This window comes from Anomaloglossus baeobatrachus, chromosome 6 (assembly GCF_048569485.1).
Source record: "Anomaloglossus baeobatrachus isolate aAnoBae1 chromosome 6, aAnoBae1.hap1, whole genome shotgun sequence".
In the NCBI taxonomy this organism is placed as follows: Eukaryota; Metazoa; Chordata; class Amphibia; order Anura; family Aromobatidae; genus Anomaloglossus; species Anomaloglossus baeobatrachus.
In genome coordinates this window covers 536,745,440-536,817,528 of record NC_134358.1, presented here as the reverse complement: position 1 = coordinate 536,817,528, position 72,089 = coordinate 536,745,440, and the positions used below count along the sequence as shown (strand labels likewise).

Sequence of the window (72,089 nt, the reverse complement as noted above, 5' to 3'; positions counted from 1 at the left end):
CTGCCCCCTAGCGCCCTCAAAAGGGGGGAGGTGTGAGGCAAATCCCGGGATATGAAGATGAATTATGACTTCCAGTCATAATCGCTCATCACTCCCTGGCAGTGCCCCCTCCCTTCTTGTCCTCAATGTCCAGCATCTGTGAAGGTGTCACATCCCATGGCCATCTCCTATGATATGGAAATTAGGTGATGTGGGAACAATGGACACAGGATGACTCCCTGCCGTGACCCTGTGGTAGGAGCTGCTATCTAATTAGCAAGCTTGGAAGTATCCAGACAGAACGACTCCAGTAAAAAATGGTTCATATCTCGCAAGCCATATTTCCGATAAATATGGCAACCATAAAAATGGTGTCTCCGCATGCGGACGATGCTGGCACACCCTTTTTATGGGAGCGGGAGCTTGGGAAATACCCCAGGCGTGATATCAGCCAATGGGGAACTAGTAGACAAGTCATGAGTCCTCTCATTCTGTAGCTAAATTCATAACTGTCACAATGAGAGCATTGGCGTCCGCCTACGACGCTCCCAGGCCAAGTTATGGCCATATTCCATGTTGTGGATTTTGTCCATAACTCCAGCCAGGGGTGGAGCAGTGCTCCCTCTGAGGTCACTAAGGTAGGAGGGGACCTGGATTTGCCCAGGTTGATAACCCTACTTCGGCCATTTTCCAGGGTTCTTTCGCTGGGGGTCACGTGCAGGAAACATCTGTGGGAGTTCCTAGAAACCTGGTCTACAGCGCCCCCCTGTGGCCAGACGCACAAGGTAACTGATTGAATTGCATACCTGTTTGTAAACCATGCTTTATCTGTAACTGTACTCTGACATATGTATATTCTGTAGATTCCCTATTGTATATATTGTAGTTTCTAGTGTGCTTTAGGCTGATTAAATTATATAATTAATCTTGGGCTGTTCTGTTATCTCGATCTTGAATCCCACGTCTGTGTGTTCGGCTAATAGTTACCGTGAAGCGGTTGGTGGCAGCGAGTTGTGCCAAGGATTATTGTGGGGAGGCCAGTGAGATTCGGGGAGATTTTATATATTCCGCCCGCGGAGGTCGGGGGAATATATACCCTACTCTCACCGGGGACCCTTCAATAATCGGCATAAGTAGTATAGCGGCCTCCTTGCTTATTGTCGGGCAATTCCATAATTGGCCTGACTATAAGAGGGGCGCTAGAGAGCGCGTCACGTGCTCTGTCTGTCGGTCGGGAGGTATAAAGGAGGGGTGACCCCACTTGTTACCCCCCGATTGTGACGTACTGGTAGCCAGCGCGGGGGATTTCTGAGTGACCCCCCCGGTGGTTCGTGACAAGCAGTCTGGATGTATGGTCTGGAGCCCCCTATAACAACAGTCTGGATGTATGGTCTGGAGCCCCCTATAACAGCAGTGTGGATGTATGGGCTGGAGTCCCCTATAACAGCAGTCTGGATGTGTAATCTGGAGCCCCCTATAACAGCAGTCTGGATGTATGGTCTGAAGCCCCCTATAACAACAGTCTGGATGAGTAGTCTGGAGCCCCCTATAACTGCAGTCTGGATGTGTAGTCTGGAGCCCCCTATAACAGCGATCTGGATGTGTAGTCTTTAGCCTACCTATAACAGCGATCTGGATGTGTAGTCTTTAGCCTACCTATAACAGCAGTCTGGATGTGTAATCTGGAGCCCCCTATAACAGCAGTCTGGATGTATGGTCTGGAGCCCCCTATAACAACAGTCTGGATGTGTAGTCTGGAGCCCCCTATAACAGCAGTCTGGATGTGTAGTCTGGAGCCCCCTATAACAACAGTCTGGATGTGTAGTCTGGAGCCCCATATAACTGCAGTCTGGATGTGTAGTCTGGAGCCCCCTATAACAGCGGTCTGGATGTGTAGTCTGGAGCCCCCTATAACAGCAGTCTGGATGTGTGGTCTGGAGCCCCCTATAACAGCAGTCTAGATGTGTAGTCTGGAGCCCCCTATAACAGCAGTCTGGATGTGCAGTCTGGAGCCCCCTATAACAACAGTCTGGATGTGTAGTCTGGAGCCCCCTATAATGGTAGTCTGGATGTGTGGTCTGGAGCCCCCTATAACAGCAGTCTGGATGTGTAATCTGGAGCCCCCTATAACAGCAGTCTGGATGTATGGTCTGGAGCCCCCTATAACAACAGTCTGGATGAGTAGTCTGGAGCCTCCTATAACTGCAGTCTGGATGTGTAGTCTGGAGCCCTCTATAACAGCGATCTGGATGTGTAGTCTTTAGCCTACCTATAACAGCGATCTGGATGTGTAGTCTTTAGCCTACCTATAACAGCAGTCTGGATGTGTGGTCTGGAGCCCCCTATAACAGCAGTCTGGATGTGCAGTCTGGAGCCCCCTATAACAGCAGTCTGGATGTGTAGTCTGGAGCCCCCTATAACAACAGTCTGGATGTGTAGTCTGGAGCCCCATATAACTGCAGTCTGGATGTGTAGTCTGGAGCCCCCTATAACAGCGGTCTGGATGTGTAGTCTGGAGCCCCCTATAACAGTGGTCTGGATGTGTAGTCTGGAGCCCCCTATAACTGCAGTTTGGATGTGTAGTCTGGAGCCCCCTATAACAGCAGTCTGGATGTGCAGTCTGGAGCCCCCTATAACAGCAGTCTGGATGTGCAGTCTGGAGCCCCCTATAACAACAGTCATGATGTGTAGTCTGGAGCCCCCTATAATGGTAGTCTGGATGTGTGGTCTGGAGCCCCCTATAACAGCAGTCTGGATGTGTAATCTGGAGCCCCCTATAACAGCAGTCTGGATGTATGGTCTGGAGCCCCCTATAACAACAGTCTGGATGAGTAGTCTGGAGCCTCCTATAACTGCAGTCTGGATGTGTAGTCTGGAGCCCTCTATAACAGCGATCTGGATGTGTAGTCTTTAGCCTACCTATAACAGCGATCTGGATGTGTAGTCTTTAGCCTACCTATAACAGCAGTCTGGATGTGTGGTCTGGAGCCCCCTATAACAGCAGTCTGGATGTGCAGTCTGGAGCCCCCTATAACAGCAGTCTGGATGTGTATTCTGGAGCCCCCTATAACAACAGTCTGGATGTGTAGTCTGGAGCCCCATATAACTGCAGTCTGGATGTGTAGTCTGGAGCCCCCTATAACAGCGGTCTGGATGTGTAGTCTGGAGCCCCCTATAACAGCGGTCTGGATGTGTAGTCTGGAGCCCCCTATAACTGCAGTTTGGATGTGTAGTCTGGAGCCCCCTATAACAGCAGTCTGGATGTGTGGTCTGGAGCCCCCTATAACAGCAGTCTAGATGTGTAGTCTGGAGCCCCCTATAACAGCAGTCTGGATGTGCAGTCTGGAGCCCCCTATAACAACAGTCATGATGTGTAGTCTGGAGCCCCCTATAATGGTAGTCTGGATGTGTGGTCTGGAGCCCCCTATAACAGCAGTCTAGATGTGTAGTCTGGAGCCCCCTATAACAGCAGTCTGGATGTGCAGTCTGGAGCCCCCTATAACAACAGTCTGGATGTGTAGTCTGGAGCCCCCTATAATGGTAGTCTGGATGTGTGGTCTGGAGCCCCCTATAACAGCAGTCTGGATGTGTAGTCTGGAGCCTCCTATAATGGCTGTCTGGATGTGTGGTCCGGACCCCCCCTTTAAAAGTAGTTGTAGTGTTGCTCGGGGCAGTAGTCGTGGGTGAGGGATTGACGCCGGATGCCCTGGCACGCTACATGAAAGACATGGTCGTGGTTGGGTGTGTGGACTTGTAGCCCACATGTTGCCGTTTGCTTTGGGTGGCTAGGAATGGATGATGACTCGCTTCCCGTTTTCACGGCTCCACCTCTATTCTCATAGAGGAGGGCATATAGTATTGATGGGCAGTCCACCTCTTTTTGGTGATTCGGTTCCCATGGCTCCGCTGACCAAAAAGAGCCGGATCTTTCAGATCGTTCTTGGCTCCTTATTAAATATGTGTTCGCCCGTAGGTGAACACATATTTAAGATTATAGTAATGCTGCCAAAACCCCGCCCACTTATGAGTGACCAATTAGATTGTTGAGTTTAGGCGCGGGTGGGCGGGGTTTCAGTGGCGAAAAGAGACGTTTAGAGATTTTAGTGGCTCTCACTGGTGATCCGGCTCCTGTCGGTCACAGCAGGGAGCCGGATCTTTGTGTCGGATCCTTCACGACCGATACATCACTAGCATATAGGGGTTTTGATTGCTATCGCCAGAAAAGTGCCTCATGCTCCCGGAAGCTTCCATATTCAGGTCTATTCTCCTCATACAGGAGGAGCTAAGAGGTTTGCTATTAGTGTCAGAGAAGAGCCTGGTGCTCTCTGACGCTTGGGAAAACCCCAACCAGGAAAGTCGACTTTGTCCACTTACCAGTCAATCTCGACCCGTTTCCTTTTAAACTTGGGGTCTTGTCACCAAAGTCCCATCCTCCAGACCCTTCTGCTTGGGGCCACTTCATCAGAAGATTGGTCCCTAGCCTCAGCGTTGTCTCACGTTCTGTGTCTTGGCCCACACTTCAGGATCACTCTAATTCAACTTGGTCATCTTTCTCTTTGTGCTGCCCCAAGTCACCCACTGCACACGGCCTTGACATCCTACAGAACATACGTCCATTTCTGTCATACACCGGGTTTCCAATAACTTTCTAGAAGAAACCTTCTCTTTCTCTAGGAGCTAACCCCTCCCATGGTGCGCTAATACTAAACTTTAACTACTTCTTATCCTATAGTCTGGCACCCACATACAAAAGTGCTATACATTACACCACAAGATTTACAAAAGATGCAGAACACAATTCACATTACACTACATGACAATAGAGTACTTGATTGGTGTCGTCAGGAAAAGGAACGTGGCGGCAACCAGTCCACATCCTACCACAGTCTGGATTGGTAATTTGGAGCCCCCCTACTACAACAGTCTGGATGTGTGGTCTAGAGCTCCCCTATAACAGCAGTCTGCATGTGTAATCTGGAGCCCCTATAACAGCAGTCTGGATGTGTAGTCTGGAGCCCTCCCCTTATCACAGCAGTCTAGGTGTTTAGTTTAGACCCCTCCACCCTACAACAGCAGTCTGGATATGTAGTCTGGAACCCCCTATAACAGCAGTCCGGAGCCCCCTATAACAGCAGTCTGGATGTGTAGTCTGGAGCGCTCCCCTTATAACATCAGTCTAGGTGTTTAGTCTGGACCCCTCCCTCCTATAACAACAGTCTGGATGTGTAGTCTGGAGCCCCCTATAACAGCAGTCTGGATGTATAGTCTGGAGCCCCCTATAACAGCAGTCTGGATGTGCAGTCTGGAGCCCCCTATAACAGCAGTCTGGATGTGCAGTCTGGAGCCCCCTATAACAGCAGTCTGGATGTGCAGTCTGGAGCCCCCTATAACAGCAGTCTGGATGTGCAGTCTGGAGCCCCCTATAACAGCAGTCTGGATGTGCAGTCTGGAGCCCCCTATAACAGCAGTCTGGATGTGTAGCCTGGAGCCCCCTATAACAGCAGTCTGGATGTGCAGTCTGGAGCCCCCTATAACAGCAGTCTGGATGTGTAGTCTGGAGCCCCCCTATAACAGCAGTCTGGATGTGTAATCTGGAGCCCCCCTATAACAGCAGTCTGGATGTGTAGTCTGGAGCCCCCTATAACAGCAGTCTGGATGTGTAATCTGGAGCCCCCCTATAACAGCAGTCTGGATGTGTAGTCTGGAGCCCCCTATAACAGCAGTCTGGATGTGTAGTCTGGAGCCCCCTATAACAGCAGTCTGGATGTGTAATCTGGAGCCCCCTATAACAGCAGTCTGGATGTGTAGTCTGGAGCCCCCTATAACAGCAGTCTGGATGTGTTTTTCCAAAGTGACCTTGCTTCAATTTTTGCATTTGAATTTCATTGAACATTTTGCATTGTTTGCTTTGATTGATTACTGGCTGCTGAATGAGGTAACTGAAAATCCATCAGTGAGCTTGTTTTGAATGAATGGTATAAGTATTCACTTATATTCCTTGTTCTGAATTCATGAAACCACATGAAAGTAGAGCTGAACTTTGAGGACATAAATCAGGAGGATCTTAGAAAAAGGAAGATATGGGTTATATAGGTTCTCATCAGAAAATAAAATAAAGTCTCAGAGAGCTCATTCTGCAGACAGCAATAGACAATGCAACACAAAGGCTATAAACAGTGCCAAGTTTTAGTGTAGACCAACTGTAAAAATTGTTTTCAAGGCATTTAAATAAAACATTGTTCCGGAAGAGTCTAGATCCTTTAAATGTGCTCTGTAAGTTGCAGTGGTTATCTTACAGAACTTTTTATATTCACTTTTCAACTAGCACCTACTGTATTTTTAGACTCTCAAGAGGATTGTCACTCCCGGTAATACATGCTGGATGTGAGATCTGTGGATTCAGGATGCTGCTGCACTCGCTAGCTGTCATGAATCAGCAGAGCAGAGCTGCTCATACTGTTCAGTTACAGCCTCAGTATAATTTCCTTCTCCCTATGCTGACACATACAGTACAATGATGCGGCCTGTGTGTGTGTGATTTTCCGGTTTCGATGCAGATTCTGGCATGGGTTCCCTTCTATTTACAGTGAGGTGTCTCCTCCTCCCACTACAGCCCTGGGAATCCATTCTTATCTTCAAAAGTACTGTCCAATCTCTATTAAAAAAAACAGCAGCATAGCCAGCTATTTGAAGAAGTTGCACAGACTCTACAGCAATAAAATAGTAGTGATTTTTAGAATAAAGGAGTTAATGGATAGGCCATCAACATAAACTAGGAGAGGTCATAAATATCTGATTGGAGGGGGCCTCACACCAGCCAGCCCCGCTAATCAGCTGTTTTTGGTGCCAGTGGTGGCTAGAAGAGGTTAGGTACGGAGCGTAACTAGCATAGGCTCTCCGGTTTCCTACAAAGATGAAACTGATAGGGAATTTAGATTCTGCGCCCCAATGGGGACAGTGAGGATAGTGTCTGTAAACGGAATTAATTGTGCCATATAAGTGAGAAAAATAATAAATAGCCGCAATTTCGTAAAATGGGGGGGGGGATTAATTTCCAGAAATAAAACCAAATGTTTTATATACTCACCTGCCCACCTGTGAGCTCCCCCTAATGTCAGCTTGGATGGTCAGGGCCCTCAGTGGCACATCCATTGAGCATGAAGGAAGATGCCAGCATCTGTCCGGAGGGGCTCCGCACTCCAAAGAAAGTGTGTCTGTAGATCACTTCAGCCCGGGTGTGTGGCACTTACTTCTTCAGGGTGGTGTCCACCACCAAGCGTCCAGTCTCCTTCATAGATGTAGAATTGACACAAGACACTGGGAATCTCTTGGAAAACTAAACGTAAACTCATTATTTTCTCTTCCACTATTGTGGCAGAGATGTCCTCCTTTCCTACAGTTCTGATATGGCTATCGCCTATGGTTCTCTGTCTTGGCCTCGTGTCTACAAGCTGCTGGCCTTTGCCTCTGTCCCCCCTTCTAAGCCCCGATGGCTGTCCAGGCACTAGACTTCCCTAAACCCGTTTGATGTGGGCCATAGGCTCCAGACCCTTCGAAGATACCTCCAGGTTCCTGACCGGCTAGACTACCTCACCACATCTCCCTTACTAGAAACCTTCTCCAGAACTGGCACCTCACAAGGCACGTCTCTCTAACCATCCGACTGGCTGTCACTCCTCCCCTCTTGACTCTAAGATTCCATCTAAGATGAGTGAGCACTACCATGCTCGGTTGCTCGATACTCGTTAAGAGCAGTTGGAGGCTCAGATGGGCGTGACTTGAGCACCCGAGTATAATGGAAGTCAATGGGAAACTCAAGCATTGTTCCTGAAGACTTCCCGGAAAAATGCTCAAGTTCCCTATTGACTTCCATTATACTTGGATACATGAGTCACACCCATCTGAGCATCCAACTGCTCTTAATGAGTACTGAGCACCCGAGCATGGTAGTACTCACTCATCACTAGTTACGAGTAGTGAGCACCGGAGCATGGTAGTGCCCGCTCATCACTAGTTACAAGTACCAAGCACTGGAGCATGGTAGTGCCCGCTCATCACTAGTTACGAGTACAGAGCACCTGAGCATGGTAGTGCTCGCTCATCACTAGTTACGAGTAGTGAGCACCCGAGCATGGTAGTGCTCGCTCATCACTAGTTACGAGTAGTGAGCACCCAATAATGGTAGTGCTCACTCATCACTAGTTACGAGTACTGAGCACCGGAGCATGGTAGTGCTCACTCATCACTAGTTACGAGTAGTGAGCACCCGAGCATGGTAGTGCTCGCTGATCACTACCCGCCACACAACGGCATCAGTGCTGGGTATTAGGTTACCTGCCCCGGTGAAACCTATTCTTCTTGTGGTTTCTTTATTGTGATTTGACTTTTAATTACAGACTAGATATAATCAGAAATTTGTACACAATCTTGTCCTGCTATGTCTGTATGGACAGTTTAGATAGTGTCTTGCTTTATGGCATAGACTAAAAAAAGTGGTCCAGTAACCGAACAGTCACGGTTATCTGGTAGATTTGTCCTTCAATATCTCTCTTAGTCCAACCTGTACCATCTGTAAAGAACACTTAAAGGAGATAAAGACTAAGAAGTGAGGCTCTATATCCAAATTCATCCAAGTCGCCATATGAGAGGTCATGTTATTGTAGGGGGTGGGCAGACCCCTTACAAAAGGGAGCATAGTTAACCCGGAAATGTTATTAATAAAAATGTTTTATATGTGTGTGTACTGTGTTAGGGTACCTCCTAGTGGCTGGGTGGGACGGCTGTCACCACCGTGGGGAGGAGGAGCCGGCAGAAGCAAGGGGAGGGAAGAGAAAGTGTTGTGGAGGAAAGTGAAGAACAGGAGAGCAGTTGTCTCGGGGACGGGAGCGGAGCAGCAGAGCCGGGGCAGAGTGTGGGAGCTGAAGAACAGGGAAGCCGGAGAGAACAGGAGCGGGCGGAACCTCATAGGGTGAAGCAGTCCGGTGTGGGTCCGGGCTGTGGGTAGCCAGAAGTGGGAGCCGGGCGAAGAAGAGTAGCCAGGCACATCCCCACTGGAGGGGACGCAGGGACAGGCTTTCCCCAGCTAAAGAAAGCGTAACATCACCTTTTACTGCCTCGTGTGGAGACTTGTGAAGAATAAAGAATGTTTGTTATTTGCATCGAACCATGCCTGAAGAGTGTTTGTGCGCCGGACAACACCTACACCACCACACTCTGCCCCACCATGACATCTCCTGTCCCCAAAGTGACGGTGGAACCAGGGGTAAGCCTAATAGCAAGGGCCACGACTACCAGCCCGGAGGCACCCCTGGCTCCCCGTTACATGTGGCGTAGTCGGCAGGATGCGAATTACATGCCAGGGACCCAAGAAGCCGGAGATCAAGTGGTGTCTAGGGCACAGGATCCGGACTATTGGAGAAAATTCCCGATCCCATGGTGGGAAGAAGAAGCAGTGCCTGCAGCGTTGGACCGGGCACAAGATGGCGGCAAGATGGCCGTCGTCTGTGAAGATGCAGAAAGCGCGCGAAAAGTTGTCGCCAAAAGAAGAGCCTGGGGCTGGCCGGTGCCGAAAAAGAAGTTCGGAGTACTCCGCCCAAAGAGGGGAGGTGCCGGTCCCAGGGCACGTACGAAGATATGTGAAGTGGGCGGTGTTGTAAGAAGAAAGAAGTACCGCCGCGGAGGGGTCGACCTGAAGTGTGAGACTGGGGGTGGAGTATGCCCAAGAGCGGGAAAAGTAAGCCAGCCTCCATTTCCTCCAGCTTCTCCACCGACCCTGACGCCTTTGCCTGAGACTCGATCCCCAAGCGAGATGGAAAACGCCGAGGGACTACACCCTGCGCCTGGCCTGGAGAAGAGCTACCCGAAACAGATTGCGGCTGCGTCTGCGGAGGGATTTCCCACTCATCTGCCGGCTGTACCCGGAGGACCGGGACGGGCCACCAAAGTGACTTGGGTGACCACGTGGGACGCCGTGACCGGGGAGACCACGACAGAGGTCCGGGCGACCTACACCGTCCAACTACCGTCGGGGAGCCGGCCTCTGGGAACCCCATACCCATGCCCGGAGATACCCTCGCCAGCCGCGGTAGGATCTGCGACACTTGGTCAAGCCCTGGCTCCGGAGGAAATACACGCCCGGAAACTGGAGAGAGACGAGTGGGGCTTCTACTGGGACCCAGTTCAGCCGTCACCACTACCTACACGAAAATCCCCGTCACCGGAACTGGACCCAGTACAGGAGCGGCTGCTCGCCGAGACCGTCGCCCGGGAGATGATGGCGGGTCCCCGGAGCGAGGAGTTTGAGCACCAGTACACCACCGGAGTGGTGGTGAAATTTAACCAGAGAGAGGGGTACGGCTTCATCCGGGACGGAGAGACCGGTGACGACTATTTCTACAACAGAGTAAACCTAGACACGGAAGGCCTCCCGCAGTGACTACATACCTTGTACCAAGGAGAGAAGGTACGGTTCCTGAGGGAAGTGGGATGCCGGGGCCTGTTTGCGGTCGGGGTGACCCGGATGCCGACCGCACAAGAAGCTGCTCAGTGGCAGCAAGAAGTAGAATGGGAGGAGTGTCAGAACCGGCGACGAGTACAGCGAAGACCGGTGTTAGCCGAAACTTCCCGCTCACGAAGTACCTTGGCTGTAGCCCCAGCAGTCCTGCCCGGGCAGAGTACTGATCCGGAGAAGGGAACCCCGCCGGTGCTGGCGATAAACCAAAGCATCACCACCCATCCGGTTATTGTTATGGGCAGCCCGCCGCCGTCCCGCGCAGCGACCCCATCACCCCCGTCGGGGACTGAGGAGCCAAAGCTGGAGGCTGAAACAGCGGAGCAACCCATCAGCTACGAGCCTTTCCGGAGGCTGCGCCGGTTGCCCGGGCAGTCTTTGTCAGAGTACGTGCAAGCCCAGAGAGCCGAATGGCAACGGGCCTACCATCCGGAATGAATACCAAGACCGGAAGAGTGCGGGCCTGTTTTTGTGTTAGACACCGGCGTTGTTCCGAGCAGGAAGAAGGTGTGTTGGTTGAAACCGTTAAAGTTGTTGAGCCCGGAGAGAGCCTGCTGCTGGACTGAGCCAGGGGCTCCTCCGCGTCGCTGAGAAGAAGTTTTTATTTGCGTTCCTGCCGTTTAACAACTAAGACCGGGAGTGCTGCCAAGCCTCCGGGCACGACTAAGACCGGGAGCTTCCAGGAGGAACTCCGGGCGCTGGACTGGTGCACCCTCTTTCGGGTACCCTCCTGTGGACAGGTTCGCAGTTTCATTAAACATGACTTTGCCTAGTTTAAAATGTGATTTTAGATTGGAGCCTTGCCGGGAGGCTCAGGCTTTAAGAGGGGAGGTATGTAGGGGGTGGGCAGACCCCTTACAAAAGGGAGCATAGTTAACCCAGAAATGTTATTAATAAAAATGTTTTATATGTGTGTATACTGTGTTAGGGTACCCCCTAGTGGCCGGGTGGGACGGCTGTCACCACCGTGGGGAGGAGGAGCCGGCAGAAGCAAGGGGAGGGAAGAGAAAGTGTTGTGGAGGAAAGTGAAGAACAGGAGAGCAGTTGTCTCGGGGACGGGAGCGGAGCAGCAGAGCCGGGGCAGAGTGTGGGAGCTGAAGAACAGGGAAGCCGGAGAGAACAGGAGCGGGCGGAACCTCATAGGGTGAAGCAGTCCGGTGTGGGTCCGGGCTGTGGGTAGCCAGAAGTGGGAGCCGGGCGAAGAAGAGTAGCCAGGCACATCCCCACTGGAGGGGACGCAGGGACAGGCTTTCCCCAGCTAAAGAAAGCGTAACATCACCTTTTACTGCCTCGTGTGGAGACTTGTGAAGAATAAAGAATGTTTGTTATTTGCATCGAACCATGCCTGAAGAGTATTTGTGCGCCGGACAACACCTACACCACCACACTCTGCCCCACCATGACATCTCCTGTCCCCAAAGTGACGGTGGAACCAGGGGTAAGCCTAATAGCAAGGGCCACGACTACCAGCCCGGAGGCGCCCCTGGCTCCCCGTTACATTATCACTCCCCTTCTTTCCCTACTAAGTCTGACAATGGCAGCACTCACTGACGAGCATCCGGAAGCCCCTACATCCCATTGACTAGGGGAAAGGAACATCCAGTTGTCAATTTACAGGAGGAATAACAGAGGAATGGCACAAAGGAAAGTTTTAAGTAAACAGTTTAAGGGGGAATCCAAGTACTTATCGTTACAGACCTAGCAGAAGAGCTGCCAGATCTCTTACAAGGGTTGCGTGAAGATGTCCCTTTGTGCTTATGACATATGCTAAATTATTATTACAATATGACACAAGATTTCATATAAATAATATAAAGCAGGAGATCTCTGTTAGCTAAAAGCCTCAATAAACAGATGCCGCCCCCCCCCCCCCGTCACGCACCCTGGAGAATGCCGTAATCTTATTCCGCTAATGCAATGTCTGTCATTTATTTTATCCTTCACATCTAGAATCAATTAACTTTCCAAGGACGTCACCACCTTGTGTTGTTCCTTTAATGGCTGTTCTGCCCTTCATGCACTAATTTCCATCTCCGAAAATATAAAAAATTATTTTGTCAGTAGATTTCCTGAACAGAGGTATTCTCTGCAGTCATCTGGTCGTTGTGTACTAATTCATAGTACAGGAAGACTAGTACCGTATTTTCCAGCGTACAAGACGACTTTTTAACCCCTGATAATGCCACAAAGCATTCAACTGCAGTAAAGCGCAGACAGTAGCAGCGGCCCTGTGTATTGGATGCGCTTTACAGCAGTTGAATGCTTTGTGGCGCCGTAAAGTATTCAACTGTAGTAAAGCCAGGACGACATCCTGCAGCGGCCGCTCTGTGCACCGGAAAGCATTAAAGCATTGCATCAGGAAAGCATTATTAAACAATGGGCTCATTACTGCACTGGACATTACAGCAGGAGATTTCACTAAACAATGGGCACATTACTGGGGTCGGCTTACACGCGAGTATATTCGATATATCCCAAACTCTATATTTTAACTGGAAAAGTTGGGGGTCGTCTTATACACTCAGTCGTCTTATACACCAGAAAATACGGTAATTGTCTTGGGGTCTCCAGGACAGGGGCGCATTGGTAGACATTGCAACTTTATACTATGAAGTCATATGGGGTTTGAGCATAGTGTTTCCTGTGTGCATGAGTCCTTCCCTTGTTCTCTCCCTCTATAATTTCTCCAAGAAATGTATGAATATATTTAAACTCACGCATGCATATTATATACACACACACACACACACACACACACACACACACACACACACACACACACACACACACACACACACACACACACACACACACACTACCAACTCCATGTTACTGGGGTGGTTCCCTGTCAATACAGAGCATCTTCATTTAGTCAAAATGTGAATTAAATGTTCACAGAGAGAGACAGAGAGGAGATCAAGGTGACATCAGCCCAGTGAGAGCCAGAGAGGAGAATGAGGTCTCAAAAGTACAATGAGAGTCAGAGAAGAGATTGAAGTCACAGCAGTACAGTGAGGGCCAGAGAGGAGATCGAGGTGACAGCAGTACAGTGAGAGCCAGAGAGGAGATCGAGGTGACAGCAGTACAGTGAGGGCCAGAGAGGAGATCGAGGTGACAGCAGTACAGTGAGAGCCAGAGAGGAGATCAAGGTGACATCAACACAGTGAGAGCCAGAGAGGAGAATGAGGTCTCAAAAGTACAATGAGAGCCAGAGAAGAGATTGAAGTCACAGCAGTACAGTGAGGGCCAGAGAGGAGATCGAGGTGACAGCAGTACAGTGAGAGCCAGAGAGGAGATCGAGGTGACAGCAGTACAGTGAGGGCCAGAGAGGAAATCGAGGTGACAGCAGTACAGTGAGAGCCAGAGAGGAGATCGAGGTGACAGCAGTACAGTGAGAGCCAGAGAGGAGATCGAGGTGACAGCAGCACAGTGAGAGCCAGAGAAGAGAATGAGGTCTCAGAAGTACAATGAGAGCCAGAGAAGAGATTGAAGTCACAGCAGTACAGTGAGGGCCAGAGAGGAGATCGAGGTGACAGCAGTACAGTGAGAGCCAGAGAGGAGATCGAGGTGACAGCAGCACAGTGAGAGCCAGAGAGGAGATCGAGGTGACAGCAGTACAGTGAGAGCCAGAGAGGAGATCGAGGTGACAGCAGTACAGTGAGAGCCAGAGAGGAGATCGAGGTGACAGCAGCACAGTGAGAGCCAGAGAAGAGAATGAGGTCTCAGAAGTACAATGAGAGCCAGAGAAGAGATTGAAGTCACAGCAGTACAGTGAGAGCCAAAGAGGAGATTAAGGTAACATCAGCACAATGGGAACTAGAGGTGACAGTAGTACAGTCACAGCCAGAGAGGAGATCAAGGTGACAGGAGTACAGTAACAGCCAGAGGAGATCGAGGTGACAGGAGTACAGTGACAGCCAGAGAGGAGATCGAGGTGACAGCAGTACAGTGAGAGCCAGAGAGGAGATTAAGGTGACATCAGCACAATGGGAACTAGAGGTGACAGTAGTACAGTGACAGCCAGAGAGGAGATCGAGGTGACAGGAGTACAGTGACAGCCAGAGAGGAGATCGAGGTGACAGGGGTACAGTGACAGCCAGAGAGGAGATCGAGGTGACAGGAGTACAGTGACAGCCAGAGAGGAGATCGAGGTGACAGGAGTACAGTGACAGCCAGAGAGGAGATCGAGGTGACAGGAGTACAGTGAGAGCTAGAGAGATCTAATTGATAGAACTACATTGTGAGCCGAAGAGAAGATTGAGATGACAGGAATAAACTGAGACCCAGAGAGGAGATCGGGATGACACCAGAACAGCGAGAGCCAGCAAGGAGATGACAGACTACTGAGAAAGGAAATGGAGGTGACAGTATGGTGAGAGAGGAGAGATCGAGGCAAAAAAAAAAAATAAGACAGTGTCTTATTTTTGCAACAACACGGTATGTAGAGGAATTATACCAGTTAGAAATTGGTGTTAAATATTAGACATTCTGGTTAAAACATGGCTATTCTTATCTTGGTAAGTGATGACACATCCATAGGTTATTCCATAACATTATGATCGCTAGTGGTCCGACCTAGAGAAGTCCCACTATGACTGATTTCAGATGTCCGTGTATCATGGACTGGTCGGAAGTCTCCTATCCTTAACCTGACATCCCCATAGGTATATATGAGATTTGCAAATTCAGGCCAGGAGATTCAATGGACAGTTCATGCATCATGGTCCATACTCTAACCATGATACATGGATGTATGATGTCAGCCTAATTCTTAAAATTGAGCAGTGATGTGGGCCCTGCAGGGATGCAGATGACGAAGCTCCAACCCTTTCATTTTGAGGATCATGGGAAACATGCCGGTCAGATCCCCAACAATCATTAAGTGAAGGCACATCCTACGTGATGTGCAAGAGAAACACCCTTCAAAAAGTTTGCTTCAGTTCTCCATTCTCCTTTGTAAAGTTCTCTTTATTTCCTCCAGCCTGAAGACGATGATCAATAATAAATTTGAAGAATAAAGCTCCGGCATGTCCATGCATACACCAGAAAAATTACACTTGGATTCGGAGTCATCCTTAAAAGACCTCTACAATTAAATCATGTGAAGTCTGATTTACTGCTGAGGAATATGTACAGATTATCATTAGCCGAAGTGAAGGTGACTTTCCCTGGAGAGAAACCACCTCCCTCAAGTTGATGTTATTATCCTTCATGGGACGTCCTTCAATTATATTCTCCCATGTTTTACATATACACTTATGGACACACCATTGTTGGTACCCGTCTGGTAAAGAAAGAAAAACTCACAACAGTCACCAAAATAACTTGAAACTGACAAACGTAAATTTTAAATTTAGTGAATATCAACTAATGATAATCAGACATTGCTTTTGTATTTTGATTCAACAGAAAAAAAAATATAAAAATTAAATGGTCTGAACAAAAATGATGGTTCCCCTAGACTGAAAATTATTTGACCATAGGGACATGTTAAACTAAGGTGTGTCCTGTAATTAGATTCACAGGTGTCTAAAAACTTGTAATCAGTCTACATATTTTAAGGGTGAAAAGTAGTCACTGTGCTGTTTGGGATCATGGTTTGTAGTATACTGAATATGAACCCAGGAAAGCTAAGGAAATAATTGTCTCAGGAGACTAGAATGAAAATAATAGACAAACATATTGAAAATAAAGGCTATAAGACCGTTTCCAAACGGTTTGATATTCCTATTACTACAGTTGAACATAATATTCAGACGTATATTATTATTTATTATTATAGCGCCATTTATTCCATGGCACTTTACAAGTGAAAGAGGGTATACGTACAACAATCATTAACAGTACAAAACAGACTGGTATAGGAGGAGAGAGGACCCTGCCCGCGAGGGCTCACATAAAGTCAATTCAATAAGTCTGTAGCTGACCTTCCTGACCATGGTTGCAAGAAGAAAATTGATGACAAACTGAAGAGACAAAATAATATGAATGGTAACCAAAGAGCCCAGAACAACTTCCAAAGAGCTTAGAGGTATACTGAAAGGTCAATATACATCAGATCGCAATATCAGTTGGCCAAAGTGGACTTCTTGGAAGACGACCAAGAAGGAAACCACAGTTGAAGGCAAATCATAAAAAAGGTGAGAATGGAATTTGCCAAAATGCATTTTGACAAACCACAAAGCTTCTGGGAGATTGTCCCTTGGACAGATGAAACAAAGCCGGAGCATTTTGGCAAGTCAGATCATCTCTGAGTTCGTAGACACAACAATGCAACATACGAAGAACAGAACATTGTACCTACTGCGGGACATTGAGGAGCTTTGGAGCTGCTTTGCTGCATCTGGCATACGGGGCCTTGAATCCGTACAGGGTACAATAAAAGCTCAAGACTATCAAGGAATTTTTAGAGCAAAATGTGCAGTGTCGGATAGATTAGTCATGGGTTTTCCAACAGGATAATGACCTAAAACACAGCTAGAAACATCCAAAAATGGCTCAAAGCAAAGCATTGCATCCTTCTGTGGGGCTTCTATGAACCCTGATCTAATTCCAATTCAACATGTTTGAAACGAGCTGAAATCTGCATTTTGGAGACTTCACACCTGAGACACAAGGAGCAGTCTACTCGAGAGGAGTCGACCAAAATACCAGTGGACGGAGAAGTCTCATATTGAAAGCTAGACAAATTGTTAGTTTCCAGTGATTGCTTCCAAAGGTTGTGCAACAACATATTAAGTTAAGGGAACCATTATCTTTTATCCGGTCCCATTTAATTTCTTTTTAGAAAAGCAATGTCTAATTTTCATTAGTTGATATTCAGTAAATTTAAAGCGTAACCGTTGTTTTAATTTTATTTCATAAATCAATAGTGCACATGAGAATAAACAACTTTCTAATATACAGGTGCATCTCAATAAATTAGAATATCAAGTAAATTTATTTCAGTAATTCAATACAAAAAGGGAAACACATATTATATAGAGTCATTACACACAGAGGGATCTATTCCTATATATTATATAGAGTCATTACACACAGAGGGATCTATTCCTATATATTATATAGAGTCATTACACACAGAGGGAGCTATTCCTATATATTATATAGAGTCATTACACACAGAGGGATCTATTCCTATATATTATATAGAGTCATTACACACAGAGTGATCTATTCCTATATATTATATAGAGTCATTACACACAGAGTAATCTATTCCTATATATTATATAGAGTCATTACACACAGAGGGATCTATTGCTATATATTATATAAAGTCATTACACACAGAGGGATCTACTCCTATATATTATATAGTCATTACACACAGAGGGATCTATTCCTATATATTATATAGTCATTACATACAGAGGGATCTATTCCTATATATTATATAGAGTCTTTACACACAGAGGGATCTATTTCTATATATTATATAGAGTCATTACACACAGAGGGATCTATTCCTATATATTATATAGAGTCATTACACACAGAGGGATCTATTCCTATATATTACATAGAGTCATTACATATAGAGTAATCTATTTCAAGTGTTTATTTCTGTTAATGTTGATGACTATGGCTTACAGCCAATGAAAACCCAAAAGTCATTATCTCAGAAAATTAGAATAACTTACCACAAAACACCTGCAGAAGCTTCCTAAGCGCTTAAAATGGTCCCTTAGTCTGGTTCAGTAGGTTACACAATCATGAGGAAGGCTGCCGACTTGACAGATGTCCAGAAGGCAGTTATTGACACACTCCACAAAAAGTCATTGCTAAAGAAGCTGGCTGTTCACACAGTGCTGTATCCAAGCATATTAATGGATAGTTGAGTGGAAAGAAAAAGTGTGGTAGAAAAAGGTGCACAAGCAACCGAGATAACAATTCTATCAAGAATGCAGTTAAGAAAAGGCCATTCAAAAATTTGGGGGAGATTCACAAGGAGTGGACGCTGCTGGACTCAGTGCTTCAAGAGCCACCACACACAGACGTATCCAGAACATGGGTTACAAGTGTCGCATTCCTTGTGTCACCACTCATGACCAATAGACAATGCCAGAAGCCTCTTACCTGGGCCAAGGAGAAAAAGAACCGGACTGTTCTCAGTGTCCAAGGTGTTGTTTTCAGATGAAAGTATATTTTGCATTTCATTTGGAAATCGCGGTCCCAGAGTCTGGAGGAAGAGTGGAGAGGCCACAATCCAAGCTGCTGAGGTCTAGTGTGAAGTCTCCACAATCAGTGATGGTTTGGGGAGCCATGTCATCTGCTGGTGTAGCTCCACTGGGTTTTATCAAGACCAAAGTCAATGCAGCTGTCTACCAGGACATATTATCATATACATGATTCACAATATTAAAATGAGATTCCCTTGATCTCTGCCCTCTGCCTCCTCATCCTTCTTTTTCTAGTTCCTTTCTGCATTTTTTTCTTTTTCCCTTATTATTTTCTTTCATATCTTTCCAATATGAATTTTAATATTGTGAATCATGTATACCAGATGCATATATGAAATTTTGTAAATATTGTCTGTATGTTTTCTCTTTTTTTGGATATCAATTTTTATTTTTCTTATTGTAAACATATTATGTTTATTTTTTTCTTCTGTATAGTGCTACTGATGAAGGTCCAAATAGGACCGAAAACGTTATAAAGCACATAAATAAATCTTCATGCAAAGCATTTTGGGAGTGCCTTGTCTACTGGACACTTCATTATAGACGGCGGACACCCCCTAAAGAAAGAAGAAAGAAGAGAGAAGACCCCCCGATCATACTCACCAGACGCCAACTGGGAGCAGGGGGCGCATCAAGGTCCTACGGCAGAACACACACATCAGATCACAAATATATACACACATCAGATCACACACACTACAGATCGCATACACACACTCACCACATCCAGCAATATCGCTTGCTTCTCGGTGCTTGCAAGGACCTGCGATGCTGTGCACTGTGCAGTGAGCTTCCAGGACCTACATCACATGACCGAAAGCACGTGGTATCTCAGGATGTTGTGAGTGTGTGTGCACGATTGTACAGGTACAGTTAGGTCCAGAAATATTTGGACAGTGACACAATTTTCGCGAGTTGGGCTCTGCATGCCACCACATTGGATTTGAAATGAAACCTCTACAACAGAATTCAAGTGCAGATTGTAACGTTTAATTTGAAGGTTTGAACAAAAATATCTGATAGAAATTGTAGGAATTGTACACATTTCTTTACAAACACTCCACATTTTAGGAGGTCAAAAGTAATTGGACAAATAAACCAAACCCAAACAAAATATTTTTATTTTCAATATTTTGTTGCGAATCCTTTGGAGGCAATCACTGCCTTAAGTCTGGAACCCATGGACATCACCAAACGCTGGGTTTCCTCCTTCTTAATGCTTTGACAGGCCTTTACAGCCGCAGCCTTCAGGTCTTGCTTGTTTGTGGGTCTTTCCGTCTTAAGTCTGGATTTGAGCAAGTGAAATGCATGCTCAATTGGGTTAAGATCTGGTGATTGACTTGGCCATTGCAGAATGTTCCACTTTTTTGCACTCATGAACTCCTGGGTAGCTTTGGCTGTATGCTTGGGGTCATTGTTCATCTGTACTATGAAGCGCCGTCCGATCAACTTTGCGGCATTTGGCTGAATCTGGGCTGAAAGTACATCCCGGTACACTTCAGAATTCATCCGGCTACACTTGTCTGCTGTTATGTCATCAATAAACACAAGTGACCCAGTGCCATTGAAAGCCATGCATGCCCATGCCATCACGTTGCCTCCACCATGTTTTACAGAGGATGTGGTGTGCCTTGGATCATGTGCCGTTCCCTTTCTTCTCCAAACTTTTTTCTTCCCATCATTCTGGTACAGGTTGATCTTGGTCTCATCTGTCCATAGAATACTTTTCCAGAACTGAGCTGGCTTCATGAGGTGTTTTTCAGCAAATTTAACTCTGGCCTGTCTATTTTTGGAATTGATGAATGGTTTGCATCTAGATGTGAACCCTTTGTATTTACTTTCATGGAGTCTTCTCTTTACTGTTGACTTAGAGACAGATACACCTACTTCACTGAGAGTGTTCTGGACTTCAGTTGATGTTGTGAACGGGTTCTTCTTCACCAAAGAAAGTATGCGGCGATCATCCACCACTGTTGTCATCCGTGGACGCCCAGGCCTTTTTGAGTTCCCAAGCTCACCAGTCAATTCCTTTTTTCTCAGAATGTACCCGACTGTTGATTTTGCTACTCCAAGCATGTCTGCTATCTCTCTGATGGATTTTTTTCAGCCTCAGGATCTTCTGCTTCACCTCAATTGAGAGTTCCTTAGACTGCATGTTGTCTGGTCACAGCAACAGCTTCCAAATGCAAAACTACACACCTGTAATCAACCCCAGACCTTTTAACTACTTCATTGATTACAGGTTAACGAGGGAGACGCCTTCAGAGTTAATTGCAGCCCTAAAGGCCCTGTCACACACAGAGATAAATCTGCGGCAGATCTGTGGTTGCAGTGAAATTGTGGACAATCAGTGCCAGGTTTGTGGCTGTGTACAAATGGAACAATATGTCCATGATTTCACTGCAACCACAGATCTGCCAAAGATTGATCTCTGTGTGTGACAGGGCCTTTAGAGTCCCTTGTCCAATTACTTTTGGTCCCTTTAAAAAGAGGAGGCTATGCATTACAGAGCTATGATTCCTAAACCCTTTCTCCGATTTGGATGTGAAAACTCTCATATATTGCAGCTGGGAGTGTGCACTTTCAGCCCATATTATATATATAATTGTATTTCTGAACATGTTTTTGTAAACAGCTAAATAACAAAACTTGTGTCACTGTCCAAATATTTCTGGCCCTGACTGTATGCGCGATATCGTGAGTGTGTATGCGATCGGATGTGTGAGTGTCGGCAAGAGGCAGAGAAGGACGGCGTGCAGCACAGCTGCCTGGAGCGCCCACAGGAGATCACAGGGAGGAATGATGTGAAAGGGGTGAGTGTGTGTGAGTGTGTGCGCGCACGCTCGCTATCTGATGTGTGACTGTGTGTTCTGATGTATGTGTGTCAGTCAGATGCAGGGGAGGACGGCGTGCTGCACAGAGATCACAGGGAGGAATGATATCGAATCTGATATGTGTGTGTGTGTCTATATCTGTGCATGCTATCTGATGTGTGTGTGATCTGAAGTATGTGTGTCAGTCACACACAGGGGAGGCGTGCAGCATACCTACTGGGAGATCACAGGAGGATCTGGGAGCGATACATACGCCCGGGGCTGGTAAGTATGACAATCCTGGGAAGGGGGGGAGGGGTGTCTGTTTTTTGTGGGGGGTAAACTTACCCCCAACCATGTCTCTTCGAGAATAAGATACCCCCTGAAAATAAGACTTAGTGCTGTTTTCGGGGCAAAAAAAAAAAATAAGACAGTGTCTTATTTTCGGGGAAACAGGGTATATCAGAAGTGTGATTCCATCATCTATATTGGGTAACTCTGCTCCATCACTGGATAACTTTGCTACATTGCTGTGCAGTTCTGTCTGGACGCTGACAAACCCGACTCTGCTATATTGCTGGGACATTACAGAGCTATTCTTTTTAGTTTTTTTTTGCATTCATGTATTTTTTGCTCTTTTTCTTCCCAGAGCCATAACTTTTTTATTTTTCGCTTGGCACACCAGAGCTTGTTTTTCCGTAGAACATGTTGTACCTTTGAGTTACAGCATTGCTTTTATCATATAATGTACTAAAAACCAAGAATAAAATTCCCCAATTCTACGACTGTTGTTTTGGTTTTACAGTGATAAGGGTGCTGTACAAATAATCTGGGAACACAAATCGTCAAGTTGGTACTATGACTGTCGAAAAAAAAAGAAAACTTTGTAAAAAAACAAACAAACAAAAAAAACAACCCAAATTGAAGATTTTTGGTACTCACCATAGAATCTCTTTCTTGTAGCATTCACTGGAAGATACAGGATCCATGGGTTATATTCTGCCATCTGCAGGCTCACACTGAGAATACACCTTAGGCTAGGTTCACATTTCCGTTGTTTTGCATCAGTCACATGCGTTGCTTGACACTTGTGACTGATGCGTTGTACAACGGATGACAAGAATAGAATTCATTGTCGGACTCCGTTGTAAAAGAGAGAAGGATCAGCTGATCGTTCATAATAGCCGGCCAGCTTTTGAGAGCGAACAGATGATCTCCCGTGGCCGGCTAATGAGAGCGATCAGCTGATCGCTCACAGCAGTCAGCCGCCGAGAATGTGTGCGGGCGGCGGAGTGCGGGGTGGGTGGAGCAGGGCGGGGTAATGTGTGCGGGCGGCGGAGTGCGGGGTGGGTGGAGCCAAGCGGGGTAATGTGTGCAGGCGGCGGAGTGCGGGGGGGTGGAGCCGAGCGGGGTAATGTGTGCGGGTGGCGGAGTGCGGGGTGGGTGGAGCCGAGTGGGGTAATGTGTGCAGGTGGCGGAGTGCGGGGTGGGTGGAGCCGAGCGGGGCCATGTGGCGCTGAGGACGTCAGTGCCGGGGACTGCATGGCTGGGGACAGGTGAGTGTGTGTGTGTGTGTGTGTACGTACATGCCGAGTGCAGGAGGGGGCGGAGCCGAGCGGAGAAGTGTCGGGCTCCCTGCACACGTAGCCAGAGTAAATATCGGGTAACTAAGCAAAGGACTTTGCTTGGTTACCCGATATTTACCTTGGTTACGTGTGCAGGGAGCCAAAGAGAGCATGCTACGGATCCTACGGATTGCGCTGCTCAAAAAACGTTACAAGCTGCGTTCCTTCCGCCCGGCGGTCAGTCGTTCCACGACTGATTAGTCGGGCGGAGGATGCAACACAGCGTCATAAGTCACAATCCGCTGCTCATACAAGTCTATGGGAACAACGGAATCCGCCAAACGGATTACGTTGTTTACCAGAGCCGCTGATTGTGACTGATACAAATTGACGGAAATGTGAACCTAGCCTTACAAAAAAAGCTGACTCCTCCCCAACAGGGCAATTCAGTTAGGGCACAAGCATTAGGAGGAGCAAAACTAAGACTCCCGAAACATGGGATTGTGTCCCCCACTGAAGGCTACAAGAAAGATTTTATGGTGAGTACTAAAAATCTTCATTTCTAGGATGCGGCATTCACAGGAACCATGGGATGTTCTAAAGCTGTCCCTAGGGAGGGAAACCTAATCCACACCCATGCAACTGTGACTTGTGATACCCTTCTGAGAAGACCTGCATCCCTAGACGCAAAGGTAAGAGCTCCACAAAGATATGGACTTAAGGCTAAGTAGGAAGATATCCTAGCTTTGCCGTATCTTACGCATTGGCACTAAATAATGGTACTCTGGGAAGCGGTCCGACCTTTACATTAGTATTCTAGAATGACCAACAAGGCATCTGAACAGTCCAATGGAGCTGTGAGAGACATACGGCTGCACAAGTCTGAATACGCCAGACTGTGTAAAAACCTCTCAAGGAGATGAGAGGCGAAGCGCCTGAAAAAAGGTGGAAGTTGAAGAACACGCTAAGGACAAAGGAGGGTGCTGGATGCAAGACCACACTGTTCCAGAGAAGGAGACATGATTCTCATGGAATGAAGAGCCTTAACCTATGCCCTGATTTCACCTATTGGTGAAAACTCTAGTAGGGGAAGAAGGCTTCTTGGAAGCCCCTCATAGATGCAAAATCTTCAAACGCTCTGCCGGTCCCAGCAACGCAACAAAAGTCGGTCATCTAGAGATGGATCTGGTCAGTGCTCCCACAGGAGGTAAAAACCCAGCAATCAAGAAGTGTAGGCAAAAAAGACTAGGATAAGATGGAGATGGTCTTGGGGACCGAGATATCATAAGGGATGAACCAAAGTATTAGCCGCCACAAATGGAGACATCAATAGGCACTCAATGTGTCGCCATAGAAAAAATGAAGCTCATTGAGAAGAAGGTCAAACGGTGAAGAGGTTACGAGGTGACCCAACTAAAGCTCAGGGAGCATCAATCTCAGTGTATCTGATCAATGGTCTGAGATACCACAACCAAAGCCCTCCTAGTGGCTGAAGAAGCCTAACACTAAGCTAATCCGAAAAGCTGGTTGTCTGCTGGCCAGATGTAGGCTGTTGGGGAAGAGTTTTTTCCCCAGGATGTATACTTAGTGTCAGCCTACAGGTGGTAGCATATAACCCATGTTCCTGTGTCCCCCCAATAAAGCATCAGAAAAATTGGCTTGTTGTAAGGCCATTTTTCAAGGCCAAGAAAAGGTGGAAAAGAAAGTTAAGATTTTTAGTGTTTTTTTTTTTCTTTTTATATTTTTAAAACCTTTTTTACCCCACTTTATTTTTCCATTCCCATAGGGGTCTTGAACCTTTCATTGTTTGATCACTATACCACAATTCTGATGCGTTGCACTGTATAGGAAAATTAACGACCTCCTTTGAAGCCCTAAACTGTGGCAGAAGCACCAAGATGGCCATGACTGGGGCCTTCAACACCTGCAGTGGCGAACCATCGGGACCCATTGATTACGTCACAGGAAGAAAGTGCAGAAAAAGTAATGGGTACTCTAATGGATGCTCCCACCAGGAATTCACCCCCTAAATAACACTGTCAGAGATAGACAGAAGCATTTAGGTGGTTAAACAGCAGTGACTGGAGCTTGGTCTATTCGCTGCTGTTAGAGACAGATGCTGGTTGAATATCACAGCCGTCGTCTGCTCTGTGTGGCTCGTGGTCCACACCTGAGTAGGCTCTATATACCTCCAAAGGCAAAGAAGGGTTAATCAGAGAAATATTTTGGACCTAATAACATTATATGAAGCCAGGAAACCCCTTTTAGGAGTGCGGGACGTGGTTAAACGTTTACTGATATAAAATATGAGACAACTGCATAAAAAAAGCCATTTATTGCTTTCGCAGGGGGCACAGGGTGCGAGGACAGGATTTTCGGTGTTAATGTAAACAGTGCGTATATGTTAAAAACATGAATTAAGCTTTGCCCTTGACAAATCCCTCAGACGCCCTTTATTAATGTACACCGGCCCCATAAAGCCCTCAGTAATTCCTTTAACCTGCGGACGCTGTAGTAGCGGATTGCAAAATGAACAGCTGGCAGACTGTCTGCTTCTATGGCAACAGAGACATTAATTTGTTGTCATGGCAACACTGATCCTCCGCCTGAAGAGCGCACCCGCATCCTCCACGTTGCACGGTCACAATAAACAATAATATTAAAAAATCAACTGGTTTTGACAAATTTAGCAATAAAAAACCCGATTGTGTCCGTATTCGCCGGCAGAGTCCAATCTTTATCTTCAGGGGTCCCATCGCTGAGGTCACACGGGACGGCAAGGGATGGATCAAACCTCTGCAGGAGCTGCAGCTGATCGGGGGGAAGTCCTGCACCCGCCATACCTACTCCTCCGATATGTGGGTCCTGTGGAAGATCAGTAAATGTTACTAGACCCGGCGGCAGCCATCTTGCCTTGTGATAAGCGGTGCCAGATGTACCTGGAAGCCACTGATCTCCCTGGGTTCTCAATGCCCTGCCATGAACTTTTGTCAAACTGTTTTCTTGTTCTGTCAGATTCATGGAAAATGGAAATTTAAGGATATAAAATATACAGGGGAAATACGCAGGAACCGAGGGCCGAGCGGTGATGGAACAAATCAATCTGCGCTCGTTTAAAGGCCCTTTTAGATAAACTACTCTGGTTTCCCCTGAAAATAAGACCTAACTCAAAAATAAGCCCTAATAGGATTTTGAAGGCTTTTTTTTTTTTTGAGTATGCTTAAAATACAGGCCCTAGTCTGAAAATAAGCCCTATCCCCAAAAAAAGCCCTACCTCAAAAAATATAAGCCCTACCCCAAAAATAGAAGCCCTACCCCAAAAATAGAAGCCCTACCCCAAAAATAGAAGCCCTACTCCAAAAATAGAAGCCCTACTCCAAAAATAGAAGCCCTACCCCAAAAATATAAGCCCTACCCCAAAAATATAAGCCCTACCCCAAAAATATAAGCCCTACCCTAAAAATATAAGCCCTACCCCAAAAATATAAGCCCTACTCCAAAAATATAAGCCCTACTCCAAAAAATATAAGCCTTATCCCAAAAATATAAGCCCTACTCCAAAAAATAAGCCCTACCCCAGAAATAAGCCCTCCCCAGAAATAAGCCCTACCCCAAAAATAAGCCCTACCCCAAAAATAAGCCCTACCCCAGAAATAAGCTCTACCCCAGAAATAAGCTCTACCCCAAAAATAAGCCCTACCCCAGAAATAAGCCCTACCCCAGAAATAAGCCCTACCCCAGAAATAAGCCCTCTCCAGAAATAAGCCCTCTCCAGAAATAAGCCCTACCCCAAAAATAAGCCCTAGTTGTGGTTCCATAAGGAGGTGACCAAGTAGCTAAAAAAAAGTTAAAGAATACAGCAGGAATTTTCATAAAAAGAAGACAAATCCAAAAAGAAAGCAAACCCCCCAAGAAAAAAATAAATATCGCACTCATCAGACCCCCATAAAATTAAACTTGGCAGGTTCTAATGGTGGATGGGCTCATATATAGGCATGAATCTCAGTATTGGGTCCATATACGGTTTGTATATTGTCGGCAGCGCATGTCCTGTTGACCCGGAGAAAAGTGCTGCCGAAATCAATCATTTTTAAAGGGGTTGTCCAACAGTAAAATATTTATTTTTTTTACATACAGATTGTTGGCAAATTATAAATAGAGGCATACTCTGCGGATCCAGCTTAGTCTGTGCCCGTTTCCAAAGTGGTGTCTGCTTCGTTCAGCCAATAACAAGAGGTTTCTTTGATTACATGCTCTCTTTTAGTCACCTGACCACTGCAGACAATCATAGGCTGCAGCGGTGCTCTGACTTCCAAAAAGAGCAGACCCTGCTTTTGGACACAGTGCAGACGTCCGCAGCAGCCTGTGCTGGATCCGCGGAGGTGCCGAAAGGGGAGTTTACCGCCATTAGGCATTTTCAATCAATACAGTTGGGAAGGAATTTTTTTCCTAATATTGAGCTTAGCGTCGGCCCCATGGGGTTTTTGCCTTCCTCTGTTAGGCAGGGTTGAACTCAATGGACTTAAGTCTATCTTCAAGCTTAACCCATTCTTGCCCAAATATCTTCATTTGACAGACAACCCCTTTAATTAGCGCATGGGCAGTCATACCGCGATTGCAAAAGCCAACAGCCACCACAACTGTCTTGCTCGTATCTGTGCCGGAGCCTTTGTTACAGATTCCATTGATATTAGGAGTCTATGGGAGCCAACGCGTTCTGGAGATTTTCCAGCATTTGTAAACATTGTAGACGTAAACTGATTTTTGTTCCAGTGTTTTGTTACCTGCGCTTGAAGCTGGAGGCCGGGAAATGTCTGTAGGGCCCAGGCCACTTGTTCTTCATTTTCAGATAGAGTTATGGTGCACGTGCTGTACACCAGTGTGCCCCCCGGCTTTAATAATGACACCGCCTGAAAAGCACCCAAAAACCATTCAATGTAATAAAGCAAAATACTGAAAGTATTACTGATATGTCCATTTATGTCCTCACATTATATTTTTTCTCTAAATTCATTGATAATTGCTTGGGACGCCCCCTGTTTGAGTTCAGTTGTATCATTCGATTTGTGGGGATGACCTGTCACAGCGATGCCGGAGGATGACATCTTTTCCCCCAGTGCCAGGGGGTGACATCTCCCCCCAGTCCCAGGGTATGAAATCCCACCCCAACCCCCAGTGCCAGGTGATGACATCTACCCCTCCCCCAGTGCCAGGGTGTGACATCTTCCCCAAAGTGCCAGGGGATGACATCTTCCCCAAAGTGCCAGAGGATGACATCTTCCCCACAGGGCTGGGGATGGTATCTTCCCCCCCCCCAGTGCCAGGGGATGACATCTTCCCCACAGGGCTGGGGATGGTATCTTTCCCCCCCCGTGCCAGGGGATGACATCTCCCCCCCCCCAGTGCCAGGGGAAGACATCTTCAACCCCCAGTGCCAGGGGAAGACATCTTCATCCCCCAGTGCCAGGTGATGACATCTTCCCCTCCACCAGTGTCAGGTGATGACATCTTCCCCTCCACCAGTGCCAGGGGATGACATCTTCCCCACAGTGCCAGGAGATGACATCTTCCCCACAGGGTTGGGGATGACACCTCCCCCCTCCCCCGTGCCTGGGGATGACATCTTCCCCCCATGTGCTAGAGGATGACATCCCCCCCCCAGTGCAGGATGACATCTTCCCCACCCCCCCCCCCCGGTGCCTGGGGATGACATCTTCCCCCCCCCCAGTGCCAGGGGAAGACCTCTCCTCCTGGTGCCACTGGATGACTCATCACAGGTTATAGGGAGTTCTCCTTTCTAGTTTTGGCAAAAGCCTTTCCTTTTCCGGTTATCCTATGAATACAATTCTTTGTTATTTTGCAATGTGATATAGCCTGAGGAAGTCACTGGCTCATTGGTAAAACATGTTTTTTTACATCACAATAAAAGGTATAGTGCATATACTTTTGTCCCTTGCATCCCTTTACACTAGTAGCGCAGCCGGGACAAGGTGGATCCTTCTACCTTTGGTGGCAGCAGAAGTTGCTTATACTAATGGCTTCTATAGGTGTTAGCACTTTAAGATGAGCGCGCAATTTATAAATCTTTTTCATTTTACCATCCATCTCCTGATGTTACCATCCTATGAGCGCTTTTGTTTCCTATAAGCATCTACATATAGAGGCTCTCCGGGGAGTGATACTGATGACCAATACTCCAGTGATCAGCCATTAGTTCCACCCGCACCGAATGGAATTGGGCTCCATTCAATGTGTACATACAGCCACTGCCATGCAGTTAGCATCAAAATTATGGGGTTTTTGGGGGTCAGATCCCAACCGATTGGATATTGATGACCTATCCTAAAGCTTGGTCAATGTATATCGTATGCCCGAAGAACCTCTAAGGACCATTCCCTAAGAAAAAAAATCAGCAAATCTAGATCACCCTTCTTCAGGCTAAGAAGACTCACCGCACGGAAGAGTTTACGTTGTAGAGGCTGGTAAGACGTTAACTCCTTCAAAGATAAAGCACCGGCCATATTAGGTCTCTGTCCCATTCCACTGCATGGGGCATCTAACAGTACACGATCAAAGGACTCGGGAGGGAATGGAGGACCGGTACCTGAAAGGTTAATGTGGGACAACAAGAATAAGGGACCAAATAGTGGACTTTTTAAAGCTCACTTAGGATCAATGGGAATCTAAAGCAATTAGCTGGGTTTTTCTCATTATTGGACAATCCCTTTAAAAACTTGCTGACAGTTTCCCTAACGTAGTACAGGCGATTGTTCTGGGTCCCAATAGCACAAAACCCTTTCATTAGTTTATCATTGTACAATTGGAGAAGAGGGAAAATCTGCAAGATTTAGAGGCGATGTTCCCACAAACCCAAAATCACAAGTCTCAGTTTAAAATGGCAGCCATGCTGCCAACAAGTCTTAATATTAACGTCTATGTAATGGAGCAGCTAGTGCCGAATCTTACACAAACCCACCTCACCTTCAGGGTTGTCACTTGAGTCCTGCCTCACGGCCTTGGTGCTATTGAAACAATATGCCTGGATGCTGCGGAGCTGGAGGACGGATGCATTTTGCTTTATCTTCTCCACTTTGTTGGCTATTTTATCTATGGCAATAACTTCTCCCTAAAAAAATAAGCAGCTACCTTTAGGTTTCTTTAAAACTTTGTATTTGGTTTTTTTTTTTGCCTGGCTTGTAAAAAACATGCAGGATTTTTATGCATTTTTTTTACATAACACACAGCTTAACATATACATGGAAACTGCAGCTGCATCCCCCTCCTCCCCTTCATCTAGTTATTCTTTTATGCTTAGCTAGGTTTTTGAGCCCTTTATACCCAGGCAAGTTTTTCATTTTTTTCTTTCTTCTTTCACGGGTCATAGCTTTTTTTTATTTTTCCATCAATATTATATATCTATATCTATATCTCTATCTATTTATGTAGATATATATATAGATAGATATCTATTACTAACCAGAATCCCACAATGTCTGTCTGCTATTTCATCCTTCTCTGCGCGATTCCTAAAGCTTAACATGGTAAAAACAGAATTCATTGTCTTTCCTCCTCCTCACTCATCTCCTCCAACAAGCCTTTCCATCAAACTTGATGGCTGCTCACTCTCCCCAGTCTCACAAGCTCGTTGCCTTGGAGTAACCCTCGACTCTGCTCTATCCTTCAAGCTGCACATCCAAGCCCTCTTCACCTCATGCAGACTACAACTCAAAAACATCTCCCGGATCCGTGCTTTCCTTATCCAAGAATCAGCAAAAACATTAGTGCATGCCCTCATCATCTCCTGCCTCGACTACTGCAACCTCCTGCTCTTTGGCCTCCCTTCCAACACTCTTGCACCCCTCCAATCTATCCTAAACTCTGTGGCCCGCTTAATCCACCTCTCCCCTCGCTATTCCCCAGCCTCACCACTCTGCCAATCCCTTCACTGGCTTCCCATCGCCCAACGACTCCAGTTCAAAACATTAACCATGACATACAAAGCCATCCACAACCTGTCTCCTCCCTACATCTGTGACCTAGTCTCCCGGTACCTACCGGCACGCAACCTCAGAACCTCACAAGATCTCCTTCTCTACTCCTCTCTTATCTCCTCTTCCCACAATCGTGTACAAGATTTCTCCCGTGCCTCCCCCATACTCTGGAACGTTCTACCCCAGCATATCAGACTCTCCCCTACCGTGGAAAGCTTCAAGAGGAACCTCAAGACCCACCTCTTCCAACAAGCCTACAACCTACAATAGCCCTCAGTCCAGTACACCACTGCGCAACCAGCTCTGTCCTCACCTATTGTACCATCACCCATTCCCTGTAGACTGTGAGCCCTCGCGGGCAGGGTCCTCTCTCCTCCTATACCAGTCTGTTTTGTACTGTTAATGATTGTTGTACGTATACCCTCTTTCACTTGTAAAGCGCCATGGAATAAATGGCGCAATAATAATAATAATATTATATATATATTACATAGATAGATAGATAAAAAGCTCTTGTGCCAATAGGAGTACAGAAAAATAGTAAAAAGTTTTCCCCTTGGTAAAGGGGAGGAGAAAAGACAAAACCGCAAAAGTGAAAAACTGTCAAAAGTCCTTAAAGTGACTGTTCAGATGTATTGCAAATATTCCTTTTTCCCCATCTATTTCTCTTTTAAGAATTTTTTTGTATTGTTTTTTAATGTCAGCAGGTTTTTGTTATGTAACCAGAAAACAATAAGCTGTAGGGGTTAACACACAGATTTTAGTGATGTGTCTCTCATCACACTCTGTGATGTTGTTTGCCTGCAATGTTTGTTTTAGCTTTAGGGGATAATCATTGCCAGACAAGGTCCTCTAAACTTGAGCTAGTCTGGCACATTGTGATTAGAAGCTCACGGTCTGTAGGTATTGTATATAGAGAGCCTGGTGTGAGCGGGGTTAGCGTTCTCATCTCTGCTCATTGCTAAATCTAAAAACTGGCTGCACCCAGTAATCTAAGTGATACACTGTTGGATTCAGAATCTCCTTGCCTACATTATGCTGCTCTCATATGAGGTAGCAAAAATCTGCTGACTGATTCCCTTTAAGGGCTTATGTTTAAAGGGATTCTTACAAACTAGAAAAAAAAAAAAAAAAGAATAACTGAGCTCATAAATCAGATCCCGTCTGCAAAGGGTTAACAGTTTCACCCCAGCCGGCGAATACCGTACATTTACCTCATTACCGGCCCAGCCGAGGAGACGCGGCGCGGATGAAATGAATACGGCAGAACAATGCCGCCACGCTGTGCTATCCAGGAAAATGTTAATTGCTGTTTTTCATTAGGATATAATCATCACAAATAAACTCTGCTAATTATTTAGTCAGCAGCTTTCCCAAACCGCAGGGATCGTGGGGAGAATCGGAGGGATATTTAGACAAATGAGTGCATTACATTAGTAAAGGAACATTCCACCCGGATTTAGCCTGTGTGTGCAACACCGAGGAGAAATTACCAGGGAATCCTCCGAGGAGGCTGCAAGGCTGGAGACTCGCAACCGGTACACATCCTAAGTGGACCAGTAAGAACCTGCGGACTTAGGGTTCTGTCAGGAGAGGCGAAGAGATCAAATTAAGAGGTACAAATGTTTTTTTTAAAATATTTCTAAAAATGTGACACAAGCCCTTCAATAAATCAGTTCCATAAAGCGGCAGTCACGTGAAATCGCAGCATAACTGTGAGGTGAGGACACGGCGTTACTGGTGACACTGGAAGGGCAGGTGCCCTAATGGGAATCACTTCCAAAGGGCAAGAGGATTGTGCAATATTAGGGAATTCCTACAAATAACCCCTGGGATGTTCCCTATTTAATTTGTCCTATTTGAAAATATATATAAAAAGTTTTGGCTCTTGGAAAAAAAGAGGAAATAATGAAAAGGGAGAAAAAAAATTACCCAAACAAGTAAGGGTTAAAGAACACCTGTTCTGTATCCTGATGTTTTTATTTTAGTAATTAATAATTTAGTAGTTCCTTAAAAAAATAAATAAATCTGGATAATCTTTCATGAGCTGTGCCAGTTCTGTTGTTCCTCATGGGTGTTACCTGTGGGTGGGCGTGTCCTGCAGTGTGACACTGTCCAATCAGTGCAGTCAATAAGAGACTATGCGGAGACACGCTCCTTCAGCATAGCGAATGGTATTGGCCAGCTGGCAATTTTCATAAAAAGCTCGAGAAGGAATAAATAGGGGTCCACACAATGCTGGAATCTGGGAAAAGACTATCTATAAGGCTGCTTTCACACATCCGGTTTTTCCTGTGCGGCACAATCCGGCTCTTTCCAGAAAAAACGCAACCGTTTTTTTTTGCCGCCGGTTGCGGTTTGTTTGCATAGACTTTCATTAGTGCCGATTGTGACGCATGGGCTTGCATTCGGTCCGTTTTTTGTCGCATGCGGCAGATTTAGCCGATGCGGCGGCCGGATGGAACGTTGCCTGGCATGTTTTTTTTTCCGTCAAAAAAAAAACGCATCGCGCCGCATCCGGCCAATGCGGCGCGATTTGCAATGCATGATTATGGAAGTCGCATGCGGCGTCCTGCGGCAAACACCGCATCCGGCCGCCGCATGCGTTTTTTTCCACCATGCATGCTCAGTAGCCTGACGCAAGCGGCAAAATCCGGACGGGCCGCATGTCAAAAACTTATGCAAAAGGATGCGGTTTTGTCGCCGCATCCATTGCATAGGTTTTAGAGCCAGATTGGCCGACTCTGCTAAAACCGGAGGTGTGAAAGCAGCGTAAGCAGATATGACAGGATTCATGACAGGTTCTGCAGTGATTAATATACTCGCCTTACATAAGTTATAATAACCCAATCACATCGCTCGGATTACCTGGTCATTTATGAGAGTGGCGATGTGGGTGGTCTTTCCTCCGGGAGCGGCGCACATATCCAATACTCGCTCACCAGGTTGGGGATTTAAAACATAGCTGACCACCGCAGACGGTAAATTCTATGCAAGAATACAACAAAAATTAGTAAATACATTACCGTCAAGTAAATTTACCCAAATCAGTCCCCCTTTATTTCATTACCCAGTAATACATGCGACTATATAACCTTCAGCATCTCCCAGCAGTCTGTATAATGCGTTCCCTGCCTCGAAGCTGTCAATAAATGCAGAGTATCTTTCCTAGATATCTAAAGTAATTCAGTAAATTGTAGAGAGGGAGGAGGGGGATGCAGCTGCAAATTCTCTCCCTTTGTGATGGGAGTGGCCAAAGAAGTAGGGATTGTGGAGTACAGCAGTATCATCGCTCGAGGATGGTTTATAAGGGTCTTTACATGGAGGTGGAGTCTTGTTCAAGCTGCATGCACAAATAGAAAGATATTTTCTTGCACATCTCATGATGGGTACCTGAAGCGGATGTTAAAAGCCGATTCATGCTGCTGAAATCCCTTGTTTAGCCATGTACAATTTATTTTTGGCTATAACACAGTTTTAAAGGCTGTACGTGGACGACTAGTCCAGATGACTAGTCCAAGAGGCGGGTTCTCAGCATTTTCTTTCCTCCCCACCCTCCTAGACTGACAGTTCTGTCTCTATATAGACAGATTGGGAGTGACCTGTCTAGTGAGGGAAAACTGCCAACCCTGCCTATTGGAGAAGATCCTGACCCACCTCCTGGACTAGTCATCCGACACACATAGTCCCTGATCGGCTGGTGAACGACTCCTTTAAGCAGTTAGATATCTTGCCCAGATCCTTCCCGGGTCCTGACGTTTTCACTTTTGATCGGCATTATGTTTTGTGACCCTGGAAAACCCCTCATCTGCATTGTCCCAGTAAGTGGTTGCCCCCCCCCCCCCACACCATAATTCATCTGTAAAGTGGAAGAACTAGGTGTAGAATTACCTGCAAGAAAATGTATCTGGGAAGAACATTATCAAACGACGGACTCAGGTACACCGGGTCTGTCATTCTGATGCCTTTCCCCCTATAAATGAAAACAAAGGGGGTGACGGGATCCAAACGTTTCTTAATTGCGATTTCATTGTGAACTCATTTATGCAAATTTGTTATTTGATTGTGCATTAAAGACGCTGTTAAAGCCGAAAACTCAATGAGCAGCAAAAATCCTGGAGCACAGGTCCCAGCACACTGCTCCTGGGAAGCAGAACCTGGGGAGCTCTGAAAATGGGGAGCTCTGAAAATGGACACGTGAGCTCCCATAGAAATCAATGGAAGGTGCCATAGAAGCGCAGCCTCTTTCCATTCCTGGCAGTGGGAGCTATATGTGAAATTGGAACGGGTACAAGATGTGGGACCCAAATCTATTGGACGTTTACAGCAAATCCTATCTATAAACTGGAAGTATGCCAGAAAGGATAGCGATATCGAAGTGGTGAAATTCCAGTGCAGCGTCTATTCCGGTGGCTATCGCCCACCTGTGATACGTTCACAGGGTGCCCATGGATTGCCAAGGACAGCTAGGTCATTAATTGTCCCATATTCTGCAATACTGAAGTGACTACAGATTCCTAGAGTAATAAAAAAGGAAAAATAAATAAATGAATATATAAATTAATATTTAAAAAAAACTAGCAAAAAAGCCATAAAATTTTTAAATCTCACCTCCTCTTATTTCTGTACAAAACTTATTATTATTATTATTATTATTATTAATAATATATTTTTTTACCTTTTATTATTATTTTTTATCGTTATTTATTTTTCTTGAGTGTCAAGCAGTCGTTTTTATGGTAGCAATGGTGTATATGACATTTTATATAATAATGATTATATTTATTAATTATTATTATTATTATTATTAAGTAAAATTTCATATACATCATTGCTACCATTAAAAACGACTGCCTGACACTCAAGAAAAACAAATGATTTCTTAAGTGTCAGGCAGTTGTTTTTAATGGTACTGTATATATGAAATTTTACATGATAATGATTATATTATTATTATTATTATTTATTTATTTAAAATGTCATATACACCATTGCTACCATTAAAAATGACCGCCTGACACTCAAGAAAAATAAATGATAAAAAAATAATGAAAGATAATAAAAAATAAATATATAATAATAAAAATAAACAATAATAAAAGATAATAACAATAATAATACTAATAATACTACTACTACTACTACTACTACTACTACTAATAATAATAATTATTATTATTATGTTTTTATCATTATTTATTTCTCTTGACTGCCAGGCAGGTGTTTTTATTGGTAACAATGGTGTATATGACATTTTACTTATTATTATTATTATTATTAATTATTATTATTATTATTATGTTTTATCATTATTTATTTCTCTCGACTGCCAGGCAGGTGTTTTTAATGGTAGCAATGGTGTGTATGACATTATTATTTAATAATAATAATAATAATAATAATAAATAATAAGTAAAATGTCATATACACCATTGCCACCATTAAAAACACCTGCCTGTCAGTCAAGAGAAATAAATAATGATAAAAACATAATAGTAATAATAATAATAATAATCTTTTATTATTGTTTATTTTTCTTGACTGCAAGGCAGTCGTCTTTAAATGGTAGCAATGGTCTATATGACATTCTACTTATATTATTATATTTATTTTTTATTATCTTTCATTATTTTTTTTATCATTTATTTTTCTTGAGTGTCAGGCGGTCATTTTTAATGGTAGCAATGGTGTATATGACATTTTAAATAAATAATAATAATAAGATCATTATCATGTAAAATGTCATATACATCATTGCTACCATTGAAAACAACTGCCTGACACTCAAGAAAAATAAATAATGATAAAAACTAATAGAAAAAATAAATATATAATATTATATATTTATCTTTTATTAGTTTTTATTAATTTTTTTATCATTTATTTTTCGAGTGTCATGCAGTCGTTTTTAATGGTAGCAATGATGTATATGAAATTTTACATAATATAATAATAATAATAATAATAATAATAATAATAATAATAATAATAATAATAATAATAATAATAATAATATAATCATTATTATTATATAAAATGTCATATCCACCATTGCTACCATAAAAACGACTGCTTGACACTCAAGAAAAATAAATAATGATAAAAAATAATAATAAAAGATAAAAAATGAAATTAATAATAATAATAATCATATAAAAGACCTATACACGTTGGGTATCGCTGTGATTGTACCGACCTCAAGAATCGAGTCATTTTAATGAAGTCCAAAAATCAGTGACTGAATCATTTACATTTTTTGCAAAAATGAATTGCACCTGTTTTTTTTTCCCCACTTTTACAGTACATTGTAAAATAAATGAAGACCATTAAAAGTACAATTATTCCTGCATAAAAAAAAACATAGATACAATAATGGCTCTTGGAAGAAGAGGAGGCAGAAAACAAAAGCGCAAAAACAAAAAAATTGGCAAGTAGGAGCTTCTTCAGGATCATACACCGACACATTGTACTTGAAAAATAACTCCCAGACGCTCAGCAGCTCTTCCTGGCACAGATAGGGGGCAGCACAGGACAAGTAGTACCGCACTATACTGCACAGGGGCGCTGCTAGACAGCCAATCACCTGCACCCCCATAGTGAATAGTCGATGCTTATTGTCTGGATCTTCCTTGAGAGATCTTTATGTTAGCGCTAGAAGAAAAATTAAGAAGTCCGCCACCAGTCCTGACTCGTCTACTTCACCAGTTTGTATTCCCCATATTATAAGAATCTTTTCTTAGCGCTCCATGTGGAGCCGTTCCTCTGTTACACCTCCTGGAAATATAAATTGATAATTTGGTGTCACCAGCTAAATTGGGGGCGTGTCCCTACACTCTTACCTGCTCGTCTAATCAGGGCTTTCAGACCGTGTAGAGACACGCCCCTTTAACCAGAAGAATATTGTCAATTCAATCCAAACATTTCCAGGAGGAATAACAGAGGGACGGCACAGCGCAGAGGTCTAGGAAACAAATGATGCTTCACAGCTCTTAATTCATGTGGAAGACACGGCTTTACTAAAGCAGACACGTCAGAAGAGGGGAGAGGTTGTTTTTTTAGAACAAAATGTAAGCAATGTGTGGAATGTGTGGAAATGAGAGGTGCGGGGCCGGCCCCTATACTTGAGCCTGAGAAACGAGCGCAAGGAGACGTCGCCTTCAGTAAATATAACGAGGCGTGAATATTTACCGACGTGGACGTGGCCGGTATTTATACCGGGGGGACACAGCTCATGGAAAAAGGAAAGACAAAGCACGAGAAGGAAAGAGCAAACACTCACAAAGACAGAATAAAGAAAGGGGAAAAAGCATGAAAAGGAATGAGCAAATAAACAGAAAGATACAATAAAGAAAAGGGAAAGAAAGCACGAGACTGCTGTACAGAAGAAGTTTTAGCAGTCTCATTATCATGACAGACAGGACTACAATAACAAGTAACAGACACTTCTATATACAGCTCATAACACAATATCCACAATATGTAGTATCACAGCTCACTTCCTCCTCCTCCTGTACAATGACTGATAACATCTCTATATACAATAGAGAACACAGGTTCCACCACTGACAATAAGTAATGACACAGCTCACCACCTCCTCCTTCTCTACAACGACTGATAACACCTCTAAATAAAGAAGATAACACAGGATCCACCAATCACAATAGGGGATGTCACAGCTCACCTACTCGTCTTCCTGTACAATGATTGATAACTCCTCTATATATAGTATATAAACACATAACACAGGATCCACCAAGCACAACAGGTGATGTCACAGCTCACCTCCCCTCCTGTACAATGATCTACAACTCCTTTATATAGAGTAGATAACACAGGATCAACCATTCACAATAGGTGATGCCACAGCTCACCTCCTCCTCCTCTACAATGACTGATAACCTCTCTAAATACAGTAGATCACCTATTGTGAATGGTTTATACTGGGTTATCTACAGTATATAGAGAGGTTATCAGTCATTGTAGAGGAGGAGTAGGTGAGCTGTGACATCACCTATTGTGAATGGTGGATACTGGGTTATGTCACAGCTCACCTCCTCCCCCTCCTGTACAATGATTGATAACTCCTCTATATACAATAGATAACACAGGATCCACCATTCACAATAGGTGATGTCACAGCTCACCTCCTCCCCCTGTACGATCCTCTTTGGTCAGATCATATAATGGTCATTAAATACTTCACTACAATTACCAGTTTTTACCGTTGGGTATAACTTTGGAATGGAGGGGCGCAGAAGAAAAAGAAAAACTGTTCCGGAATCCGTGGAGCAGCTGAGTTTATAGGACGGACTCAATTTAAATGTAAAAATCCAATGAAAATTCCACTTTAAGCAGTTGGAGTTTGATGTTCTAAACATGACCATATCAATACAGGGGTGTTTGGGAATTAGGAGAAAAAGAGCATCAAATAACACCGGGAATATTAAAATTTGTTCTGTCCTCTATTTCCTGTTCCCAATGCCCCTGGAGGACTTATGTTCTCCTTGTCCCTAATGATAAACCAGCTAGTTATGATATGGGCATGATTACAACACTAAACTTCCACTGCACAGCGACATCATGGCGGCTTAGCGTCTCTAAAAAAAAAAAGTGACAGGTTCCCATTGAGGCCTTCTACATTGAGATTCTGCCTCCTTGAAGTGTAAATGGGTTGTCCCAACTTAGTAAATTACAGGAGAGGTGAAAAGTTTCTGATTCCTGGGACTCTCACGAATCAAGAGAACGGGACTCTGAAGGGCCCAATGAGAGTGAAGTAATGTTGGCGCATGCACACCACCGCTTCATTTAATGTCCATGGGGATAATATCTATACAGATCAGCGCATGCGCACCACCGCTCTATTTAATGTCCATGGGGATAATAACTATACAGATCAGCGCATGCGCACCACACCTCCATTCAATGTCTATGGGGATAATAACTATACAGATCAGCGCATGCGCACCACACCTCCATTCAAGATCCATGGGGAAAATAAATATAGAGGTTAGAACATGCGCATCACCAGTCCATTCAAAGTATATAGGGATAATAGCTAAACAGGTAACTATACAGGTCAGCGCATGCGCACCACCGCTCCATTCAAAGTCCATGGGGATAATAACTATATAGATTAGCGCATGCGCACCACCCCACCATTCAAGATCCATGGGGAAAATAAATATAGTGGTCAGCACATGCGCATCACCAGTCCATTCAAAGTATATGGTGATAATAACTAAACAGGTAATTATACAGGTCAGCGCATGCGCACCATACATCCAAACAAAAAACAATGGGGATAATAACTAAAGAGGTCAGCGCATGCGCACCACCCCTCCATTCAATGTCAATGGGGACTATAAATGTAGAGGTCGGCGAATGCGCAACCATTGCTCCATTCACATGTGGCACTTCAGTGCTCCATTCTCTGTATCGGTGAACGATCACCTTTTCTGTTGCACATTAAAACCATTAACCACTGACGACCATTTTCTGCCTAACAAAGGTACAGAAGATATATTTTCCTGTAATTTCCTTACAATCACTTACTTTATGGGACTTTGTGAGCAGAAGATTTCAGAACGACTCAGCTCTGAAATTCCATTCCCGATGAAAATTTTGGTTCCATCAAACTGGGTGGCGCCACGCTTACACTTTCCCTCAATGTCAGAGTAAACGGAGACCTCATCACCCTCTTTCATCCCTGCAATGAGCAAAACATTAGTAGGAATGTGAACATGGAGGATGGCATACAAGCAGCAGGGAGGACGGCACACAAGCAGCGGGGGGGACGGCACACAAGCAGCGGGGAGGACGGCACACAAGCAGCGGGGAGGATGGCACACAAGCAGCGGGGAGGACAGCACACAAGCAGCGGGGAGGACAGCACACAAGCAGCGGGGAGGACGGCACACAAGCAGCGGGGAGGACGGTACACAAGCGGCAGGGAGGACGGCACACAAGCGGCAGGGAGGACGGCACACAAGCGGCAGGGAGGACGGCACACAAGCAGCGGGGAGGACGGCACACAAGCAGCGGGGAGGACGGCACACAAGCAGCGGGGAGGACGGTACACAAGCGGCAGGGAGGACGGCACACAAGCAGCGGGGAAAACGGCACACAAGCAGCGGGGAGGACGGCACACAAGCAGCGGGGAGGACGGCACACAAGCAGCAGGGAGGACGGCACACAAGCGGCAGGGAGGGCGGCACATAAGCAGCAGGGAGGACGGCACACAAGCAGCGGGGAAGACGGCACACAAGCAGCAGGGAGGACGGCACACAAGCGGCAGGGAGGACGGCACACAAGCGGCAGGGAGGACGGCACACAAGCAGCGGGGAGGACAGCACACAAGCGGCAGGGAGGACGGCACACAAGCGGCAGGGAGGACGGCACACAAGCAGCAGGAAGGACGGCACACAAGCGGCAGGGAGGACGGCACACAAGCGGCAGGGAGGACGGCACACAAGCGGCAGGGAGGACGGCACACAAGCGGCAGGGTGGACGGCACACAAGCGGCAGGGAGGACGGCACACAAGCAGCAGGGAGGACGGCACACAAGCGGTAGGGAGGACGGCACACAAGCGGCGGGGAGGACGGCACACAAGCGGCAGGGAGGACAGCACACAAGCGGCAGGGAGGACGGCACACAAGCGGCAGGGAGGACGGCACACAAGCAGCGGGGAGGACGGCACACAAGCAGCAGGGAGGACGGCACACAAGCAGCAGGGAGGACGGCACACAAGCAGCGGGGAGGATAGTATAAAACCCCCAAAACATATAGTACCAAATATACTTTTAGAAGCCTATAGGTGACTTACATCCCTCTATGCCTATACAGTCGCATACATTGGAGGTATATGTCTGAAAATCCTCTATACGCTTATGTCTAGTGCAGACGGCAAAGGCAGTAGAATGACATATTTGACATAATTTAGGGGGTAATTGCCAAAGGTATAGGCCTATAATACCGACCACGCGGCTGTTGTAAAAGACAAGTCCCCACTCTGGGAAAAGTTTAAGTAGTTTTTTATTAACGCATTTCTGGTTTAGACTGAACCCTTTTTCAAGGCTTGTGTTACATTGCAGTTATTGCTATATCTGACCAATGATAGCCCCAGTAATGGGAAGGATTATCAGCAGTTCAGGCGTGGAGACATCCTACAATGCAACAATGAAGTTCTGACAAGTTTAAAAGGTGAGGGGTGGGGGTGGGGGCTGTAGTGACAAGCTTTTTTTCACTTATTTCTTCATCATTAGGCATCGCTCTTACATTTAGATGCAGACAGAATCCCAGCAGAGTACACATGGGCCCCTCGGAGGACGGCATTACCACACTGCCCCCCGACAATCACTTGCACCGGATGTTGCTTCAATGCTCTCCTACAGAAAACAGAGGATATCCTGGTTATACACGACAAATATGACTGGAATCATGTATCATGAAATTTCAACTTAATGGGCGTGGTGCATGATTAAAAAAAAAATAAAACAAAACATGGTGGCTGCTTTCTTGCAAACACAGCGCCCCCACTGTCCAGAGGTTGTACGTGGTATTGCAGCTCAGTTCTGTTCACTTCAATGGAACCAAGCATCAATGACGGTTTTTGAGGTTTTTTTTCTCAATTTCAGCCCTCGAAGAATTTTTTTTCACTTTTTCAAGTACATTATATTGTAATGAGAACAGTGTCTTTGCAATATTTAACTCTTACTGCAAAATAAAAAAAAAGTCCTCACACCTTATGTGGAGGAAAGAGAAAATAAAAAAAAAGTACGGCTCTGGAAAAAAGGGATGAGGAAGCAATAAAAAAAAAAAAAAAAAAAAAAAAAAAAAAAAAATCGGCAAGAAGGGGTTAACTACCGTAAGTGACACGAGCTGTTTGGCAATGAATAACATCCACAGGTGAAGAGACAGAACTTCTCACTGACCTGGGTCCAATCACCGGAATTAATAAGACGTCGGGGAGTTGAGGATGTTCATGAATCGGGAAGACAACGCTGGGGAACTGCTGTAGAGAGGAGTCACAGATATCAGCGTCAGAAAGGACTGAGATCCGGAGGAAGACATGATAGAGACAGAAGGATGGATGACAGATAAGATACATGATAGATAGACGCATACATACATCATGTGCAGAATTATTAGGCAAGTTGTATTTTAGAGGATTTTTTTTTATTATTGATCGACAACTATGTTCTCAATCAACCCAAAAGACACATAAATATCAAAGCTTAATATTTTTGGAATTTGGAGTCGTTTTTTTTTAGATTTGGCTATCTTAGGAGGAGATCTGTTTGTGCAGGTAACTATTACTGTGCAGAATTATTAGGCAACTTAATAAAAACCAAATCTCTTCCCATCTCACTTGTTTATTATCACCAGGTAAACCAATATAACTACACAAAATGTAGAAATAAACATTTCTGACATGCAAAAACAAAACCCCAAAAAATAGTGACCAATATAGCCACCTTTCTTTATGATGACACTCTACAGCCGACCATCCATAGATTCTGTCATTGCTTGATCTGTTTACGATCAACATTGCCTGCAGCAGCCACCACAGCCTCCAGACACTGCTCCGAGAGGTGGACTGTTTTCCCTCCTTGTAGATCTCACATTTTATGTGCAACCACAGGTTCTCTATGGGGTTCAGATCAGGTGAACAAGGGGGCCATGTCATTATTTTTTCATCTTTTAGACCTTTACTGGCCAGCCACGCTGTGGAGTAGTTGGATGCATGTGATGGAGCATTGGCCTGCAAGAAAATCATGTTTCTCTTGAACGATACCGACTTCTTCCTGTACCACTGCTTGAAGAAGTTGTCTTCCAGAAACTGGCAGTAGGTCTGGGAGTTGAGTTTCACTCCATCCTCAACCCGAAAAGGTCCCACAAGTTCATCTTTGATGATACCAGCCCATACCAGTACCCCCCTCCACCTTGCTGGCATCTGAGTCGGAGTGGAGCTCTCTGCCCTTTACTGATCCAGCCTCTGGACCATCCATCTGCCCCATCAAGAGTCGCTCTCATTTCATCAGTCCATAAAACCTTTGAAAAATCAGTCTTAAGATATTTCTTGGCCCAGTCTTGACGTTTTATCTTATATTTCTTGTTCAGAGGTGGTGGTTTTTCAGCCTTCCTTACCTTGGCCATGTCCCTGAGTATGGCACACCTTGTGCTTTTTGATACTCCAGTAACGTTGCAGCTCTGAAATATGGCCAAACTGGTGGCAAATGGCATCTTGGCAGCTTCACACTTGATTTTCCTTAATTCATGGGCAGTTATGTTGCGCCTTTTTTGACCAACACGCTTCTTACGACCCTGTTGGCTATTTGCCATGAAACGCTTGATTGTTCGGTGATCACGCTTCAAAAGTTTGGTAATTTCAAGACTGCTGCATCCCTCTGCAAGACAGCTCACAATTTTGGTCTTTTCAGAGCCCGTCAAATCTCTCTTCTGACCCATTTTGCTAAAGGAAAGGAAGATAGATAGATAGATAGATAGATAGAAGGGCCAGCTCCAGGTTTTTATGGGCCCTGGGCGAAAGAGTCTCAGTGGGCCCCATCCACACATAGACATGCACAGATACATACACATACAGGTATACGTACACATACTTATTTAAAGAGAAATTCACAAAAACACATAAATAAATCTATACAGTCATATACACTGACATACATAGATAGACATCATACATGCACACATTATTTTTATATATTTATACTGTATACCGTATATATTTCTAATATTGGGAAGCCGGAAACAGCCTCATTCACCTCCCCGCTTGTCTAACAGACATGGCCACACATAGAGCACACTAACACTGCTGTATATACATCACAAGAGAGGCTGGGGACATACACATTAATGGGGGGAATACATATTACTGAGGAAAGGGGTATACAGCAATGGCGGGCATTCAGCTCTAGAGGAGGGCAGTGACTCTGAGGTGGGGAGACAAACATCTCTGAGGTGGGGGGTGACATACAGCTCTGAGGGGGTATACAGCACCTGGGTGGAGGTGACATACAACTCTGGGGGTATAGTAGTATGCAGCCCCCATATTCCTCCATATAGTGTTATGAAGCCCCCATAGTCCTCCATATAGTATTATGTAGCCCCCATATGCACTATGCAGCCCCCATATAACATTAAGCAGCCCCCATATAGCACAATGCAAACCGATATAGCATTAGGCACCTTCATGTAGTATACAGCCCACATATAGCACAATGCAGACCCAGATAGCAATAGGCACCCTCATGTAGTATACAGCCCACATATAGCATGATACAGACCCAGACAGCATTAGGCACCCTCATGTAGTATACAGCCCCTATATACCACAGTGCAGAGCCAGATAGCATTAGGCATCCTCATGTAGTATACAGCTCCTATATACCACAGTGCAGAGCTAGATAGCATTAGGTATCCTCATGTAGTACACAGCCCTATATAGTACAGTGCAGAGCCAGATAGCACGGTGCAGAGCCAGATAGCAGTAGGCACCGTCATGTAGTATACAGCCTGCATATAGCACAGCCTGTATATAGCACAGTGCAGAGCCAGATAGCAGTAGGCACCCTCATATAGTATATAGCCTGTATATAGGAGAGCCTGTTTACAGCACAGTGCAGAGCCAGATAGCAGTAGGCACCCTCATATAGTATATAGCCTGTATATATTGTATATAGGAGAGCCTATATACAGCACAGTGGAGAGCCAGATAGCAGTAGGCACCCTCATATAGTATATAGCCTGTATATAGGAGAGCCTGTATACAGCACAGTGGAGAGCCAGATAGCAGTAGGCATCCTCATATAGTATATAGCCTGTATATAGGAGAGCCTGTATACAGCACAGTGCAGAGCCAGATAGCAGTAGGCACCCTCATATAGTATATAGCCTGTATATAGGAGAGCCTGTATACAGCACAGTGCAGAGCCAGATAGCAGTAGGCACCCTCATATAGTATATAGCCTGTATATAGGAGAGCCTGTATACAGCACAGTGGAGAGCCAAATAGCAGTAGGCATCCTCATATAGTATATAGCCTGTATATAGGAGAGCCTGTATACAGCACAGTGCAGAGCCAGATAGCAGTAGGCACCCTCATATAGTATATAGCCTGTATATAGGAGAGCCTGTATACAGCACAGTGGAGAGCCAGATAGCAGTAGGCACCCTCATATAGTATATAGCCTGTATATATTGTATATAGGAGAGCCTATATACAGCACAGTGGAGAGCCAGATAGCAGTAGGCATCCTCATATAGTATATAGCCTGTATACAGCACAGTGCAGAGCCAGATAGCAGTAGGCACCCTCATATAGTATATAGCCTGTATATAGGAGAGCCTGTATACATCACAGTGCAGAGCCGGACAGCAGTAGGCACCCTCATGTAGTATACTGTGACCAATACTCACTTTTCCTCGTTCCCCCGCTGATCCGGTCTGCTCGGCGCGTCCACTTCTGTCGCTCTCTCTGACCTCACTGCAGGCGCACAGTGATGATGTCACCGCGCTCCGCTGCAGAGCTGTCAGACCACCGACAGTCACAGGGGTGATGCCGATGCCGATACAATTGAAAGTGCGATCCTCGGCAGGGGGAGGGGGGGTGGCGGTGACAGCGCGGGCATCGGGCCCCCCTGCCACCGCAAGTGGGCCCCCTGATAGATAGCATAGATAGATAGAGGGATAGATAGATTGAGGGATAGATCGAGGGATAGACAGACAGTTCAGTCAGTGTCAGTTTTTAGTTTAGATCTGAAAATAAGGAGCGCTGATAGTGTAACACCAAAGTGATCAGTGGGGTATACCTGGAAAATATACACTCACCTGGATCAGTTGTGACAGTCACAACCACTAGTGCGCATGAGATAATGGCGTCTGCTGCAGCCCCACGTGGATGAGCATACAAGATAAGGCAGAAAAGGGGTTAATGCTGCGCATCAGCCAAATGAAGACGTATAATGTTGATGAAGATGAGTATTCTTTTATTTCATAGGTCTACGCGTTTCAAGGTGACAACCTCTTCCTCAGGACCAATGCATCAACAACAAGATAGATAGATAGATAGCATAGATAGATAGAGGGATAGATAGATTGAGGGATAGATCGAGGGATAGACAGACAGTTCAGTCAGTGTCAGTTTTTAGTTTAGAACTTTCTCCATCTTTTCCCATCAGTCTGTGATATTTGGTCGGCGTACAGTGACATCCTGGCTTTCTCCGATTCGCCCACACACCCAAAAACTTACACTGACAAGTTTGATTCCACACTTGGATCAGTATGCACGCGAGAATGTGGCACATCTCACCCCCGCCACGTAATGCTCATCCAGACTGAATGGTGATCTGGCACTGACGGGAAGGTATCATAGTATGTGGAGAGCGGTAACAACCAGCACTCAATTAACTCAGACATTTACAGGAGGAATAACTGAGGAACGTCACAATGCAGGAGATCTGGGATATAGTCTACACTGGAGAATGAATGTGATGGGAGAAGGTCTGACCTTGCGGATTTCTTCCCCTAGAAGCTGCTTTGCGTTTTCTCCGGAGGTCAGCCTGGTGTTTACGCGGACAGTGGTAAAGGACGGCGGATGGGACAAGCGACTCTGCAGACAATCAAACCTCCTCTCTGCTTCATCTGCACCCAAAGCGCCCACGAGCTGTAACAACCATCATTAAAAAACAACATAAAAAGATAGAGATATATATGTTATGTTATATACATCCATATTCTTAATTAAAGAGACTTAAAAATAAGAATCACGTCATTTAAAGGGGTTGTTTTGGATGAGACGGGAAACACATTTGCTGTTTTTGTATCGGCTTCACTGACTTGAATTCTGCCAGCATAATAGGTGCTGGATCTTCCATTCCTTTACTTTGGAGTGGACACTGTTACTGTATCGGTCGGTGATATCCTTGCACCTAATATCCACCTCTCTATTATGCCCGTATGCCTTGGTGCCTCCGCTGGTAGAATTTGATTACATTTGACAACAGGCTGTAGACAGTAAATGGCACAGAGGGGAGACTCATAGCGGTGGTCACTTTGCAGTAATCACTTGGTGGCGGTGAGTTCTCTATGAAGTGATTTGCAGGTTGTGTAGATCACATCACTTACATAAATTAACTGATTGGCTGCAGCACTATCAATAAGTGACATTGGGAGCGATGGCGGAGACTCAGCGCTGGACCCAGGGAGGGGAGGCAAACAGTCTGCTTTTAAAACAAACTTTACCCATTACCTGAGAGACAAGGTTCCCTTTTGTGGTGAACGAGCATGCTCTGCACTGCATTCAATTGGGTATTGTGGGTGATCGGCATGCTCATTATCCCGGCCGGGATATTCAGTGTCTGTGTTATTTATCAGGACGTATGAGAAAAAATGAGCGACAGCGAGGGAGGACAAAAGAGAGAGCGACAGAGCATGAGTGCGAGAGAGAGAGAGAAGAGAGAGAGAAAGAGAGGGAGAGAAAGGAGAGAGAAAGGGGAGAGAGAGAGAGAAAGGGGAGAGAGAGAAGAGAGAAAGAGAGAGAGAGAAGAGAGAGAAAGAGGAGAGAGAGAGAAGAGAGAGAAAGGAGAGAGAGAGAGAAAGGGGAGAGAGAGAGAGAAAGGAGAGAGAGAGAGAGAGAGAAGAGAGAGAAAGGGGAGAGAGAGAGAGAGAGAGAAAGAGAGAGAGAGAGAAGAGAGAGAAAGAGGCGAGAGAGAGAGAAAGGGGAGGAAGAGAGAGAAAGAGGCGAGAGAGAGAGAAGGGGGAGAGAGAGAGAGAGAGAAAGGGGAGAGAGAGAGAGAGAGAGAGAGAGAAAGGAGAGAGAGAGAGAGAGAGAGGAGAGAGAGAGAAAGGGGAGAGAGAGAGAGAGAGGAGAGAGAGAGAAAGGGGAGAGAGAGAGAGAGAGAGAGAGAGAAAGGAGAGAGAGAGAGAGAGAAAGGGGAGAGAGAGAGAGAGAGAAAGGGGAGAGAGAGAGAGAGAGAGAAAGGGGAGAGAGAGAGAGAGAAAGGGGAGAGAGAGAGAGAGAGAGAGAGAGAGAGAGAGAAAGAGAGAGAAAGGGGAGAGAGAGAGAGAGAGAAAGGAGAGAGAGAGAGAAAGGGGAGAGAGAGAGAGAGAGAGAGAAAGGAGAGAGAGAGAGAGAGAGAGAGAGAGAAAGGGGAGAGAGAGAGAGAGAGAGAGAAAGGGGAGAGAGAGAGAGAGAGAGAGAGAGAAAAGGGAGAGAGAGAGAGAGAGAAAGGGGAGAGAGAGAGAGAAAGGAGAGAGAGAGAGAGAGAGAGAAAGGAGAGAGAGAGAAGGGAGAGAGAGAAGAGAGAGAAGAGAGAGGGAAGAGAGAGAAAGAGAGAGAGAAAGAGAGAAAGGAGAGAGAAAGAGAGAGAAAGAGAAAGAGAGAGAAAGAGAGAGAAAGAGGAGAGAGAGAGAGAGCTATCACACCAGGCACACACACAGAACAGCAACCCCAGCTCCTACCATCATAAAGCCCTGCTGAGCCGGAGCCCAGAGCAAGCCAGGAACCCCGGCAGCCAGTCCAGCCAAAGTCAGCAACACCCCCTGACAAAAGCCCAAATAAAAGAGATCTCAGAGAGCTGCAAGATGCAATACATAGAGGTCTGGAAGAGTGAATTAGAGAACGCCCAGAAACTCTCCATCTACCGGTCACTGCGGAGGGACTACACTCTGGCCCCATATCTGGAAAGGCTACGCCACCCCAAAGACAGGCAGACCCTGAGCCTGTACAGACTGAGTGCCCACAGCCTAGAGGTGGAAACAGGGCGGCACCGACAGACATACAAGCCGCGAGAGAACAGACTGTGCCAGCACTGCCAGCAGGGGGCTCTGGAGGACGAGACGCATTTCCTACTGCACTGTGACAAATACTCAGCAGTGAGGAGCTCCCACTTCCAGAAATTTACCACCCATAGCCCGGGCTTTCCATCCATGGATGAGGACATGAAACTCCGCTTCCTACTGGGGGAAGAGGAATCAATGGTGGAGATCGCCGCCCAATATGTCACCACATGTCATAAGCTGAGGGGAACCTAAGACCCCTAAATGGACTGTCAGAGCCCAAATTGTGCCCCCCAACTCCCCATAACCCTGATCCCCTCCCACCACACTTACTGTATTTCTCTTGCTTTGGCAACACTAATTGTATTTTGGTCCTGCCAATAAAGCATATTTGAATTTGAATTTGAGAGAGAAAGGGGAGAGAGAGAAGAGAGAGAAGAGAGAGAAGAGAGAGAACATGGAGTTCTGTAAATATCTCCTCCAAGTCCATCGCAGCACCTCAAACATAGCCTGTAGGGCAGAGCTGGGCCGATTCCCTTTATGGCTCAGTATACACAAGAGGGCGCTATCACACCAGGCGCACATACAGAACAGCAACCCCAGCTCCTACCATCATAAAGCCCTGCTGAGCCGGAGCCCAGAGCAAGCCAGGAACCCCGGCAGCCAGTCCAGCCAAAGTCAGCAACACACCCTGACAAAAGGCCAAATAAAAGAGATCTCAGAGAGCTGCAAGATGCAATACATAGAGGACTGGAAGAGTGAATTAGAGAACTCCCAGAAACTCGGCATCTACCGGTCACTGCGGAGGGACTGCACTCTGGCCCCATATCTGGAAAGGTTACGCCACCCCAAAGACAGGCAGACCCTGAGCCTGTACAGACTGAGTGCCCACAGCCTAGAGGTGGAAACAGGGCGGCACCGACAGACATACACGCCGCGGGAGAACAGACTGTGCCAGCACTGCCAGCAGGGGGCTCTGGAGGACGAGGCGCATTTCCTGCTGCACTGCGACAAATACTCAGCAGTGAGGGCCTCCCACTTCCAGAAATTTACCACCCATACCCCGGACTTTCCATCCATGGACGAGGACATGAAACTCCGCTTCCTACTGGGGGAAGAGGAATCAATGGTGGAGATCGCCGCCCAATATGTCACCACATGTCATAAGCTGAGGGGAATCTAAGACCCCTAAATGGACTTTCAGAGCCCAAATTGTACCCCCCAACTCCCCATAACCCTGATCCCCTCCCACCACACTTACTGTATTTCTCCTGCTTTGGCAACACTAATTGTATTTTGGTCCTGCCAATAAAGCATATTTGAATTTGAATTTAAATTTGAAAGAGAGAGAAAGAGAAACACAGTGAGAGCGTGTGCGAGAGAGAGCAACACAGCGAGAGTGCAAAAGAAAGAAGAAAAACAGAGAGCACGACAGAGAGATAGGGAGGGTGAGGGAGTGACAAAGCAAGAGGGAGGGCGAGAGAGAGCACAACAGGGCAAGAGTGCATGCGACAAAGGGAGGGCGAGAGAAAGCAACAGAGTGAAGTGAGAGCGTGCGAGAGAGAATGGAGAGAGAGAGAGATGGAGGGTGAGACAGAGAGAGTGCGGAGAGACAGTGTGCAAGAAAAAGAGAGGATGACAGAGAGCGGGAGGAGGGAGAGAGAGAGCAAGCGACAAAGAGCAAGAAAGCGAGCGAATGAGAGAGGGAGCGTGAGAGAATGACAGCACGAGAGAGGGAGTGACAGAGTGAGAGTGCAAGAGAGAGGGAGGACGAAAGAAAGCGCCAGAGTAAGAGAGAGTGGCAGAGGGAGAGCGACAGAGATAGAGCAAGCGAGCAGGAAAGCGACAGAGTGAGAGAGAGGAACAGAGCGAGAGAGTGAGAGAGGGAGGGCAAAGAGAGAGGAGCGACAGCGCACGAGAAAGAGGAGGGTGAAAGAATGAGAGAGAGTGACAGAGAGGGTGAGACAGTGACAGAGTGAAGCGAGACAGCTGGAAAACTGCTGGAGTTTCCTGGTGACTTCCATTATGTTTGGTCCTGGAGCCCCTGGGCATTTTATTGCTCGCCCGTCACTATTTCCCTTTCCTTCCTCCGTCCCCGGTCACACATCGCACCGCGCGGTCGCTCACCTCGGGGTTGTGGTGCACATTACGCAGATAATCCTCCACTTCTTTTCTCAGAAGAATCTTCGGGAAGAACGACATTGCCCTCCGGAGATGCAATCACCGTCTGAGAGTCACCTGGAATAACAGAGGAGGCGATAATCAGCGCCCAGCACCGGCCGCAGTCATTTTGGGGTTTATTCTGCGTTTTTATCACTTTTTGTGCCATTTTTACAATGATCCTGTAATCGTTTGATCCCTTGTTCTACAAACTTGAAAATCTCAGGGTCTTTTAAGAAGTCCGGCGGGTGCCAGAACTGTCGCTCCCTGAGACCACAGCGCAGCCCACCAGGGCACTTCAGAGAATCCAGTAGACAGCTTTATCCACTGTGCTCACTGGTTGGCTGCAGCGCTGCAGCCAATAACTGACACTGTGAGCAGCAGAGTCTCAGCCCTGGACCCGGGGAGGGGGAGTACAGCACAGTATAAGGTCAGCCGGGGAACATGGATTATTCCAAGAAATCCTTTTAATTCTTAAAAATGCTCATAGATTTAAAGAAGCTTTCCAAGATTATAAAAACATGGCCGCTTTCTTTAAATAAAATTCCTCTGACCATTGGTTGTATCTGACATACGTATCTCAGCCCTATTAACATGAATGGAGCGAAGGTGCAATACTGAGACCAACCCATAGTTAGGGAGGGGGCGCTGTTTCTGAAAATAGCAGCCATGTTTTGCAGTTTATGCTGCCATTATGACAAAAGTGACGCACAATGCTGCCATTCTGCGGTAACCATCCGTGATATGAGCGGGCAGCACATACTTATGCAGAAATCTGAGAATGGGCCACTTATACAGCCCTCCCTGAAGACAATACCACCCCTGCACAGAGAATCTGCAGCCAATACCCTCCACAGTAATGGCAATACCTGTGTGTATGGAAACCAGAGAGGGTCAAACATCCGTGATGGCGAATCTTCTTCTGCCACCAGATGAGCATGAACATGGGGGTCTCTTCTTGCAAAACACTAAAAATTGTAAAAACGAACTGTCCTCATTGTAAAGACACATAGAACTCCTGCGGCGGCCATAATTCTGGAGACCAATATCTCTAGGTGTGAAGAAGCAAAGAGGAGACACAACTGTACAGTAAGCAGAATTCTCTCCTGCTCCCCTAGCAGATGACAGTTATCGCTCTCTAGTGTTCAGACTCTCTTTGCGAAGCTTTAGCGGCCATCTTTGGTGTGGGTAGGATCAGTGTATCTACCACTGAGGATCTGGAATGCTGGGAGTTGTAGTTTTGGCAGACAAGGATGCCAGGATAGATTTACAATTCGGGAACTACAGTTTAGCGCAACCAATCATCGATCAGCTTGGATCAGCATATTCCCATGTTATCCAGTGTATAATTGGATGTAAATATTGATGGGCGTGTTAGATTTATCCAATGTAGTTAGGGGATGAAAGAAGGCGTGGTTACTGTCAGGACGCTCCGGAACGTCACACGTTTGGTGACGTGCCCCGGGCGAGCGTGAGGTGCGCGCGCAGCTGTACAGCCAGCTGTTGAGCGCTGTGGAGGCAGAGAGGGTTTAGTTGTCCCCGGGGTGAGGGCGGATGGAGTCTGCGGCCTGACACGCGGGGGCCCGGACACCACTCACTTATGTGCCTGGCGCAGCCCCGCTCTGTCACCATGGGCCTCATCTTCGCCAAGCTGTGGAACTTCTTCTGCAACCAAGGCAAGTGCCTGCCAGCTGCACACAAAGAGGCGTCCCTGCTGCTCCCTGCCGGCATTGCCATGTATCATCCCCTCCTCCCCTGCTGCTCCCTGCCGGCATCCCCTCCTCCCCGGCACATCACCCTCTGCTGCTCCCTGCCGGCATCCCCTCCTCCCCGGCACATCACCCTCTGCTGCTCCCTGCCGGCATTCCCTCCTCCCCGGCACATCACCCTCTGCTGCTCCCTGCCGGCATTCCCTCCTCCCCGGCACATCACCCTCTGCTGCTCCCTGCCGGCATTCCCTCCTCCCCGGCACATCACCCTCTGCTGCTCCCTGCCGGCATCCCCTCCTCCCCGGCACATCACCCTCTGCTGCTCCCTGCCGGCATCCCCTCCTCCCCGGCACATCACCCTCTGCTGCTCCCTGCCGGCATCCCCTCCTCCCCGGCACATCACCCTCTGCTGCTCCCTGCCGGCATCCCCTCCTCCCCGGCACATCACCCTCTGCTGCTCCTTGCCGGCTTCCCCTCCTCCCCGGCACATCACCCTCTGCTGCTCCCTGCCGGCATCCCCTCCTCCCCGGCACATCACCCTCTGCTGCTCCCTGCCGGCATCCCCTCCTCCCCGGCACATCACCCTCTGCTGCTCCTTGCCGGCTTCCCCTCCTCCCCGGCACATCACCCTCTGCTGCTCCCTGCCGGCATCCCCTCCTCCCCGGCACATCACCCTCTGCTGCTCCCTGCCGGCATCCCCTCCTCCCCGGCACATCACCCTCTGCTGCTCCCTGCCGGCATCCCCTCCTCCCCGGCACATCACCCTCTGCTGCTCCCTGCCGGCATCCCCTCCTCCCCGGCACATCACCCTCTGCTGCTCCCTGCCGGCATCCCCTCCTCCCCGGCACATCACCCTCTGCTGCTCCCTGCCGGCATCCCCTCCTCCCCGGCACATCACCCTCTGCTGCTCCCTGCCGGCATCCCCTCCTCCCCGGCACATCACCCTCTGCTGCTCCCTGCCGGCATCCCCTCCTCCCCGGCACATCACCCTCTGCTGCTCCCTGCCGGCATCCCCTCCTCCCCGGCACATCACCCTCTGCTGCTCCCTGCCGGCATCCCCTCCTCCCCGGCACATCACCCTCTGCTGCTCCCTGCCGGCATCCCCTCCTCCCCGGCACATCACCCTCTGCTGCTCCCTGCCGGCATCCCCTCCTCCCCGGCACATCACCCTCTGCTGCTCCCTGCCGGCATCCCCTCCTCCCCGGCACATCACCCTCTGCTGCTCCCTGCCGGCATCCCCTCCTCCCCGGCACATCACCCTCTGCTGCTCCCTGCCGGCATCCCCTCCTCCCCGGCACATCACCCTCTGCTGCTCCCTGCCGGCATCCCCTCCTCCCCGGCACATCACCCTCTGCTGCTCCCTGCCGGCATCCCCTCCTCCCCGGCACATCACCCTCTGCTGCTCCCTGCCGGCATCCCCTCCTCCCCGGCACATCACCCTCTGCTGCTCCCTGCCGGCATCCCCTCCTCCCCGGCACATCACCCTCTGCTGCTCCCTGCCGGCATCCCCTCCTCCCCGGCACATCACCCTCTGCTGCTCCCTGCCGGCATCCCCTCCTCCCCGGCACATCACCCTCTGCTGCTCCCTGCCGGCATCCCCTCCTCCCCGGCACATCACCCTCTGCTGCTCCCTGCCGGCATCCCCTCCTCCCCGGCACATCACCCTCTGCTGCTCCCTGCCGGCATCCCCTCCTCCCCGGCACATCACCCTCTGCTGCTCCCTGCCGGCATCCCCTCCTCCCCGGCACATCACCCTCTGCTGCTCCCTGCCGGCATCCCCTCCTCCCCGGCACATCACCCTCTGCTGCTCCCTGCCGGCATCCCCTCCTCCCCGGCACATCACCCTCTGCTGCTCCCTGCCGGCATCCCCTCCTCCCCGGCACATCACCCTCTGCTGCTCCCTGCCGGCATCCCCTCCTCCCCGGCACATCACCCTCTGCTGCTCCCTGCCGGCATTCCCCTCCTCCCCGGCACATCACCCTCTGCTGCTCCCTGCCGGCATTCCCTCCTCCCCGGCACATCACCCTCTGCTGCTCCCTGCCGGCATCCCCTCCTCCCCGGCACATCACCCTCTGCTGCTCCCTGCCGGCATCCCCTCCTCCCCGGCACATCACCCTCTGCTGCACCCTGCCGACTTGCCTGTGCATCACCCCCCCCCCCCCTGTGCATCAACCTTTTCTGCTCACTGTTGGCTTACCTGTGCATCAATTCTCCCCCCCCAACCTCCTTTGCACCCTGCCAACTTGCCTGTGCATCACCCCCCCCCCCCCCCGCCTGCATGCTGGCTCACCCCTGCATCACACCCGCCTTACTCTGTTCCCTGCTGGTTTGCCTATGCATCTTAACCCCCCCCCCCCCCCCCCCCGCTTCTGCTCCATTAAGCTTGCCTGTGCATCATCCTCATTCTCCCTGGCTGTTCCCTGTCGGCCGGCTTCCCGTGCATCATCTACTCCCCCCTGCCTCAGCTCCCTGCCAGCTCCCCCATGACATATAATATATATATATATATATTACACCGTATATTTGGACTTCTTAGTGATGAAGTAAGATCTGTGTGCTGCAACCTCATTATAGGTGATAACTGCCACATTAATGGGCGCTGACCACTGCCCCCCACAATGTCTATCGTGGGGTCCAGTGTCCCCTTTAAATTGAGCAGTGGTCACACTGATCTAGCAATGTGTTCCGCTAGCTCCTCCCCCTCCATAGATTATTAAAGGCACCAACTGTCATCTGCTGCCTCAGTAATGGGAAAATCTGAATTTAATGAAGACACATTTTACAGACTTACCCTTGTGTTTAGCCCAGGATGAGAGGGAATCAGAATTCTCTAATGATATACCGCATTAAGTGTCTTATATTCATGTGCACTATTGATTTATTAAACTATAAGGCAATGTGCACAGAATACGGAGAGGATCCTTTATACAGGGTTCAGTGGTTATTAGTCGTCCTGTTGATTAGATTTGCAAAATATCACCCGTTCACTGCAGAGAAAATACTGATTTCATGGGAACCTGTCACCAGATTTGGGGCCTATAAGCTGCAGCCACCACCACCGGGCTCTTATATACAGTATTCTAACATGCTGTATATAAGAGCCCAGGCCGCAGTGACAACATAAAAACCACTTTGCACCGCACCTTAGGTGAGTATGATAGACTGGTCAGATGGGTGTCTCCGTTCTCAGGGTGCGGCGCCTCCTCTTTCGGCCATCTTTGTCCTCCTTCTTCTGGAGTCTGGAGTCTGGATGCATGACGAGTCCTACGTCATCCACATTCACCGGCATTGAGCGCCTGCGCAGGACCTCAATGCTGGCGAGTGTGCATGATGTAGGACTCGTCATGCATCCAGGCTCCAGAAGAAGGACAAAGATGGCCGAAAGAGGAAGTGTTGAACCCTGAGAATGGAGACACCCCTCTGACCAGTCTGCACCGCCCCTTAGGCTACTTTCACACTTGCGTTGAACGGCTTCCGTTGCTATCCGCCACCTTGAGGAATTACGGTGACCGTTGTAGGAAACAGTTTTCTTCCTCATAGACTTCTATTAGCTACGGATAGCAACGGATGGCCTTGCATTGCATCCGTCAGCCGACACTGCGTTGCATCCGCCTGGTGGATGGAACGCTGCATGTAGCGTTTTTCTGCACTTGGCGGAGTGTCAAAAAAACGCAACCTGCAGGATTCCGTCGGCAGCAGTTGTTTTTTTAATGGACGCCTATGGTGGTGGATTCCGTTAATGCATCCGTCTTTACACAACTGCGCATGCCCAGATGTGTAATGTCAAGAAAAAAAATAATACATTTATGGATTGCGTTATTTTGTACGATCCGTTGCATCCGTTGTGCCACTACATGCATTGCATCCGTCACAGAACGCAATGCAACGGATGCCGTTCAACGCAAGTGTGGAAGCACCCTTAGGTGAGTATTATAAAGTGTGTTTTTTATGTTATACACAGCGGCCTGGGCTCTTATATACAGCATGTTACAATACTGTATATAAGAGCCTGGTGGTGGTCGCAGATTATAGGGCCCAAATCTGGTGACAGGTTCCCTTTAATAGATCACTTTTCCTGATATGGATTGTACATTGTCGGCCCCCTGTGTGCCCCAAAACTGCCCTTGAATCAAAAGACAGACTGCCTGCATTATTCAGCAGATCTTAGAGGTGGGTGTACTTACTTTATAAATCCATTTCGCAATAGCTGTGGGAACCTTTAATGTAATCCAGCTCTAGCACTACTTATAAAATGGTAATTTTTTTAATATTGGGTTTATACAGCCGCTTTCAGAGGAAATTTCAAAGTACACCAGTGGCATCAGGTCTAAGAGCTGTTAAATGCATGAAGACTGTAACATGAAATACGGTGATCATTTAAAAAACTGTTTTCAAAAGACGTCGATGCTGTCAAAAGTTGTATTGGAAATTCTGCTTTTTCCAGCACCCATGACTGCACCACGAGTTGGTAATGTAAGGGTGCCGTCATGGGTTCAGAAAAAACACATTACCGGTAAGTAATTACGTATTTCTTCATGGCGGGGCTGAGCTGGGTCTCGGCAGCTGACTTAGATGAGGGCTTTAGAATCAGGTATGTCACGTCAGGCCGCACACTATGTATTTTCAGTCACATTATTCACATAGAAAAAGTTGTTTTGTTTTTTTTTTTGTTTTTTTTTTATGCTAATGAAATTATGCAAAGTTTGTTTTATGTCCACTTGATATGTGGTTGGCTGTCTGATCCTAGCTTTGAGGTTTTCTCTTGGGAGTGTCTCTCCCGGTAATATAGGCTGGATGGGAGGTCTGTGTAGCCACACAGCAGTCATTCTCCTGCATCCAGGCAAAACATGGTCGCATCCAACACCCAATATATTTCCTTAGTGTTGGAGGTGATCGCTGTGAGTCTTTATCTCGCTGTGTTCAGACTTGTCCTCATATAAGTCCTTCCTGTTTGTTTTTCACGTCTGTAATACATATGGGTCTCTTAACCTGGAGCAGTTTTTACTTTTTGCCCTCCCTTTATATTTTTATTGGTGGCAACAGGAAGAAGATTTGTACAGTTTTCCACAGCATGGAGATAAGGGAAAAGTATGTTCAGTCTCAGAGCGGGTAGAGAAATCGTATTATAGAAATTGAGGACAGTGCAGGGTAGAAGCTGTGTTAATACATCAAAGTAAGTGAAGATAGCAGCAACCTGGTTACACACAGGCCTCACGTCCAGCCTATATTACTGGGACGGACTCGCACAGACCTCACGTCCAGCCTATATTACTGGGACGGACTCGCACAGACCTCACGTCCAGCCTATATTACTGGGACGGACTCACACAGACCTCACGTCCAGCCTATATTACTGGGACGGACTCACACAGACCTCACGTCCAGCCTATATTACCGGGACGGACTCACACAGACCTCACGTCCAGCCTATATTACCGGGACGGACTCACACAGACCTCACGTCCAGCCTATATTACCGGGACGGACTCACACAGACCTCACGTCCAGCCTATATTACCGGGACGGACTCACACAGACCTCACGTCCAGCCTATATTACCGGGACGGACTCACACAGACCTCACGTCCAGCCTATATTACCGGGACGGACTCACACAGACCTCACGTCCAGCCTATATCACTGGGATGGACGGACACACACACAGGCCTCGCGTCCAGCCTTTATTACCGGGAGAGAGACGGACATCATGTCCAGCCTATATTACTGTGAGGGACACTCGCATGAGAAACATCTGACGCTTTGATCAGGCCGCATATCTAGAGTGTGAAAACAAAGATTACAGTCCTGAAAGTTAGTGTTTACCTTTTAGTTAATGAAATAGCTGTGAGATATGGAAAGACATTTTTATCTGTTTTTCATAGTAAAAGGTGTGTGTGTGTGTGTGGGCCTGTAAACTTGACTTAGTTGTGCAGCTTCTGCCCTGCACGCTGGAGATGTGCGTGTGCACGCTCGCAGCATGAGGAGGTGGGTGGTGAATATTTCTCCTCTACATAGACGTCTCATGTTCTTATCCCTGGAGCTGTTTCCAGGGGTGAGGCTGATCCCCCGCTCCGGTGATGTGGCGGCTCATGTCAGACGCTTTCTGATGGTGAGGCATAATCTGTCCTTGAGCTCGGGGCACTCTCTTCTGCTGCAGAGGATCCTGATGATTCAGGGGCTCCGGAGCCACCAAACCTCTGCTCTTTTAATTAACATTTAATTATTAAAGGGGATCACTACTTTCAGAACCCCGCCTGCCCCCACTCCCTCTTTCTATGATCCAGTTTCCTGATGATAGTGATCAGCTGTAATCTGCGTGGAAACTTGTCAGCAGTTCCCATGAAATCAATGAGCCATCACTACAGTCATCAGTGAGCAAATTTACTGACTCAACTCAGGCTTCAAAATAAAGATAGAATATGTAAATAATAGATTACTAACCACTTACCTGCTGTTGTGGGAGTTGCAAGGTAGGAGGACTTAAATTTTTTTTTTAAGGATTTTTTTTTCATTTTTATTTCCTACATGTTGACTGTTTCCAGAAAAAAAATATAAAAAAATTATATATTTTTTTTTTTCCTGGAAACAGTCATGTACGAAATAAAAATGTAAAAAACAAACTTAAGTTTATTTTTATTTTTAAGTCCTACCTTGAGATAGATATATATCTGTGTGTATGTGTGTGTGTGTGTGTGTATATATATATATATATATATATATATACACACACACAATATAATGAGAGAGAGATATAATCTCTTCCTTTCTTCCTTCCCCACACATGCATGCGACATGTCTCTGAATTTCCAAGCAATAAATTTTGTATTTATTTTCTGAAAATAAGAAATGGTCAAAATAACAAAACAATGCATTGCTTTCACACCTCAAATAATGCAAAGAAAACAAGTTCATAATTATTTAGAAACAAGAATACTAATAATGTTTTATCAGAGTTCAGAAATCAATATTTTGTGGAATAACCATGATTTTTAATCCCAGCTTTCATGCGTCTTGGCTGCTTTCCACCAGTGTTTCACACTGCTTTTGGGTGACCTTATGCCACTCCTGGTGCAAAAATGTAAGCAGTTCTTCTTTGTTTGATTGCTTGTGACTATCCATCTTCCTCTTGATTACATTCCAAAGGTTTTCAATGAGGTTCAGGTCTGAAGATTGGGCTGGCCATGACAGGGTTTTGATGTGGTGGTCCTTCACCCACACATTGATTGACCTAGCTGTGTGGCATGGCGCATTGTCCTGCTGGAAAACACAGTCCTCAGAGTTGGGGAACATTGCCTGAGCAGAAGGAAGCAACTGTTTTTCCAGGATAACCTTGTATGCGGCTTGATTCATACGTCCTTCACAAAGTTTAATCTGCCCAATTCCAGCCTTGCTGATGCATCCCCAGATCATCACCGTTCCTCCACCAAATTTCACAGTGGGTGCAAAACACTGGCTTGTACGCCTCTCCAGGTCTCCGTCTAACCATTAGAGGAACAGGTATTGGGCAAAGCTGAAAACTAGACTCATCAGAGAAGATTTCCTTACTCCAGAAATTGGGCAGATTAATCTTTGTGAAGGACGTGACGACCTAAGCAGTCGGCAACTCCTTTTTAAAGGTAGAAATTTTGTGGAACAATGGGCGAGTTCTTAGAACTCCACGCACTCTTGCAACTAAGTGTGCGGTGACTGATTATTCCTGATCATTCCCCCTTCATTATAATTATGTGCCGTGTGGTACCCATGAAAGTTATTTCACAGGTCAGATATCCGTTATACGGTATGGGATTATATTACATTTTAGACCAAAGTGTCAGGTTTTGTTTTTTTTTTTTTTTTTTTTTTTTTGTTTATCCTCTTCCTAATCTAATGCACTTTTCTCATTGCAGAGCACAAAGTGATCATTGTGGGACTCGATAATGCAGGAAAAACCACTATTCTTTACCAGTTGTAAGTATTAATCATTACACCTTACATAGGGACTGCTGCTAAATGTATACCGTATTTTTCAGACCATAAGACCCACCCTGGTTTTAGAGAAGGAAAATTAAAATTTTAAGCAAAAAATGTGGTCATGACGCACTGTTATGGGGCGAGGATCTGCTGCTGACACTGTTATGGGGGGTAATGTCCCCAAATTCTCTACTAAGCTACCCCAGCTTGGCAATGATCCTCCAGCCTTGTGTGTGTATATATATATATATATATATATATGTGTATGTGTGTGTATGTGTGTGTATGTGTGTGTATGTGTGTGTATGTGTGTGTGTATGTGTGTGTATGTGTGTGTATGTGTGTGTGTGTATGTGTGTATGTATATATGTATATGTATATATATATCTCTCACTCCACGCTGTAGTTGCCAGGGGTGATCATGCGGCTGGCTGTTTAGTAAGCGCGCACCCCCCGCCCATCATCCTGCCCACCTGTCAGCGCCGGCTTCAGCGCTGAGAGATGGGCAGGAGGATGGGCGTGCATATGTAATGAGCAGGCCCACGTGGTCACGGCAGGCTGCCGCAGCCTGCTCATCCCCCTGATGACCCGCAGCACCCTCATTCCCCGCAGCCCTACATTCAGATTATAAGACGCACCCCCCACTTTGCCCCAACATTTGAGGGAAAAAAGTGTGCTTTATAGTCCGAAAAATACGGTATCTGTGTGCTTGTATTTATGTTCTAATAATCTTGAACCAGGAGGTTCAGGATGATCAAAGAATTCTTATGAATGAATATAAGGGAAATGTATTTTTTTTTCCTTTTCTTACTATGACCTAGTATGGGTGATAAGTCGCTCCTTGCAAAGGTCTCATTTCTGGGATTTCCACCGATTCCAAGAACATGACTCTGGAGTTCCCCTTTAAATGCAGCTCTGGGTTGTAAGTGAATTGGGCGCTAATGCATTTGCTTAACAATCGTTTTGTTTAAATCGGATAGTAGAGACCTGTTCTCCCGGGGACCAGACACTTATGACTTTTCTTGTGCATCCTTTTGTGGCCACCATATATCATGTGAAGGAGCTGTGGAGCTGCGCCTGCTCACACATGGTGGTTGCTGGCCCTTACAGCCTGTGACTGCAGCAATCAGATGTGCTGTAGCTTTAATTGTCCCAGATTAACCCCCTTATCTTGCAACCTCGCAAATATATTTTTCTCTCCCATTTTTAGTGCATACTTTTGCTAATTAAATGGTTCCATTAAAAACACAATTAAAGGGAACAAATAATCAGGTTTTTCGTATATAAGGTAAAGCCAGTAGTGGGCAGTTCGGAGTTCGGATGTTTAGGTTTTCATATCCAAGAAAGTGAAGTTTATAAAATCGGCAGTTATTTGATTGGCATTTGCAACAGAGCAGATAATATCTGGGTGGGTATTCATGTGGACTAAAGCCCCCCCCCCCCCCCCCGTCGACTGTTCCTCCCTCTCTCTGTTCTCTATGCTAATTTTACTATTCACTAAGATGGCGCCGGAGTTGGCGCCTGCGCACACCTCTCATCTCCGGCGCCGTCTTTGTGAAGTACTTGTTACCCCTGTTATATACTTCTGGCTGAGAGAGCAGCGCATGCGCCCTCACATCTTCTGCTCTCGTTGGGACCGTGGGAGTGCGCGGTCACAACAGAAGCAAAAAATTAAGACATTCTAGCCCTTTTTTTTTTTTTTTTTTTTTTTTTTTACTAATAAAACTAGCTGGAATCACAAATGCATAAAAGCTGCATGTGTGATTCCGGCTTGAAAGTGGTCTCCCCATTAAAGTAAAGATTGATAAGTTCGCCGGAGCGGAGCCGTCCCGTACACAGGCACTCGCTGGGATGAGTAAATTAGGATCGGTGCTTGCTGCGTCCTGTACACGGGCACTCGCTGGGTTGAGTATAATAGGATCGGTGCTCGCTGCGTACCATACACGGGCACTCGCGGGGATGAGTACCCTAGGATCGGTGCTCGCTGCGTCCTGTACACGGGCACTCGCGAGGATGAGTACCCTAGGATCGGTGCTCGCTGCGTCCTGTACACCGGCACTCGCTGGGATGAGTACACTTGTATCGGTGCTCGCTGCGTCCTGTACACGGGCACTCGCTGGGTTGAGTATAATAGGATCGGTGCTCGCTGCGTGCCATACACGGGCACTCGCGGGGATGAGTACACTAGGATTGGTGCTCGCTGCGTCCTGTACACAGGCACTCGCTGGGATGAGTAAATTAGGATTGGTGCTTGCTGCGTCCTGTACACGGGCACTCGCTGGGTTGAGTATAATAGGATCGGTGCTCGCTGCGTACCATACACGGGCACTCGCGGGGATGAGTACCCTAGGATCGGTGCTCGCTGCGTCCTGTACACGGGCACTCGCGAGGATGAGTACCCTAGGATCGGTGCTCGCTGCGTCCTGTACACCGGCACTCGCTGGGATGAGTACACTTGTATCGGTGCTCGCTGCGTCCTGTACACGGGCACTCGCTGGGTTGAGTATAATAGGATCGGTGCTCGCTGCGTGCCATACACGGGCACTCGCGGGGATGAGTACACTAGGATTGGTGCTCGCTGCGTCCTGTACACAGGCACTCGCTGGGATGAGTAAATTAGGATTGGTGCTTGCTGCGTCCTGTACACGGGCACTCGCTGGGTTGAGTATAATAGGATCGGTGCTCGCTGCGTACCATACACGGGCACTCGCGGGGATGAGTACCCTAGGATCGGTGCTCGCTGCGTCCTGTACACCGGCACTCGCTGGGATGAGTACACTTGTATCGGTGCTCGCTGCGTCCTGTACACGGGCACTCGCTGGGTTGAGTATAATAGGATCGGTGCTCGCTGCGTACCATACACGGGCACTCGCGGGGATGAGTACACTAGGATTGGTGCTCGCTGCGTCCTGTACACAGGCACTCGCTGGGATGAGTACATTAGGATCTGTGCTCGCTGCGTACCATACATGGGCACTCGCTGGGATGAGTACACTAGGATCGTACTCGCGGGGATGAGTACACTAGGATCGGTGCTCGCTGCGTCCCGTACTCGGGCACTCGCTGGGATGAGTAAATTAGGATTGGTGCTCGCTGCGTCCTGTACACGGGCACTCGCTGGGATGAGTACATTAGGATCGGTGCTCGCTGCGTCCCGTACACGGGCACTCGCTGGGATGAGTACATTAGGATTGGTGCTCGCTGCGTCCTGTACACGGGCACTCGCTGGGATGAGTACATTAGGATCGGTGCTCACTGCGTCCTGTACACGGGCACTCGCTGGGATGAGTACACTCGGATCGTACTCGCGGGGATGAGTACATTAGGATCCGGTGCTCGCTGCGTCCCGTACACGGGCACTCGCTGGGATGAGTACATTAGGATTGGTGCTCGCTGCGTCCCGTACACGGGCACTCGCTGGGATGAGTACATTAGGATCGGTGCTCGCTGCGTCCCGTACACGGGCACTCGCTGGGATGAGTACATTAGGATCGGTGCTCGCTGCGTCCCGTACACGGGCACTCGCTGGGATGAGTACATTAGGATCGGTGCTCGCTGCGTCCTGTACACAGGCACTCGCTGGGATGAGTACATTAGGATTGGTGCTCGCTGCGTCCTGTACACGGGCACTCGCTGGGATGAGTACATTAGGATCGGTGCTCACTGCGTCCTGTACACGGGCACTCGCTGGGATGAGTACACTAGGATCGTACTCGCGGGGATGAGTACATTAGGATCGGTGCTCACTGCGTCCCGTACACGGGCACTCGCTGGGATGCGTACATTAGGATTGGTGCTCGCTGCGTCCCGTACACGGGCACTCGCTGGGATGAGTACATTAGGATCGGTGCTCGCTGCGTCCTGTACACGGGCGCTCGCTGGCTTGAGTACATTAGGATCGGTGCTCGCTGCGTCCCGTACACGGGCGCTCGCTGGGATGAGTACATTAGGATCGGTGCTCGCTGCGTCCTGTACACGGGCACTCGCTGGGATGAGTACATTAGGATCGGTGCTCGCTGCGTCCTGTACACGGGCACTCGCTGGGATGAGTACATTAGGATTGGTGCTCGCTGCGTCCTGTACACGGGCACTCGCTGGGATGAGTACATTAGGATTGGTGCTCGCTGCGTCCCGTACACGGGCACTCGCTGGGATGAGTACTTTAGGATCGGTGCTCGCTGCGTCCTGTACACGGGCGCTCGCTGGGTTGAGTACAATAGGATCGGTGCTCGCTGCGTCCTGTACACGGGCGCACTCTGGGTTGAGTACACTAGGATCGGTGCTCGCTGCGTCCTGTACACGGGCACTCGCTGGGATGAGTACACTAGGATCGTACTCGCGGGGATGAGTACACTAGGATCGGTGCTCGCTGCGTACCATACACGGCCACTCGCTGGGATGAGTACATTAGGATCGGTGCTCGCTGCGTCCCGTACACGGGCACTCGCTGGGATGAGTACACTAGGATCGTACTCGCGGGGATGAGTACACTAGGATCGGTGCTCGCTGCGTACCATACACGGGCACTCGCTGGGATGAGGACACTAGGATCGTACTCGCGGGGATGAGTACACTAGGATCGGTGCTCGCTGCGTACCATACACGGGCACTCGCGGGGATGAGTACATTAGGATCGGTGCTCGCTGCCCGCCGCTCTCACGTCATCCAGCAGGTGTCAGTAGATGGGTTGTTAGCATGATTCTCCCTATAAACTCCAAATTCAGCCCATGTGGGTGTGATTCAGGTGTATTTTATCTTTTTTATATCTACACCACCCGGTTTGCTTACTAGTCGGCCGATCTAATCAGCAACATGTATCCCGATGGTGCAGCGCAGAAAGCCTGTGCTCGGGGGAACTGAATGAGGCTCATTATTAATTTTTTTTTTTTTTTTTTTTCCCCCAGAAAGGTGTAGACTTAATGCATTTTAAAGTTTCACTTTTTTCTTTTTTTTTTATTTTTTCAGCTTAATGAATGAAGTGGTTCATACGTCCCCAACCATCGGAAGCAACGTGGAGGAAATTGTGGTGAAGAATACCCACTTTTTGATGTGGGACATCGGAGGTCAGGAATCGCTGCGCTCATCGTGGAACACCTACTATTCCAACACAGAGGTAACCGTCCGGCACGCCTTCCTCCCCGCGCTCCGGCTCCCTGCACTGTTAGCTTTTCAGTGATGTCAGTTAATGTGTCACACCCCGTGATGAGTCTCCATTTACAATCTGCTTTAGTGGAAAATACAGCAAATGAAGGAAGAGCAAGTAAAGGTGCAGAGCGGTGTTGTGTGTCGGGGGGCGGTGTTGTGTGTCGGGGGGCGGTGTTGTGTGTCGGGGGGCGGTGTTGTGTGTCGGGGGGCGGTGTTGTGTGTCGGGGGGCGGGTCCTCTGCACACTGAGAAGCAGAATATATGACGCTTGGTCAGCCATTGTGGAGACGTTACATAAGTCTTCTCCAACTTTAACTACTGAATGGCAATTTCATAACCAGACAGCCAAGTAGATTTGCCATTCAGGAATCCAGGAAAGCTTGGTGACTAGTTGGAGCTGTAACAGAAATTGTCCATGTTCAGAACATTTTTGGTCACCCTTCGAGTGTGTGTACATACATACATACATACATACATACATACATACATACATACATACATACATACATACATACATACATTTTATTCGCAGGTTCAGCTTAGAAATCATCGACGGAAATATATAAACGTTAAGACTAGAGTTGAGCGGATCCGCTATAATCCTGGTCCTCCGGATCGGGTTTCCGGCGAAGTCCGGATCCGAGGCTATGTAAATGAATGGGGAGTCGGATCCAGGAAGAGAGAGAGATAATTTAATATAAAAAGGGAAACACATGGAGTCATTACACACAGAGGGATTTAGTCCTATATATTATATAGTCATTACACGTGTATAATGACTTTATATAATATATGTGAAATAGATCCCTCTGTGTGTAATGACTCTATATAATGTATAGGAATAGATCCCTCTGTGTGTAATGACTCTATATAATGTATAGGAATAGATCCCTCTGTGTGTAATGACTCTATATGTTTCCCTTTTTCTATTGAATTACTGAAATTAACTTTTTGATATTCTAATTTATTGAGCTGCACTTGTGTGTACTGGGGACTTTGGCGAGTGATTCTTCTATATTTTTCTCATTTAGTCCAATAATCCTGAATATCTGACTTTCTGCGGTGACAGGACCCAGTAGATGTGGGGTTGAGGGGATATTGGTGTTCTCTCATTTTCAGGTTGTGGCGGTGAAGTTTCCGACATCTGACCTGTAATCCCGGTCACGGCTGACTGCGCTCATGTGTGCGGCTGCTAATCCTTCTGGAGGCCCCTCGGCTGATTGATGTGACAGGAGGGCCCTGTGGATGGAATGGCGGAGGGGAAAGTGCTGCACTTACATGATGTATAGCCTGTGAATAGAGGACATTGTGTGTACATTGTGTGAGTGCCGCCTTTTGTGAGGCTTGTATAATGGTTTGGCTCACGAGCTTCTGAGCCGCACAACTCACGTCAATGCCAGAACTGTGCAAAAAAAAAGTGTAGATTCCCATGTTCCTGCGTTCTGGCCATTGGTGGAGGGAACTATGGTCTCTGAAGGCCACGGCTGGAATTGTCCTCCACCTGCCGCACGCTGAGCTCTGTGAGATATACCATGTGTGTGCTGCACTACGCGAATGTCAGGATTGACAGGGCCTAAGGGGAAAAGTGCGCTAAACTTGGGGTTACCAGCCGTCCGAATCCTACAGGTCACATCCTAGAGAGATAGTGTTATGTGCACTCATAAGAAACATGAGCTCCACTCGTTGCTCTTAGCAAAAACTTGACTTTCCAGTTCTCCGTTGCCGTTCACCATTCCTCTTGTATCTTTTTATCTACATACTGACGATGGCGGGTGCGGGCAGTGTCACCGGCATGGTGATAGTGTAGATAAATACGTGGACACCGATACTTTCAACCTATCAGGACTGAGGGCACCTCCTGTTCCACAGAAACAAACTAGAAGCCAACCCTGCTCTCCACCCTGAGGACACGTCATCAGTTAGGTCCTGAGAGCCGGGGTCATAACAGATTGGAAGTACAATCCTTTTTGACAAGGGGTGTTTTCAAGTCAATCAAATTTCCAGGAGGCACAACATTGGGACGGCACAAGGAAGCATAAAGATGCTACGTGATTGGCATTTACTAGTGTTCCAGGAGCACGATCATTCTCGAGTGCTCGGTTCTCGTAACGAGCAGTTGGACGCTCTGACTGGCACAACTCTAGGACGCGGGTATAATGGAAGGTAATGGGGAACTCGAATATTTTTCCAGATGATCTACCATTATGCTCGGTACGTGAGTTGTGCCCATCCAAGAACTGAGCATGATGGTACCCAATCATCACTAGTTACGAGTACAGAGTATGGTAGTGCCCGATTATCACTAGTTACAGGTACCAAACACTTGATGGTACTCGCTCATCACTGTTACGAGTACGGAGCACCCGAGCATGGTAGTGCCCGCTCATCACTTGTTACCAGTACAGAGCACCCGAGCATGGTAGTGCCCACTCATCACTAGTTACCAGTACTGAGCACCCGAGCATGGTAGTGCTCGCTCATCACTAGTTACGGGTACTGAGCACCCGAGCATGGTAGTGCTCGCTCATCACTAGTTACGGGTACTGAGCACCCGAGCATGGTAGTGCTCACTCATCACTAGTTACCAGTACTGAGCACCCGTACATGGTAGTGCTCGCTCATCACTAGTTATGGGTACTGAGCACCCGAGCATGGTAGTGCTCGCTCATCACTAGTTATGGGTACTGAGAACGTGAGCATGGTAGTGCCCTCTCCTCACTAGTTACGAGTACCGAGCATGGTAGTGTCCGCTCATCACTAGTTTCGAGTACTGAGCACCTGAGCATGGTAGTGCCCGCTCATCACTAGTTACGAGTACTGAGCACCTGAGCATGGTAGTGCTCGCTCATCACTAGTTACTGGTACTGAGCACCCGAGCATGGTAGTGCTCACTCATCACTAGTTACCAGTACTGAGCACCCGTACATGGTAGTGCTCGCTCATCACTAGTTATGGGTACTGAGAACGTGAGCATGGTAGTGCCCGCTCATCACTAGTTACGAGTACTGAGCAGCTGAGCATGGTAGTGTCCGCTCATCACTAGTTACGAGTACTGAGCACCCGAGCATGGTAGTGCCCGCTCATCACTAGTTACGAGTACTGAACACCTGAGCATGGTAGTGACCGCTCATCACTAGTTACGAATACTGAGCACCCGAGCATGGTAGTGCCCGCTCATCACTAGTTACGAGTACTGAGCACCCGAGCATGGTAGTGCTCGCTCATCACTAGTTACGAGTACTGAGCAGCTGAGCATGGTAGTGTCCGCTCATCACTAGTATTTACCAAAAATGCACATCAGGAAAGTGGTCAGATCCTCTTATCTAGGGGCGTTTAGTAAAAATAATTGTTTTATTCGCTAAAAACCTTATTTCTCCTCAGTTCATCATCCTGGTTGTTGACAGCACGGACCGAGAGCGACTTTCCATCACAAAAGAGGAGCTGTACAGAATGCTTGCACACGAGGTGGGTTACACGCTGCTCCTCCGATGTCGTGTTTACAGCTTTCTAGTTCTCTTCCATTTTTAGCTGAAGTAGCGCCTCATCCGATGACCGTAAAGCCAGCGCCGTGTCCGAGTGAGAGCCGATTATCGTACGCGGTCAGCTGCTCACAACCGGTATTTTATCTTTTCTCTCGGCTCAGACGTCTGACAGTTTTGGATCATTGGCAACGGGTTACTGGCTTTCTGGAGGACGCAGGGAAGTGATTCAACTGTGAAAGCCCTGATCCAAAAATCTTTTTCCCTTCTCAACTCCCTACAAGTGTCTTACTTTAGGAAGAAAATGCTTTGTGTCTGAGCATGACATATTAATCTATCGGCACAGAGCGGGCAGCGGAGAGCGGTGACGGCCGCGCTGATGTCACGGGTGTCTCTTCATTTTGGATGCGTTGTTACTCGTGTCTGTGAAGCCGGAGTCCGCTGAATTCCCGGCCTCTGTATGTTTGCGCATGTAACGATGCCCACCCTTTTCTGCCCCCGCTAATCAAGAGAGCAGTGTAAATCGGGTGCTAACTTTTTGCACAAAAATAACTTGTAGCAAATTTTTCAACTTTGATAACAAAAAAAGTGATCGAAACTCCAAGTTTGCCGTGTTGGTGTTTTGGGGGCTTGTGGCATTTTTTTTTTCCCTCCAAATGCAGCATTTTTTCTTATTCTGTTTCATCTAACTCCATTCACTCGCTGATTCTCAAAGTTTGGCCTCGAGCCATCCCATAATCCATCCTTCTCTCCTGAATAGCTATTATAAAGGCTTCGGAGAAAAAAAAATGTGCAGAAGTAATATGATCCCGACTCTCTGTTGTTTTGTGGTCCGGGCTAGTTTGCGTCACTTAGCACAAAGCTCGGAGAATTGAGTGATCGCTGCGGGAAACGTTACACCGAGAACTATCATTACATAATCCCCCCCCCTCCCCCTGGAGGCTGTCGGGGAATGAAATCTAAGCTGCGGGTAACTAAAGGGCAGGAGAGCCGGTAAAAGAATGTCACCCGAAACGTTTCCTCTGCCAAGTTTCTTCTGGAAAATGTGCACAGATTCCAAGAAGAGTGAGGGTCCGAAAATAAGGGGGGCACAAAAGGTAAAAAGTGCTTGTATTGTCTGGTCTGGAATAAATATCCTCCAAAAATTAAGCATTACTTACAGCAAAGAAGCGCAGTAGTTATACATCGCCCAGGCCAAAAACTAGTACTCTTGCCGGATGCAGCTAAAGGGTACTTGACATGCTACGACATCGCTAGCGATCTCGTTAGCGATGTGAAATTCTAGATCGCAAGTGCGATCTTTTGAGATCGCACATAGGTCATTTTGCGCATGTGCGACCTCAAAAGATCGCACTTGCGATCTAGAATTTCACATCGCTAACGAGATCGCTAGCGATGTCGCAGCATGTAAAGTACCCTTAAGCCCCCACTAGGTGGAGGCATCACAGGTGCAGGAGGAATAAATCACACCCACACTTCCCAAAAATTTAGAGGGCGATTGCTGGATGGTAAAACTGCCCACTGATGGCTTGCATAGAGCGCTGTTCACACATGCAGATGCACAGTCACAAGCCCGCAGCCTATTAAGTGACGCCCATACTATTAGATCAGGCGGGCTGCCAAGCCGTACTCCATCTGTGCACCATACAGGGACAGGAACTCTAATATGCAAGGCCCAACAGAAAGGGGCCTGGCTGCATCCTGTATTCTGGCCATAATACCAACTAAAACCTCATTTATTTTTTTATTTATTTTTTTTTGTCCAGGATGCAGCCATGTGTGAACAGCGCTCTATGCAAGCCATCATCC

At 47.1% G+C, this 72,089-nt stretch overlaps 2 protein-coding genes across 3 annotated transcripts in view; one reads left to right on the top strand and one right to left on the bottom strand.

Annotated features, from left to right (window-relative positions):
* Nucleotides 1-25,370: 25,370 nt before the first annotated feature.
* NSUN6 (NOP2/Sun RNA methyltransferase 6) lies at nt 25,371-53,153 on the bottom strand. 2 transcript variants are annotated; one of them, XM_075316810.1, is made up of 12 exons: nt 52,868-53,153; nt 51,966-52,076; nt 47,569-47,724; nt 42,974-43,053; nt 42,318-42,427; nt 40,595-40,748; nt 34,933-35,014; nt 33,910-34,029; nt 30,032-30,176; nt 29,503-29,654; nt 27,835-27,960; nt 25,371-25,915 (listed from the first exon to the last, which is right to left on the bottom strand). In XM_075316810.1, the coding sequence occupies exons 2-12, from the start codon at nt 52,038-52,040 to the stop codon at nt 25,718-25,720; spliced, it is 1,398 nt and encodes a 465-aa protein (XP_075172925.1). In that variant the 5' UTR covers nt 52,041-52,076; nt 52,868-53,153; the 3' UTR covers nt 25,371-25,717. The 2 variants fall into 2 exon arrangements, with proteins under 2 accessions (XP_075172925.1, XP_075172926.1); XM_075316811.1 differs by lacking the exons at nt 47,569-47,724; nt 51,966-52,076; nt 52,868-53,153 and adding an exon at nt 46,890-46,902.
* Nucleotides 53,154-61,597: 8,444 nt separating this feature from the next.
* The window catches only part of ARL5B (ARF like GTPase 5B), a 16,187-nt gene continuing 5,695 nt past the window's right edge, over nt 61,598-72,089 (top strand). Inside the window, exons 1-3 of the mRNA XM_075316809.1 lie at nt 61,598-61,654; nt 66,623-66,770; nt 70,183-70,266. Of these exons, the coding sequence (XP_075172924.1) occupies nt 66,627-66,770; nt 70,183-70,266 (228 nt within the window). The 5' untranslated portion in view covers nt 61,598-61,654; nt 66,623-66,626. The remainder of the gene's footprint in view (nt 61,655-66,622; nt 66,771-70,182; nt 70,267-72,089) is intronic.

Coding starts and splice junctions, on each gene's coding strand:
- NSUN6 (XM_075316810.1), bottom strand. CDS start 52,040: ATGTCGTTCTTCCCGAAGATTCTTCTGAGAAAAGAAGTGGAGGATTAT. Junction 35,015..40,594: donor TGCTCACAAAGTCCCATAAA/GTAAGTGATTGT, acceptor TTTCATTTATAG/GGGGAAAGGCATCAGAATGA. Junction 27,961..29,502: donor AACGTAAACTCTTCCGTGCG/GTGAGTCTTCTT, acceptor GGTGCTTTTCAG/GCGGTGTCATTATTAAAGCC.